Here is a 60,482-nt window from a genome sequence, read left to right as displayed (position 1 = left end):
CAAATAGTCTTTAATGATTTCCAAAAAATCTGTGTCGATTTTCAGTCGAACAGATAGGCATAGATGTATATTCAGTGTTTTTCACTTAGCACGGGTCTAACTAAACCCCCTCCGAAGTGACATGTTTTTCACTGTCTTAACGAAAATATTTCTTTTAAAAAGTGAAAGACAAGGTCCCATCCAGGGGGGACTGTTAGCTACTGGACAATGCAGACATTTTATGCAGCTGATGATGACAGCCCTGATCAAACTTTCTACCGTTGCTATACTCTTCGATATACACCCGTGGCCACTTTAGTGTTGATCAAGCCTGTCTGGTACAAGTAGAAATTCTGTCTGCAGAAGGGTGATAAAACGGTTACTTTACCCTGTATCAGTGGTGATAATGATCCTACTATCGGTACCCCATGGACACGCCGATTAGCCTGAAATTAGGGAGTGATTATAAAATACACTGTATACAAATGATGTTGACCACAGCATTTGCCCTATCAGTACTCAGTTCTGCTAAAATTCATGTTTTTCATATGCAGTCAGTGTTAGAGAACATCACACATTTTGTGCCGGTTTCAATATTGCAGTGAATGAATACCAACGATACTATAGCGTGTATCGCAAGTGTCGTGTTCAGACTTTGTTCAGACGCGGGAATTGAGAAAATGCCACTTTGAAAATGTTAGCGATTAAATTACAGACATCGCCCGTCTTGACTGCAAAACTTTCGAAATAAACATTCACTTGCACTAAGCCATGTTTCTTTCCTACAAACCGTGAATAAACTTACTTCAATTTCACTTGGTACGAGAGAAAAGGTAAGAGTAAGTACAGTCGAGGTAGCATTTTACATGTACATGTATTCACATGTGTGTAACCATGAACGACACTTTTCTCATCCCGGTTGAAGGGAACCTGTCCTGATACATGTATATCTCTTCCAAACTTTTCTGGCTCCCTCCACGCTTATCTTAAAACGCTTGCTTGTTTCTTTGTAAGCTCCCCGTGGTACCTCGCTAGGTGCCGGATTGCCACCACATTCTCTTATATTTTGAACAATCAAGCTTGCTACGTCCTCACTTAAGGATTTGCCCCTATGATATTCGCGACCGTTGTTATTGATGTTCATTGTCGGAGTGCAGACTTACAGCTTGTCTACAGTGCAGTGTTGTGATAGATTTGAATTGGGCAGGCGAGACATTTTAGTAGAACGTTATCTCCATCCTAACAGTGGGGTGCCGTCAGTGAACCTTACATTTATTACACCTATCACCACTTTGTTTCGTTTATACAAACAGAATTTCTGCTTGCACCAGACAGGCTTAATCAACACTAAAGTGGCCACGGGTGTATATTTAACAATCTGCTCATCTGATTGTTCAGCACATTTTCAGAAATGAGATGTTCAAAATCTGAACAGCGATTGAGAATCACATGTATACATGGTTTCTAGGGAGCAACATTGGCATATGATCAATGGAAAGTTACCCACTTTAATCAACGTATTGCTTGAGGCAGTCCCCCTTTAATGTCATGATAGTGACAGTATTAGTGAAATGTGAGGGAAATTGATAAGGACTTGGTGACTTTCTTGTGCACTTCAATTTAGGGCAGCAGTAATTCTACACTGATCAAATACTTGTTTGGTCAAGTAAGTAGTACATGTATGCCTGTATAATTCCTGAAACACATGTATGACATATATTATGTTATAAAATGCTGAACCAATAAACATACCCAGATGTGCGGACCGAGACCATAGCAATGGCACCCTGAGATACCAATCCTTGGATGGGTAGACGCTCATACACTAATGACAATGACAATTGTGACAAGCTGAGTAACTAACATGCCACTATATATGATTTTTCCATGGAACTGGCTGCATAAATACTTTATTTGATTAGATTCAACTGAAAATTCAGTTAGAGATTAAAATTACACATTTAAAAACTGCACAAAACATATTGGCACATTTCTGTTTCTGAGAATACATGTCAAATTCAAAGATACCCTGCTCTGCATGGAGCTGATGCAGTCATTTAATATCACCACACAATATGTACACTTGTAATTATATAGTTTCTTCTGTATACAAACGCATGGAGCATAGTCTGTTTGATAATAAAGAGTTCAGTGCTTTTGGAAAAGCAGTCTTGTTATTTCAACTACAGAGAATTTTAAGATAGACACTTCACATTCAGGTTGCTTTTTTGGCTAGAGTTCTTCCTTCTTACTCTATGGTAATTGAGGATTCAACACAAGAGACAATATTACCTTCCTTGTGGTTGCCTTTTCAAGACTCCGTCGTTCTTTTTTACTAAAGTAAGCACATTCCACCGGCACATGGAAGCTGAAAATTTAAAATTCCAATGCCTTAAGTTTTCTTTTTTTTATAACACTGATTTTTTGTTCACTTTAATAGTAGATTCACCATTAATTTTGAAAGTTGTTAATCACCTCCAGGATTCAAAATTTATCATACTGATGTTTTTCCTCGGGCATATTTGTGACCAAAGCACTGTTCGCAATCCCTGGGATCGCCTTTGTTCTGGTCTGTAAGAGGATTATGGAGATGTGATAGCCTTTTGTTTTCCATTAAAATTGTAATCTGATGGGTACATTTTCTGACAAGACAATCTGGTACCAACACAGGCCTTTAACTTTGAAAACAAAGATATTTTACTGTCTCTGAGTACACTAAAAATGCGCAAACCTCAAAGCCCTAAAAAAAAACACAAGATGTATTACAACTCAGAATTTTTTCCACCACAGAATTAATACAAGGATGGTGTCCATTTCACATTTGAGATATAACCAACTTTTAGGAAATTTGTTTCACTTGTGCAAATATTTGCTGATTGACCTCCTTATTTTTATTCCTGATTTCAAAAGAGTATGGTTGAAAGTTTCATTGAGGAAAGTTTGAGCAAAAGTTTGTCTTTCAGTTTGGAGGTGCATACTACCTTAAAGAGTGCAGATTACCAACATACAGGAATTTGGTCCAATTCTTTTACACTGACAAAAAGCTCTAACCTTAAATAACCTTTTCATATTTTCATTGTTTTTTCTAACAAAACAGATTCATTTTAACACCATCATGGTATACAATAGGAACATGGTATTGTTGAAAACTTAATTCAAGTCCTGACATCAATTCATTTATCAACATTAAAATTAGATATACTTGGTATTTTGACATCATGTTGGAAAAAGAAAACGAAACTGTATTTTACAAACAATAACAACAGAATTTACATCACTTGAAAACTTTCAGCTAATGTATCTTCAAGGTTTTCTGAGATTTAACAATCAATCTCTCTGCTTTTCCAATGGTAGAAATAAAGGAAAGATTTTTTTACCTAAAGTTTAATTATTAATAGTGTTGTAAGGGGAGTCACTCCAGCCACAACTATTGAAGTCATAAATGGAAGGCAAGAACATGTCAAGATCATAGCAGTAATGTGTCGTAAAACCAGGCAATTTGATTGGTCTCCAATCTTAAAATGATATTTATCAAACCTTTGATACAGACCACTTGACGATGGGAGACCAGTTGAACAGCCTCAGTTTTACTCCCCACAACTGTTAATAGGGACAACCGAGAACCTGTGATGGAAAGGATAATACCAGCATCACATCATGTGCTTAGAGATAAGATACAAAGTTCGAAAATAACTTTTGCCGTCTGTTACACATCAGATGCTTTTATGATTAAAGGTAAAGGCTATACATGTAGTTACTGTGATCTCTTGCATACTATTTGTATTGAACATATCTGATAAGAATTAAGACTTCAATTACTTAACAAAATCATCCAAATCTGTATGTTAAAATCATGATACAACAGTGAACACAAACGGAATCAAGTGCTGAAAACAGTCCTCAAAAACACCATTTATTGGATCAAAGCGTCTTTGAAAATCATCTGTCAGTGTGTAAATAAAGAATCTTGTAAACATTTATAAAAACATAGGGCCAAAGTCCCTGAAGCTACTATAGACATGGATACAAAATTAAGTATCAGTATTTTCATCCTATTAACCAAGCACATTTTAACTTTCAAATTAACATTGTAAGTAAGTTCTGTTGAATAAGTTGAGACTGTACATACTCAGAGAAAGCACACTGAAGAGACAAATGTTTGAAACTTAAGAAGTTCAAGGTCATCAAAAGCATTATAAGGAATCATGTAACTTTCATTGCACTGTTTACACAGATTGCATAATTGCTATAAATAGCACATGAGGAATCTTACAGCCTAGCTTTACCATAAAAACCCTATCACTTTGACCACTCTTTTAATTGACCACTCTATTTTTTCATCAAAAAGTAATTTTATTTTATCCTTACCAAGTCAACCATAAATGTAAATTAGAACTTTCTCTATCTCTATCTCTATTGACTATTTTGAGCAATTTCTTTTAGATATTAAACATACAGGGCACAATAAATGACAGTTCAGAATATGTCAAAGTTGGGATTCAGGATAGTTGCCTTTACATGTTTTAATCCTCCAAGATGGTAAGTATTTCACTATGAACTGTCAAGAAAAGTTGAACTTTCTGATAATTCTACAATTAAATTATTTTGGCTTTGATGATTTCCTAATTAATTCAATTATTTAAAATCATATTAATTATTTTTTTCTGGGTGAATTGATAGGGTTTATACAGTACAAGAATTACATACAATGTAAGTCAAATTTTGACCAAAAATGACAAAAAAATTCCTTAAAAATACAGATTTGCATATTTCATCACAACTTGAACAAATCTACGTTGGGTTACCCCTAGGGACCTGTATACCAAATAACAAAGCTGTCTGACCAGCGGTTATGAAGAAGATTTTTTACCAAAACGCCTTTTTTGCATTATTTGCCTATTTTCAATAATATCAAAAATTAAAAAAAATAGTTTCTCAAAATCATATTTTTCATCTACACAACAAATATCAAATCAGTAAGTACTGCGGTTCTCAAGATATTTGAGTGGACGGACGCCTCACAAACGGACATACATACATACATACATACATACATACATACATACATACATACAGACTGACGACGGACGCCGGACGGATACCCATCCCAATAGCTTCTATAGACTATAGTCTATAGTAGCTAACAAAGGGTAAATTCATTTAAATTTGTAAATTTCGCAGCAAATTCATATCAAGCTGTCTTAAATTACATGGTTATCAGGAATTTTTAATATTTGCTATAATTATCAATGCACTGGCTGCATAAAAAATGTTTACAATCGCTCGCACTCACTGCTTCATGACTGATCTGTCTACTGCAAGGATCAAAAATAATACAATCCTCCATAAGGTAGTGGTATGTCTCAAATAGCAAACTCATTCTGTAGTATTAATAAAAATGTCAAATTACAATTTAAAGATACTGTAAAAAAGAATGATTAGCCAACCAAGTACAGTTAAAACAGCATGGTATTTTTTTATATAGTAAAATATTAAATAAGCAGAGTACCAAATGATACCACTTGGCTTTATTAACAAAAAACAAATGAGGCATGATTTGAAAATGTTTCTTGCGTATTAACTGATGTACAGTCTTACTGCTCTACATTCGAATGTTTTCATAAAAACTTATGAATTATTTATTGTACCTGAATGCAATGTGAAGATAACTGAATTAAGGGAATTTCTGATTTGACCAAAACATTATCTTAAGACTGCAAATTGCTGCTTTGATCATAATTTAGGGAATACAATATGATGCGCTCAGACATCATATATTTGCCAAACTACAGAAGTGAAAAAATTGTTTATGGAATTTACCAGTCTTGTAATTGTCAGTTTTGTGATTATATTTGTCTGTATATAACTGTGAACCATATTTATAAACAAAGAAAATATGATTTGCTGTTTACAAGGTCAGTTATCATCAAGGTTGTCTATACGAATTTCACTGATTTTTGCTTCTGGGTATTCATCTTGGATTTCTTGATTGGTGTAAACATGATCAGAAGGCAGACGATGGACACCGGACTTCATCGGCCTCATCTCCATTCTTTGACCTGAACCGCCATCTGGAGCTGATTTAAAGCTGAGATACATATGTTTATGTTCTTGTGCATTGCTGGCTCCTTGGCGGTCCAAGGGTTGGTAACCATCATCATGCACAGTGATGTTCTCACCACTTGCTCCTTGGCGGTCCAAGGGTTGGTATCCATCGTCGTGTACAGTGATGTTTTCACCTCTTGCTTGTTGGTGGTCAAGTGGTTGATATCCATCATCTGAGTGACTTCTCATGGCAAGATAGTCACCATCCTCTTGACCTCGTTTTCCTAACTCACTCGGCGCCAAGTACTTGCTGTCTCTGTAATCTGGATATCTCGTTCTCTGGTTCTGAAACTGTTGAGCAAATGGCGGTTGGGGATGGTGATTTGAGATCACTCCCGGGGTAGGCAGGGACCTGGCATTCAAATCTGGAGCAGGTATTTCACCATCAACATCACGGAATTCAGCGTATGGGGTAATGGTCTCTGGCTCATCAATCTCTTCATACAGGGAACGTGTCTCTGCTCTGTTCTCTTCCTCCTGCCTGATTCGTTGTCCTGGCAACAAATTATCGGCCCAGTTTGGGTCTAACTGTGGACGTGGAGGATCAATTAATAAAGGTTCTTTCTTCTTCATACGAATACAAACGATAACTGTGATGACAGCAACGATGGCCACGATAATACTGCAGATGATAATTGCGATTATTATAATATTCACACTGGATCCACCTATTAACAAAATGGAAAGATAAATTATGTAGTCAACGAACGAATATGTGTTATCAGAAATGTGTGCTCGACATGCAAACATTATAATAAATGTTATCAAGAATTGTCAACCTGTGTTGCCCTGCTTTTGGTATGCAGAGAAATGTTTGCATCTGTGAAATGACCGTCCAGTGATGATATCCAGTGGTGGACCAAGGCGCGTTGTGTATCAGCAGCAAGACATATCAACCTACATTTTCCTTCACTTTCATACTGTCTGGAAGGTTTAAATAGTATTAAATATGCCAATTTGGCCAGACCTATGATCACACAGTAAATGTACTTGGTATATGCATTTATTATGACCTTTCACCCTCACAATCTTTTTGTTGAGCAAAGTTGCCAGGTGGAAAATCAAACAAGCGACCTAGCGGCCGATATAGCTCCGCTGTGTTTATGTAGAGAATAACTATTTTTGACACATGTTGGTGGAGAAGGTGGAAATCTTTGATAGCTCAATGCTATGACCAGAAAAAAGTGGCTAAAATAAGCTGCAAAAATACACGATTGAAGATTTCATCATACTTTGAATATATCACATCGAATCATCTCTAAGAACATGTCAACCAAAGCTATATGATGAGTAGTTTTTTGAGAATAAAATTTTCTGACAAAAAATGGCAACAATTGCCCCCAAAAATAAAGATTGCAGATTTCATCATAATTTCAAAAGATCAAATTTAGTTCATCTATAGAAACCTGTATTCCAAATTTCAAAGCTGTTAGACCAGTACTTTTTGAGAAACACATTTTTTGACCAAAAATGGGAAAAATTACCCCAAAAATTTAAAATTGCAGATTTCATCATTATTTCAATAAATATCATTTAGTTAATCTATAGAAACCTGTATACCAAATTTCAAAGCTATCAGATTAGTAGTTTTGGAAATACACATTTTTGACCAAAAATGGCAAAAGTTGCCCCAAAAATACAAATTACAGATTTCATCAGAAATTCAATATATATTACTTGGCTCATCTGTAGAAACCTGTATACCAAATTTCAAAGCTGTCAGACAAGTACTTTTTGAGAAACACATTTTTTGACCAAAAATGGCAAAAATTGCCCCAAAATTACAAAATTGCAGATTTCATCATAATTTCAACAATTATCATTAAGGTGATCTGTAGGAACCTGTATACCAAATTTCAAAGCTATCAGATGAGTAGTTTTGGAAATACACATTTTTTGACCAAAAATGGCAAAAATTACCTCAAAAATGCAAATTTGCATATTTCTGCACAATTTGAACAAATCTGAAATAGATCATGCCCAGAGACATATGTACCAAATATCAAAGCTATCTGACTGGTAGTTTTGAAGAAGAAGATTTTTAAAGATTTTTTACCAAAATGACAAAAATGCCTTAAAAATACAAATATGCAAATTTCACCACGATTTGAACAAATCTGACTGAAGTCACCCTAAGTAAACTGCATATCAAATTTCAAAGCAATCGGACAAGTGGTTTCAGAGAAGAAGATTTTTTTACCAAAAACACCAAAAATTGCCCCAAAAATACAAATATGCAAATTTCACCACAATATGAACAAACTTAAGTGAGGTCACCCCAAGTGAACTGCATATAAAATTTCAAAGCAATTGGACTTGCGGTTTCAGAGGAGAAGGCAATTGTTGACGGACGACGACGGACGACGGACGACGACGGAAAATCAACCTATTTGATAAGCTCCGCGTCGCTGACAGCGGAGCTAATAAAAATTCAGCAGCAAATACAAAAGGAATGCTTGACCAACTTTCAAATACATGGTATACTGCTACATAGTAAAGAATGCCTGGGATAAGCAATGGTAGCTACTGTGCGTGTTATGGAAAAGTCACATTGCTATGAATAATTGATGCATGCATCGCAATGAGTTACCGATAGCTGCCTCCAGATGCCATTTACTGAGCAGTTGCCTCGGAGGCAGTCTGTTACACAGTTTGCAGAAAAAACCTGTATTGATTAGCTTCTCCTCAGTTGCATTGCCATTGATTACACTTACAGACATAACATACTGCCTCTTGCTAGAAAAATTCAAACTTTGTCACCAAATAGTAACTATCTGCTAATTATTCACATTGATGGGAAAGTTTGTTGATGACAAACTTGTATGGCATTACATACTATAGCAATCTGAGATGTTGGTTGATCCAGTATTTGAATTGGGTGTATCTGGCAGACACAGGATGCATGCTGTTGCTCCCCTGGCATTCTGATAGGATCCTTCTTGGCAAGGCGTACAAGGTTCAACTCCAGTAACGGACCAATGACCAGCCATACAATCTGTTGTGAGATACATGAACTTGTTCAGTAACTGTGTTTCTCTTCATGTATATTGTACCAGCATTTCACAAAAATAGCAGTACGTTAAATTTGACAATGATGGATAAGTGAAAACAACATAAAAGCCTGGAGCCATTTCTGTATTGGCCTTACCTTTTTCATCAAAAATTGCACCGTCTGTAGAGACGGCGAAAGGCGGAAGTGCTCCTTCCTGTAATGACTGGTCAAAAAGTTCCTTCATTGCAGCTTCATCTGTCATTTCTTCGTCCCTTGTGATGTTTGCTTCATGTACGAGATCAAACTCCACAATAATGCTGCCACGTCTGGTAGAGATAAAAGAACAATTTCTTAGACTTTAGAACATTGCAGTAATTTAAACTTGAGTACCATGTGGGGATTACAAACATATTTATTACAACACTGAACTGGGTTTATTTTCAAATCAACAATCAACAGCTGCCATCACAATGAAAAACCGTTGAGTAATCAACAATAAAAGTAACTAACTTACAGAATATTAGTAATATCCACATCTATTCTGCCATCAACTTCAATGAAGATGCTTGCAACAGCGGTCACAACCTCTGATGAGAATTCTTCGTCAGTTATTAAACTTTTACTCCAGTCCCTGTCTGTGATCTTCAGACGACCACTGTAATGCCGTTTTCCTGAAAAATTATAAGTTACATAAATAAACCAGGTATATAATGCGTACAGTAAATTGTACTGCAATAAAAAGTGAACGCTTAAATGTGTCTTTTGTTTCTGAGATCAAAACACCAATGTGCACTCAAATTCATCATCATAGCAGTCATGGAGATCAACTACTGTACATGTATTTGTAGACTACAGCAAACTTTTGAAACTAATACTCTGTCTTTTTCAAGCAAATACTTCAGGTGACGACAAACAATACAATGATCTTTCATCCATTATCTGTCGTTAAATGGTCAATACAAAGTGTGTGCAGCAGTTGATTTCTTCAAATGCTTAAATAATGTAATGTACCCGGTACATGATACATGTATGCAGGAAATGTCTGGTGAATGAAGCTGAGAAAATACAAACATTGATGTATTTTTGATGGGCAGAATATGTAGATTAAACATAACAATGCTTTGTTGAGTAAATATACAAATAGAATGGCTTACAGAAATTTAAACAAATAAGGTAACCATTAGACTATAAATAGTTAATGTAATTATTTAAAAGGATACATGAGGGAGGTTGAAGTAGAAAATGTCAATAAAAACAACTGGACAACTGAGCAGTTAATTAATTACCTCGCGTGCGCATGCGCGCAGTGAGGTTATGGTTTAGGCGTTTCTGTGTGTGTGTGTGTGTGTGTGTGTGTGTCTGTCTGTTAGCACGATATCTCAAAAACGGCTTGGCAGATTCCGATCACATTTCGCACACAATTTGTTCTTCAAATTTGCAAGAACTGATTAGTTTTTGGTGTGCTTTGCGAATTTATCAAGTTATGAGTAAAAGAAAATTTGTGGCCTGTATAAGTCTATGGGAGGCTAAATAAGTATGTTTGAGGGCGCTATACTAAAACATTTTACACAAAGTGATTTCTGAATTCAGTCACTCGGCCGCGCTGATCGCTAATCTTGAGTTTTGACTGTTGATGTCGTCGTGTCGACGTTTGACTTTAAGAATCGTGTGGGTTACTCTGGACATAGCGAACCAAAAGCTAGATTATCGAAGGTAAGCGTCATAATATTTGATCAATGCATTTTTCTCTGAGAATGAGATGTAGAGTGACACTTTTCAATCTTGTGTGTGTGTCAGCGAATTTATATTCCGGCATGGTTCCGCTGAGATCAGCATAATATTATGGCGACGTATTGACAGTCTGTGTCTTTTAAGTTGCTTTTCAAGATTGTATTAGCTACAGACCAACAATGACAAATTTTTCATGAGATTTCCATGTTGGCATTGATGTTAAATCAGCAGCAGTAGGCTAGCTCCTGCGTACAATAGGTCTGCGTTTCCCGGCGGTACGGTGGTAGGCCGACGTCTTGTTCCACACTGTCCACAGGACACCACGTGGTAGAGGCCGTGTGCACAACCTGTACGCAGAGCTTCGAATACACTAGACAGAGTTCGTGTTTCCGTAAATTAGGCATTGAACTTGACAATATAGGCAATAACCAGAATCATCGACCATCGCCTGACAAGTGCACCATAGTCAGCTGTACATGAGTTGCTATTGTTATGTTTCATTTTCATTGGAATTTACTGCAGGTGGTTTTATCAATGATAATCAAAATAGCAAAATTAAAACCCAGCAGAAAATTAATGCTTTCACTGCATGTAGACTATATTGCATGCTGATTTCTGATTTCATTACCACAACAATAGCTCACATAACCAGAGAAATCTTTGATTTCAACTATAATATGTATGTATAAATCTTTGCATAAATAATGCTTAATCAAAATTCGGTACACACTCCTTGCAGACCATGTGACTGATAGTACTACATTTCGAATTTCAACATCATAGATCATGTCTGATTCTGTCACATAATTCTACTGATGACATATTATGGCATTGCTGTTTGTTTATTCACCGGAGACCAGTATAAAACCAAACCAGCCAAATTTTGGCGTTACCCCCTCACCTTTGACCTCACTAAAAATGTATTTCTCTCATTCTTACCAATACAACCACACGACTTCAAACATTCAATAGTTATGAACAGAACCTCTGACTGTTCATTGCCAATGAAAATCAGTGTCACTGTTCAATATATACATGTAGACTGTAAGGTACAGTCGTGTGAGGGCGCTCTGTTTTTTAAGCCGGGCATATGGAGCGCCCTCACACGGCTGTACTTTACATTCTATATTCATATTATAACTTTGAAACATTTTATCGTCCAACTATTCTAATTTTGAGAAATTCGGGAACAAATTTTGTCACCTATTGACACATTTTCCTTCTTCATAAAAGCCAATACCCCAAGAAGTACTTTACAAAATGTGCACGCGAGGCCATTCAGTTCATATCTGGTTTTAAAGGGTTGCTTGCCTGGGCTAAAAAGTACAGACCCTGACAATTTCAACTTGCATACTGAAACCATTTTATTACACCTCACTCATTCAGCGTGCACTGCCATTGGTTAAACACGACTCACGTGACATGTAAAAGAACGTGATGATGCCCTCTGCGAATGTGATGATGCCCTCTGGGAACTTGATGATGCCCTCTGCATTTGATATTACATGGATGACGTCATTTTACTTACTGCGCATCCTTTCTGCGCAAAACAAATTGTCGTTCGCTTGTTGTACTTTGCAGTTGGCAACTTATGGCTGCGAAACGTCATGCAGAGCTGTCACCGGTACAGTTAGACGATATTTTGATGCTAGTAAAATGGCAACAAGGAATGCAATTTCTGTGTTCAGCGACTATGCAAGCAACAAATTTGGATACGCCACCGAGGAGATCGGCAAACTTTAGCGGCAACCCTAGACTCGGCACTGACAACATTTTACGCTGAGGTCCGGACTCAGAAGGCGAACTGTACTCGAGGAATTCTTTGTGTTTTTGTTTCTTTGCATGTTTGCTTGTTCGGTGTAATAAAAATAATAACACATGAGAGCTAGGGCAATATCACGATTTTTTGCCTGCCCTCGGGCTGGTGGTCATGATCGAAATACCGATGATGCCCTCGCCTACGGCTCGGGCATCATCAGTATTTCGATCATGACCACCATCCCTTGGGCAGGCAATAAATCGTGATATTGCCCTCGCTCTCATGTGTTATTATTTAATTATCCCACCTCTTATATAAGCTAACCAAAAGCCTGTCACCAAACCATTACAGGCATGTAACTAAGTAACTTTGACCTGCCGCAGCAAAGACGTTGCCTGTCGCTTTGCTGACAAGCATGCGATGGTGGTCATTTTTTCACTCTGTGAATTGTTTTTTTGATTTACAATGTATGCGTCATGAAGATAAGCATTGCTATAAATGAAACATATACCATAGGTACATGATTATTTTCACAGTAGACATGGACCTGCAAACGTACAGGGTTAGAATCACTATGCTAGCACTAGCTGTTTCAACATCTGCAAGCCTGTGAAATATGTCATACTCACTTGTATACATGTTGCACAGATCTCCAAAGTATGATGTCTCGCTACAGTCACATTCATACTCCTTGCAGGACACAGGGCGACACACACCTCCATTTAGACATGGTTCAGCAATAGCCGTACAGATGTCATTGGCATAAACTAGTGGTCCAGGAGTAATCCGAGGGGCTGATGTCTCACACAGGTAACACTGCATGAAAACCCAATAATTCAGATAAATTCACATTAATGAGTTGCCTGTATTATAGTATAATACACGTAAATTCACATGAATCCACATGAATACAGGCTTGCTGAATACAAAAAATGGATTCTTGACTGTATTCATCTGTATATGCACTCTTCAGCTAAAATACAGGCAATAATCCATGTTAATACAGTAAGTATTATGGGGTTTTTATGCAGTGTAACCTTGATCGCTGTTTTCATCTCTGACACACACATCGCCATGGTTTCTGCACGGATTGGCATGGCAAGGGTTGACCACGGCACAATTAACAGCATTGTATCCATCAGAACAGTCACAGCGGTATTTATTTTCAAATGAGGATGCCGGGCTGCAAGTTCCATTGTTCAAGCAGGGTGAAGGGTCAAATTCACATGGACTGAACATGGTTTGGCAGTAGTCGCCTTGGTGATCTTGATCACATTGACACGAGATACGACTTGGCGTCTCCTGGATACAGTGGCCTCCGTGGAGACACGGACTGGGATTACAGCCTGCTGTCAAGATTTTCTCACAGTTCTGTCCAGTATAGTCCTCTGCACAAATGCATGAGTAGCTATACATGTGCAACAGACATGTTCCACTATTTTGGCAGGGATTGGAGAGGCAGAAATTGGCTTCCACTTCACAGTCGCTTCCGATGTAACCTGGAGGGCATTCACAAGTGTAGTCACCAATTCGTTTTGTGCAAGTTCCACCATTCTGACATGGGTTACTTGGTTCACAGCAGTTGACGACAGTTTGGCAATCATCACCGGCCCAGGCTGGTAAACATTTACACTGGGGTTCTCCAAATCGTACATTTACACATTTTCTATTTTCAGGACATGTATTGACATCTTCACACTCATCAATATCTGCAAAAAGAATTAAAATAAGATTGTCTTTCAAGACAAACCTTTTCCTTTATCATATGGCAGACACTTTTTGATGAGTTATCTTTGATACCTATAAAAACCAATATCATATACTGTAGCAATGACCCTCAACAAAACGATGTGCAAATATTGGATCCTAAAATGAACCCTACTGTACCTACACAGGTAAAGTGTCAGTAAACAGAAACAACATTGTACAATATAAGATGGCAAAAGTTTTCTCATATGTGATAATAAATATTCAATTTTTGCAGCAGTCATTAATTTCGGCATGAAAATTACACAACAGCAGACATGCAACAGACCATTTGCAAATTTCTTAAGAAATTTCAAACCAACAGTTCCAGTTATATGCACACATAGACAGTGAAGACAGGTGACTTAAAAGCAAATCTCATACAACTAATGCTAAACAAGACATAAATACATGTACTGAACTTCTTGACCAGTATTCAAAAATTATCAACAGTAAATTCTTGATAATGATCATCATAATTATAGCTAAATATTTCTTTTGAAGGGACATAAGCTGTAACTTGTGGCAAGTTTTCAGTATTCTGCTTCTGTATATCATCTACTGTGTCTGACCCTAATCCATTTGTCATGCTTAAATTTCGAGTATTCTTTTTTACAACACAGCTATTATTATTATTGTACTTGGGCCTCAGCCCAAGTACATTTGTTTTCATTCCGTGGGAAAAAACTCTGTAAGGTATAACCATTTCTGGCTGAGACCAGGGAGGGCAAAATGTCTTGGCTTCATCTTTCTTGGCATAATAAATGGCGTAATGATGTTAACTGAATGGAAGTACTACTCTCAGCCAGTCTTGAATAAGTGAGATGTGAATATTAATGCTTCTCTATCTGAGTTTTTGCCACAAAATCTTCTGAATATAATCAAAATGTGCATCGAAATGCAACAATTAATGCACCCTCCGTTTAGTAGGCGATGGCACGACCCTTGCTACACCCACTGGACGAGCCAAAGTGGGAGGGGTAATTTCAGTTGGGTTGAACAGGAGGGCTCGAGACCAGAATTTAACATTTAAACTTGAAACATGTTTAATCGCTGACAAGATGTGGACTAGTCTTAATCAAAGTGAAAGAGTGAAAAGGAAAGGTTTTATATCCCGGACACAATGAAAAACATTACGACTGGTAACTGTACCCCCAGTTGAGAATAGTAATGCCCACAGCGATGGAGAACACTTATCCTTGAGCTGAGAAAACCAGACCATCATTTCGAAATAGAACTGCAGATTCGAGAAGCTCGTTCAAAATAGCTAGGTACACCCCATAAAGGGGTGGTTTCGAGTTTTGAGGGCAAATTTCGCCTCCTTCATATAGAAATCGTACGTTTGTTTTTCCAGAAGAACACACCATTTGACACAAAATTTGCATGTAAAGGGGTCGCCAGTAAGCACGTGGTCAAATCTGGCATAAGAAACAATATGAAATGTTGGGTAAAGCCAGTCCAAAATAAACTGATTTGAACTTTTGTGTTTTGTAATTTATACCACTGCAGTAACATCACCTTTTTTTGACAACATCACACAATGTAATACGTTTTGAAACTGAATACTCCGACGTATTCTGTGTCTCCTTTGCTAAAAAATACGGTATGCCGATTACCATGTAAGGAGATGATGACGTCAAGACAGATTTGCAGTGCGTTTGGTCCTGGATGCTGCACGAAGTTTTGTCAAGGTGGCTTGTGTATTTATTTCCTAAATGGGAGAGATTAGGGTCGATCTAAACGAAGGCCGAAGAATGTTATGATACTCTAAGCGAGCTGAACTCTAACGCGAATGGTTGGATAATTTGGAGGATGTCTAGAATGATCTCGTCTCATTAAGATTATTTGGCGGTCAGTATTGAATTTCAACTGCGTCACAAGTTTGCGAAATGAGTATTCCGTCGAACGGTCAACGAACGATATTTTAGAAATCTGGAGACATGGCACATCGCATTTTTATTTTAGTATTTTATATTTTACAAAAGATTTAAGAAGCAATGATTTTGTCGAAAATTCTGAAAAAAATATATGAAGATTTGATCGCGAACACATTTTCACGTTGGGGTCAACTAGCCCTGCGTACGATGCTGTGTGTTCCGCTACAGCTAATCGCCCCGCTCACCACAGCCCTGCAAAGACCCGTACGTAGGGTCGGATCGGTGACTTCAAATCCATTTTGGGACTTGACGTAAAAAGCCAAATTACTGCCGAAATTCAGCGTTTTTGGGCCCAAGTCGTATCCCAGCCTACCTCAGCTACTCGATCGCTTCCAAAAATGACAGTCTTTTATTCACTTCTCGTAAATAACCGTCGATGTCGGCAACTCTCTCGCTAGCCCTGCGTACGATGCTGTGTGTTAGCTGTAGCACATAGCATCGTACGGGCTAATTGTACTTCGCGAAATAGCGAAATGGCGAAATGACGAAATGGCGAAATCACGATTTTCGATTTTTTCCAAATAGCAAAATGAACAAATAAAGAAACTACACACAGAGAAATTACCTGCCACCTAGAGTATGCTTTATAATCGTCTCCTACTCTTACTAGTACAACATTACATGTAAAGCGCCATGTTGAACATCGCTGAAATTGGCCTCGGAATCAAATTCATTTTCGAGTCACTGAACAAACAGCTGGCATATGTTTTTTCCAAACTGACCAAAAAAGTATTTCGACCACAACAAGTTTATAACTGGCATGTGTTTTGCAGTATAAAGAAAAGGCACTGATTAGCGATGATACCATTGTCGGTTTAATTTATTTGTTTGGCCGCCGTTTTATCACATACTCCTGCCAAACTACGTGTATGCGTGCACGCTTACGCAAAACATTTTTATCTTGGTACAAGAGATCTATGGGACAAACCTTTAGATATTCAGAGGGGGTGGTCAGAAACGGAAAAAAAATTCAGAACAGAAAGTTTTGGGGGAAATATCTTCACACTACATTGCAAAATATACAAAATATTTAGAACACAATGAAGTAAAATAAATCTGCAAGACTCAGAAAAATAATTTGCACATCTATTCTCATTTGAAAAAAAAAAGAAAATTTGAAATTTTCAGTTGTACAATTTTTTTTCACAATCCGATCGTGACCACCCCTCCCAAAATCTAATGGTCTGTCCCTAAGCCTCGAGGTATACGTGGTTTTGTGCGCTGTCAACTTCCGGGTTCGCGATCGCGCGACTTCGCCAAATTTATCGTACTTTTGGTGCTAAACTTCGATGTTGAGAATCAAAACATGTGCAGATTCACTGAATTTGACTTTGTTCAGATGAAACTCAGCAGATTTTCTTATCAATTTCCAACCTGCACTTCATACACATGGGTTTTGGAATCCACCGTGCAGATTCAGTGTGCACCCGGGTATTTCGGCTTAATATCGATTATACAGCATACTATAGGTGGCAGGTAATTTCTCTATGTGTAGTATCTTTATTTCTTCATTGTGCAATTTGAAAAAAATCGTGATTTCGTCATTTCGCCATTTCGCTATTTCGCTAAGTACAATTAGCCCATCGTACGCAGGGCTAGGGGTCAACATGGGGTCGCAGCCATGTTGCCTCAAAACTTATTTCTGTCTGCACTCAAAACTCAAAAATGTCAGATATGATCATATGAACCTGAAAAATCGATGCAATTTTGTCAAACTTCGGCGAAATTTCAGCCTATAGACAAAATTTCATCCAGGTAAGGTAAATTTACTGAAATTTGATCGACAAATAATCCTGAGCTTGAACGTGACAGCTCGCCTTCTCCGGGAAGTCAAGCATCCAGCTAGCTGCACATACACAGTTGCCCATATGGCCAGGTTTATGAGATTGTTTTCAAGCGACGGCGGCAGACCGTACGGGGCTCTGGATATGAACCTACCGCCAGTGTAGCTGTAATAACTGTTGCGTTATTTTTAGTGCCCACGGACGAAGTCCTGGGGGAGTTATAGGTTTGGTCATGTCAGTCCGTCCGTCCGTCCGTTCCCGCAGATATCTCAGACATGCCCTGGTCAATGTCTTTCAAACTTTGCACAAGAATAGTACCCAACCCCATACAGATGCACGTCGATTTGTTTCACAATGCGACCGAATTTGGCCGTGTTAGAGGACTTTTTAGTTTACACCTCCATAGACTCCCAATGTCCCATGTATAAGGCCAAGAAAAATAAAAATTTAGTTTCTCATCGTATTCATATTGCCTAAAGGATGCAGTGACACAGTTTTTTGTCCCCACGGATAAAGTCCAGGGGGCTTATAGATTGGGTCATATCCGTCCGTGAGTCCATCAGTGAGTCCATCGGTTCACGCAGATATCTCAGACATTTTGACAAAATATCATGTGACCTTGGTGACCTTTGACCTCAAATATACATTATTGTCCATAACTCAGTAACCACAAGTGCTAAACCTTTCATATTTGGTATGATGGGACACCTTATGACGCCACATATTGTACTCTATTAATTATGCACATATCTTATTTTGAGCGAGCCAATAGAGCTGGAGGTCTAATTTTTGGTATATAGGGATAACTTAGCAATATAATTTGTTTGACAAAACGTTACGTGACCTCAATGACCTTTGACCTCAAATATACATATTTGTCCACAACTCAGTACATCTACCATCAAGAACAAAAGAAATTTGCTGTAATTTGAATATTTAAGGAGTTTAAGCAATTTCCACTATAAATAAAGAACCCCTGCCTCACACTCCACAAAAGTTGCTAGACATATTTTGCCGTTGTCATGCCATTGCTTCGTTTAATAACCAGTTAATCAAAGGCCTAATTGACAGGAGGAAATTCAAGACCATATTTGAATAGTAGTATATACTGTCCTCAAAATTACTCTATCACGGCCCAAGTACTCATTGCCTTCAGCAATACTGCCTTGTTATTATTGTTATTAAAATTGTTTCAAATGCACTACACGTACGTCTCAGTGCACTGTACATAGCTGGATAAAATAGTTTGAAAAGTACAACCACACAAGAAAATTAAAACAGAAAATTACACATAAAACTGAGTAAAAAGATGGGTTTTCAAATTATGCTTAAAACTATTTACACTTCTGGCAGTCTTAATTTCAAATGGCAAATCATTCCATAGTAAGGGTGCACACACTGAAAACGCTCTCTGTCCATATGTTTTGTTAAAGTTGCCATGGGGCTGGGTTAAACATAATTTGTCACGCGATCGCAGGTCTCTAGCTGGTACATATAAATCTAATAAATCTCTCAGATAAATAGGTGCATTTCCATGGAAAATTTTGAATGTTAGCAACAAAATTTTAAATCTGATGCGGGCCTCTACCGGTAACCAATGTAAATCTTTGAGAAAAGATGTGACATGGTCGAATTTGCAGGTACGAGAAACTAACCTCGCTGCAGCATTGTATGTGTTCAGTGATCATTGTTTATTATTAACAAGTGAATTCTAGTCCAGACTTAAATACAATTTTCAACAATAATAATGTAGATTATACTCATACAGCTTGTGTTGATATGCTAAATACTTAATTGGCATTAAATTACAGTTTAGGGAGTCAATGCAGAAAGTGTAGGGAAACCAAAAAACAAAAAAGTTCTGAAAAAATAGCCAAAAGATACAGCTTATTGAGCTTTAACCATACACAGGCATATGACATTTTTAGCGTTTCTTACCTCCGCACCAAGATGGCTTCCGGACCATGGCTTCGTACTGCTGTTCTGATAATGATTGTAAGAAATCTGGCCAAGCCACGATAAGGGTCTCTCTATTTGCATAACTTAACGAACACTTTGCTTCAAGAGGAGTTGACGATGCAGACAGTTTATTCACGTTGCCAGCACTCAATACAGCACTATACATGTGAAGTCGACTCATCTCTCCGATGAAAGATCTGCCTTGGATGAAAATGTCTGTGTTTGAACTTTTATACTGACCTGCAGAGTAAAACATTCCAAAGAACTTAGTTATAATGTCTTTAAAAATTTCACTCTGATACTCGAACAACACTTACATGATAAGAATTCAGTTGGATTAGAGAAGGCCAGGAAAGACAAATCAAGAGATACCGGTATATTTGCATAATGTAATGCACAATGTCACATCCAGGATGTTACAGAGTAATGTCAAAATTACCAGGAGGAGCTAGGATTATTCTTGGGGACTTAAATCTATTTAAACAAATATTATCAGGATAATTGGTATTGTCCTATAACAAGACTCAAATCTCACTTTGGTGATCGAAAAGCCAAATTTGTCAAATCCCATGATTGCAAAACCTCGACAAGGCACTAATACAAGTACAATAATAAGCCATTTTTTATGAAAATTACCGATAGTCACTGTTGCATCCTTTTTGATGACTCGTCCTCGTTGAAATCCTGTACCACTTTTCTCAGATACACCATCTTTGTAAATCCTCCAGTCACCATTTGTACTGCTCCAAGTCAAACAGATGTGATGCCAAGCACCATTATTAAGGGAAGCCGTGGTCGCTAACGTCTCTTCAACAATTACCAACTGAAAGAAATAAGAGCATTAAGCTATTTTTCATTTGTTCATTCAAATTAACTGATGTAAGTAGGTACTGTATATTTAATATGTATTCCCAACAAGTGTTTTTGTTGTTGCAGGAAAGCAATATCACACAAACAACTTACACATACACAAATAGGTATGGCAAAGTATCATGAACTTAGAATTTCTTTGCAAATGTTCCTCTCTGATTTATACCTTTTATTCAGTGTTTTAATATTGCAGGCTATAAAACAAATTTGAATGAACCGATTGATGCAACTCGGACATATTGTAAATTTGTACACATGTAAACAGAATTAAACACACACATCTATATGTACACATATATACATACGTGCGCACACGAAGTAAAAATAGTGACAACATCACTGTTCGCTCCCATATAGTTACCAAAACAAGCCAACAATTGTATGAAACATGGACATACAGACAGACAGACTGACATACACAGACTGGCACAGAGTGATGACATTGACTCAAAGTGTGCCTTGGCCCATGGAGAGTGATAAAGATATTACAAACAGCTGAATGTAATGATAAAATAGTTAAGTATAGGCCTTAGAGTGAATATGTTACAGAAATTAGATTACTTTCTTTTCCTTATCTACTTCTGAGATAATCTTTAAGACAATCAATCTGCAAGGCAGTTTATGTATTGACAAATATGTTATCTTTTACAAGCACACAGCAAACTGTTCTTGATTTTTCATTATACAATATTTGACATAGACTGAAATACATAACATGCAACCAGTGTTTACATTTTGCCCATACACAAGATACATGGAGAGACTTCAACATACAAACATTAACTCAGAAACCCTACAGGGAAAAGTAAACATTGTTTTCTTCCAGAACAGCTGGTGCATCCACATTTGGAACAACTTACAAACTTAACCAATTACACAAGGATGATGACACAAGATATAAAGTTAAACTGTGGTGAACTTGACTATTTCTTTCAAATCCTTACCTAACTTGACATCTTAAACTAAAAAATACACTGCATGGTTAATTACGCGCAAAAATACATCAGGGATGGACCATTTGATAAGGGGTGGTGTCTTGAAGATCGATGAGGTACATTATCTTTTTTATCCGATCCATTCTACATTCTTTTTTTCCCCACTCTCCAACCTTTTCTTTTTGTCAAACCTTCTCTGGGTGAATTTTTTATTGGCATTTGTTTGGAATTTTTTAAAATCTACCAGGAACTCGCCCCCCCCCCCGCCCCTCCCCCACTCTTAAACATTGAAAAAAAAATTGAATATATTTGTTGGAAACCAAGCTTGCTAAAATCACCTCAGCTATGTTCTCTAATGATTTTTTTACTGCATTTCAACACCAAATACAGTTAACCATATCAAATGCTTACTAAATCACCACATTATATAATCTTAGTTCCAGTAGGTATAAAATTACCCAAAAAAATCTTTAAAATACAAAATAAAAGATATCACAGTAAAATTGAGTTTCGCAAAGTTGCCCCAAAATTCAAAATTCAGGATTTCAACTTAATTTCAAAATAACAAAAACCCTAAGAATCGGTTTCAAAGCAATCAGACTGGTAAATTTTGAGAAACAAATTTTTTGACCAAAAATGAGAAAAATTGACCCCAAAATACAAAATTGCAGATGTCATCCTAATTTCGATATATCTTATTTACGTAAACCCCAGGAACCTGTACACAAGATATCAAAGCTACCAGATCAGAAGTTTTAGTTGAAAATTTTTTTGACCAAAAAACGCAAAAATTGCCCCCAAAATAAAGAAATTGCCAATTCCAACATAATTATACTCAAAAAGTAGGAATAATATTTAGCCTAAGAAATTATGTACCACAGCAAATTCTAGTACTGCTCTACAAAGCTTTTATTGAACCAAATATTATGTACGGTCTTGAGGTATGGGGAAGTACGTATCCATCATATTTACATCAGATTTTTATCACCCAAAATATGCTGGTACGAATTAATAATTACGTTTTCAAGATTTCGAGAATCTACTGCACCTTTATTCTTCAGACTGTGTATACTGGATGTCTATAAACTTCATAAATTACTTCTGGGAAAATTCATGATTAATTTGCATCATAAAAATATACCACATAATTTGAGTGATTACTTTAGATTAGCTGATCATTGCTATGACACTCGATTTAAACTAGGTCAAACCTGCCTTTACCGAAAGTACGTACAACTGCAGGACAGTTTTCGATTTCATGTACGGGTGCCAAAGTCTGGAACAGCCTACCCAATATTGTCAAACAAAGAGAAACAAAAGATTTATTTATAAACTCATTAAGACAGCATCTCTTAAGTGAATACCAAGATGTGTGAATATTTATCTATTTTTTTCATTTATTAAATATAGAATTTTGATTAACAATTGACATAATTAGCCCCTTTAAACAAATATTGCAATGTAAATTTCATGAAAATGGGGGCGGGCTCGATTAGCTCTAAGCTATTATTCCTGGCTCCAATTTGCCTCTTTCCTCGTCATTGTATACTTTGTATACCTTGTATACTTATACTTATATTTGGAATTGGCAATGAAGTAAAGTAAAGTAAAGTATATTGAGATTAATCTGAGATACCTGTATACCAAATATCAAAGCTATCAAATCAGTAGTTTTTGGATAAATTTTCTTTTTATCAAAAATTGGGAAAATTGCCCCAAAATTACAAAATTTGTACAAGCATGACTGAGATCATCCTGAGGAACATGAATTTTAAGTTTCATAGCAATCAGACGAGTGATTACAGAGAACAAGATTTTTTGACTTAAAACGGAAAAAATACCCTAAAAATACAAACATGCAAATTTCACCCCAATTTTGTACACATTATTTAGAATACCTATAGGAATCTGCATACTAAGTTTCAACCAAATCTAACCAATGCTTACTGAGCTTTAGCCATTTGCAGGATTTTTCCTTTTTTCCCCTCATTTGCATATATTTTGTCGCTGACATATTTATTTGTACAGATTTACATCTCCACCCGTAGGTGCACCTGTACACCAAATACTAAGAGAGTAGGTGCTGCAGTTTAAGAGTTTTTGACGTGGACGGACATACATACATACAGACGACATTTTTTCACCTTATAAGAATACCTCCCATTTGCATATATACATATGCATATATGGGAGCTAAAAATCAGTGGTCTACCCTATTATAATGACCTACATTGTAAACCCCTATATACATGTAGATGTAGCTCAGACTGGTTATCAGAAAGTCAGGCCTGAAAGGTTAATATGTGTACACATACCACAAATTAATTTACATGTACAAGTAGACTAGTACTGTGATGCCCTAGTTCCACTGCAGTCTCTCCCTCCTCTTCTAGTTTAAGAAGGACTCACAAATCATCCGGCAGTTTAGGTTTTATCACTTAATTTCATAATGCTAATATTCTTTATTTCTTTTGCAAGTAGGACCAGTATAGAATCAACCAATGTATAGCGTTGGTATGAAGTATTTTTCATCCGAATTTTATATTCCAACAAAGAATCTACTCTATCTGTTTTACTGTGTTATGACGATTTTCAGTTCAGGTGATCTGCGACCTACCCTACCTGCGATCTACTCTTCCACTCATGAATAATTAATTGGGTTTATTCAAAAATGTACAGTTTTATGCAAATTTCCTGTGCGCCTGTGAAAGATGGGTGAATAGATCGCAGGTATATACTGCGATCTATGCTGACTTGCGAGCTATGCTGCCTTGCGATCTACGCTCCACGATTGCAGATTTTCAACCAATGTAGCAGTACATTCGGTCTGTTTACGTTGCATGATGTAATGGAGGCCCCCGGTGGAGGCTTCAGCTGATTTATGTTTCATTTTCATTTTGTACTTCAGATCCTTACAGCGAGCGCGAGCGTCATTGGGAGCAAACTACAAATTCGGCAAATGCGTGCTTTTCGCTAATCAACGTTTTCGCTGTAATCCGTTTGCAGTCAGTAATTTTGTTATGACGACTCGGACTGCAAACCTTCAAAATGGGATATTTAAAAATTTCATCTAGCCATCACTTCCTTGCATTGTGTCAAAAACTCTATAGGCCTACTAATGTCTGAGTAAAATAGAGGAAGATTGCTCCACAATTCTCATTAGTGTATTTTAATGTTTCGTACATGTGGTATGGTTTGATTGTGTATTATTTCGGCATTATTAATATTCATGTTTTATCATGTGTATTGTTTACTATTTGGTGTAAGAAATTAGCCATGGTGAGAATGAGATGGTTGTAATTACTTGCGATGTGAACGTAATGCGGCAGTCAATGTAATCCCCGAGGTACCCCACCTCGGGCGATACGGGACAAATGTGGGGGATTAGACTGTGTTTGCCATGAAACTATGCCCGAGGGGGTGGGGCAATTGCCTCATTTTGATCCCCCTATTCACTTTCACGGACAAGTGCAGACTTTAAGAATGTCCCACCCATTGGGGTGGGGGATTTACTCGTTTTAGGTGGGGATGTTCCAGATTGTCTTGCCCCAGTGGGTGGGGCAGTTGACAAATTTCATAAGATTAATTTCCAAATCCCCCACTATGTCCCGAGGTGGGGAGGGTGGGGGTTGACATTGACTGCCGCATAAGAAACTCATGATGGAATAAATAATGTCCTGACAAAGTTGAAGATGTAAGCATAATCGACACATCCATCCTTTAATAAATCAAATAAATAAAATATTCATCCAATCGGTAGGCCTACAAGTATAGATCAAATTACTACAAGATAGAGTTGGGTAGATCGCATGGTTTTCTGTCAAACATACCTGCGATCAATACTTCCCTTCTACGCCACTCCAACAAATTACTTTACAGCACGCATATCTGTTCTTTCGGTCCTGGTTCACAGAAGAATTGCCACAAGCTAACTGCCACACCTCGATACGTACCGCGAATGTCGCAACATCTGACTTTAATAAATGAAGTCGGCCTATCTAAAGGCAGTGTCGGTCTGATCGCGCGACAATGATCATAATCTTAGACGCAGGTGACTAGGATCTATACTTCCCTCTGCGAGCTACGCTTCTCAAATATATTTTATTATTACCGTTCAATTGATAAATTTGATGTAATATTAAATCATACAAAATACAATTATCCAGGACCGATTATCGATGTCACAAGCTTCGCAAGATACGATTCACTGGCATCACCACAATGGCAGCCGGTAGTGATCGCAGAGAGTACAGTCAACTCTGCGATCTATACTTCCCTTGCGATCCCCCCCCCCATCTATACTCCTCTCTGCCACCTACGCTTCTCAAACGTACTATATTATTACAGTTCAATTTATAATCTCAAGTTAATATTAAATCATACTAAAACAATTATCCGGGATCGATGTCGATGGCACAAACCTCGCAAAATACTAGCATCACCACATTAGCAGCCAGTGTTGATCGCAGGAAGTATAGCTCGCAGGTAACTCTGCGATCCATCCTTCCCTTGCGATCTATACTTCCCTTTGCTATCTATGCTTCTCCGACCTATTTTATTATTACTATTCAGTTGATAACGATGTAATATTAAATCAGACCTAAACACTATTATCCGGGATCGATTGCCTATGCAACAAGCCTCGCAACTAGCTTTGCATGGCAGGGCTGTGTGTTACCGGCGTTATACGGCCTCCCACCTCGACTAGAGGCCGTTTAACGCCGTTATAAACACACAGCCCTGCCATGCAGAGCTAGCCTCGCAACATAGATTCCACGATTCGTTGGCATCACCACAATGGCATGCACATGGCAGCCAGTGTTGATCGCAGGAAGTATAGCTCGCAGTTGACTCTGCAATCTATACTTCCCTAGCGATCTATACTTCCCTTAACCTCTGTAGGCTTCTCAAACGTATTTTGTTATTACTAATCAGTTGATAAATTCGATGTAATACTAAATCACACCAAAACAATTATCCGGGACCGATTATCGATGTCGATGGCACAAACCTCGCAAAATACGATTCACTGTCATCATCACAATAGCAGCCAGTGTTGATGGCAGGAAATATAGCTCGCAGGTGACTCTGCTCTGCGATCTATACCTCCCTTGCGATCTATACTTCCCTCCGCTATCTATGCTTCTCCAACCTATCTTATTATTACTATTCAGTTGATAAATTCGATTTAATATCAAGTCATACCAAAACAATTATCCGGGATCCATTGTAGTGTCAGGAAGTTTAGCTCGCAGGTATCTCTGCGATCTATACTTCCCTCTGCTATGTACGCTTCTCCAACGTGTTTTATTATTACCATTCAATTGATAAATTAGATATAATATTAAATCATACAAGAAAATTATCAGGGATCAATTATCGATGTCACAAGCCTCGCAAAATACGATTCACTAGCATCACCACAACGACAGCCAGTGTTGATCGCAGGAAGTATATAGCTCGCAGGTAACTCTGCGATCTATACTTCCCTTTACCTCTAGGCTTCTCCAACGTATTTTATTATTACCGTTCAGTTTAAATATTCGATTTAACAATTATCCGAGATCGTTGATTGACCTCGATGCCACAAACATCGCAACATACTATTCGTTGGGATCACCGCAATGGCATGCACAATCTAGCACATGGCAGGCAGTGTTGATCGCAGGAAGTATAGCTCGCAGGTAATTCTGCGATCTATACTTCCCCTGCGATCTATACTTCTTCCCGTTGCGATCAACACTTCCCAGAAGCATTTTATTGTTTCGTTCGATTGATAATTCAAACTTAATACTAAACGTTCGAAAACAATTACACAGGATCAAATAATTTTCGATACCACAAACCCTGCAACATAAAATTCACATCCATCGCCGTGGGGAAGCCATGCAGTGTTGGTCGCAGGAAGTTTACCTCGCCGATACCTCTGCGATCTATACTTCCCTTGCGATCTACGCTTCCCAAATACATTTTGCTGATTTCTTTCAATTTATAGACTCCAGTCAATACTTAGCCATTCTAAAACAATAATAAGGGGTTGGTTATCGATGCCAAAAACCTCACGACATAGTAGTCACAGGTGTCACAGCCCCGGGGTCACAGCTCTTCAGTGCAGCCAATGTTAATGGTCGCCGGGCCGGGGAAGTGTAGCTCGCAGGTATAGCTTGAGCCTGGTAACTATAACACTTCCCTTCGAAACCACGTCAAAAGATAAAAATCCGAATTCTTTAAGTTTGGGGCGGGGAGGGTTTTGTGGTGAGGGGGGTTTAACCCAAAAAAGTTTCATCCTGCAAAAACGATATTCTTGTTCGATTTGTCTGAAAGACATGAAAGACATATATTGACCTGCTTATATTACAGGGACTTTTCTTACTGATGAGCTTTATTAACAGAAATAAATGTTTTTTTCATTAGAACATTGTCGTTATTTGCAACTTTCCGTCCTGGTAATGTTTTAAGTATGATTGGAATTATCACAGTGAAGATTAAATGGGAATTCGAACCTCTGATTATTGATATTCATCAAAGGTTCAATGGAGGTGGGCGTTTGGGGGTGTTGGGTCAGAAATTTTGAACTTTTGACGTCGTCTCTTATGCAGGTCATCTATACTCCCATTGCCATCTATACTCCCATTGCCATCTATACTCCCATTGCCATCTATATATGTTTCGATAAAAAAATCCATTAAAATTTGAACAGCGAGTCCCGCATGTCAATAGCCTATTATTGACAAGGCGCGGCGTTGCAAGGTGCAATCGTACGCGGTAAACTTCTACAATTACTGAAAATTACGACTTTATTCATAATTGAGTGTACAAAGGCTTTATCAAGCATTCTTACAAACATTGGACAGTTTATTAGGCTTAAACTTGGTGTATTTTGGCGAAAAATCTCCCGCGTGTCAAAAGCCACATCCTGGCTATGACAGGCGCGGCGTTGGTGTAACATATCGTACACGGTAAAGTCTACAATTACTCAAGATTGCAGCGACTTTGTCCATAATTGAGTGTACAAAGGCTTTATCAAGCATTCTAACAAGCCTTGGACAGTTTATTAGGCTTAAATATGTTGAATTTTGACGAAAAACCTCCCGCGTGTCAATATAGCTAAGCCAACTTTTGTCTATTTTGACAGGCGCCTGTCAATAGCCGGATTCTGTCTATTGACAGGCGCCACGGCCTAAAATAATAGAATTCTTCTCCTTTCTAAGATTGGAAAGGTTACTAAACAGACTAAACATGGACAAGAAATTCATCACATCCGTAAGCATAACCTCTCTGTGATTGAGTGATCGTAAAAACCACCTTTCTCCCATTACATTTTCGTATTTACCAGACTCCACTTTGAAATAGGCAGTGTAGTCTGAATAGAAGTCGCTGTCATGCATAAGTAGCAATATTTGCATAAATCTAATTAATTATTCATGAGTGGAAGAGTAGATCGCAGGTAGGGTAGGTCGCAGATCACCGGCACACTGCACATACCATACACATGCATACCTGCATCAGAACAGCAACTTACCTTTAGATTTCTGCAATCATACAATGCCAGAGTATTAGGCTGTGCGGAGGTACCCAATGTGAAAATAGTTCCTGCATTTGTTGTATCTCGTGTTTTGATCCACACACAGATGGAGAACTGAGTCAAGCCTGGCAGATCATCTGTTTCAACATACTCCGCAACATCACCAGTGAAGACTAAATCATAGTCCAGTGAATTGCCTGAGATAGAAAAGGGAAGAAAAGTTATACTGTCACTTTGCTAAAAATTTCTATCTTTCAAAATATCAGTTATGAGGCTAAATGACAATCATAATTTACAAATCAACTCCATGACTATTGCAACGTATCCATGATTCGCACTCTATTATATACATGTACCAGTAAATGCTTTCAAGCTATGTTGATCAATAGTTAGTACATGCAAGTGATTTTCTAGTCCATGCATCTTTAAGTGTTTACTATTGTTCAGAAACTGTGCACCAAGATTATGGGTCAAGTGGGAAATGTTTCTGTTCATGAGTCGATCATTTTGATAAAAACATTTAAAAAGAATACATACAAACCACTGAAACTATAACTATTGTAGCTTATCAAGATGGTAAATAACTAACTTCTATGCCATATCAGTGAAAACCACCCACTTTTGACTTTAAGCTGTGAGACCAGGTTTCTACTTTCACTTTTCATGGCAAAGGAACTCTGTGTTTGATTTTTTACCTAGAAAAGACTTACTGGCTAACTTTCTCACAGTGGAGGTGATGAAAGCCACACCTTACATATACTTAACCAACGCAAAATACCGTCATTTCTTTTTAAAGTATCATTATGGCCTGCATTTATGACACTATGATGCAATTTTTTGAAAAAAAATTGACATACATGTATCATCAATAGTTTACGGATAATTTATGAATGAACGGAGAGATCATAAGCAAACAAGTATGTGTCTTCTGATTTGCCAATCAAATTTACCAATACTGATGGTAATTTTTCTAGAGCAATTGACTTACACTTACGCTGTAAGCAATCATCTCCTGAGTATGATGGCTTACACTGACATCTATACCTAGCTATTTCATCATGACAAATTACTGAATTCTGGCATGGGTCACCGCTGCATTCATCAATGTCATCACTGCAAGTTTCTCCTACAAAATTGAAGAAATACAAAAAAATCAGAAAAATGCCATGGAAACATTATTACACATTTACACTACTGCCTCGCAACTAAGTGTGCATGAAAAATTGAATACTCAAAACGGAAAACATCACTTTTCCAGCTTGTTTTGAAGTATTGAATGCGTGATTGTACTGCTGCCCTATGCTTTATTGTGGTAACCTCCCATAAAACTGAAAACTACAGATACTTTTAGGAAATGCAATTCAAAAATCTGTCTTTTATATGCATACTTTTTTGGAAGTGTGAAGAAAGTACTTATGAGAAGTTGACTATTTTGTGTCTAACAAAAAGTGCCATTGAAGTTATTTTAAAAAGTCACAGGCATATATGTACATTGCAAGCCGTTTTGAATTTTCAGTGTCTATGAATTTGTGGCAATTCTTTTCCCAAGTTGAGTATTTCAATTGTTACTTGTATGGAGATATACAGCATCCATCAAAAATTATGTGCGTCTTTCTGGTTTAGAGCTGCACAACATGTGATAGGTTGTTGTAAATTATTTTCATGGCAAAGATAAGTGTATGGCCAAATTTGTAATAGGTTCAGCACGAAGACTGAATAGACCTATATGTAGCTAATATGAAGCAAAATTAATGTTACTAAATGAGGAAATGGATTGAGATACTTTTGCTGCCTCGTTATTTACCGTAACTATTGATGTGTTTTCCATTTATAGTCAAAAGGTAGAATAAGTCCAGACTAAAATTCATTTATCAACAATTGAATATATGTGCACAATATTTGTATTTTCAACTAAGGCTATTAACTATTAACCATCACATAATGTTAGTTAATGTATAATGTATACTGTAAATTGAATGAGCAACAACTAACCTTCATAGCCAGGAGGACAATCACAGGTAAAACTATCCTTATCATCTTTACATGTTGCGCCGTTCTTACAAGGGTTTGACAGGCATTCATTGATTTCAACATCACAACTTGCACCTGGACCAGAAAGCTTTTTACTAATTTCATTTTGAAAACATTACAAGCACAGTGTAATGGGTAATAAGCTTAAGGAACATTACTGACAAAATTACTGTAGAATGTCCTTTGGGGACGATATTCAAACTCTAAAATTTTACACATACTTTTCGGATGTTGATGCAGTAGAGCAAACGAAGGTACATATATGGGTGTCTTTACATGTGGAAATTGAAAATGTAGTATTCCCCATAGAGATATGACCAGATATACATGTAATGGCCATTTTGAATTTCAACCTCAGAAATTCAAATGTTGAGATAAATTGTTCATTGACCCCTGATCTTTATCCTGGATTATGAAAGGGTGTAAACTTTTTCTTGAGGCAGATTTGAGAGAAAGTTCCATACTTCTCCTTCTTTTCAAGCATATTACCTGCCTTTTATTTATACTACCGGTTTATATTTACATCTAAAATCATTGCCAGGTATAATGATGACTTACATACATTTGTTACGGTGATGACATTTTGAAACAAACTCAAAGATTTTGTCAGACAGCATTTTTCTATCAGCACTGATTTTATGTACAATGTAACTTTTTTGTTAGACTCTACTCCAAAGTGTGATATTATATATATATATATATATATATATATATATAAAATATATATATAAAATATATATAAAAATATATATATATATATATATATATATATATATATATATATATATATATCGAAGTATACAGATGTCCTCGAGGGAAATTACAGTGCTCAATGCAAAAAGCAGAGCGTTATAAATAAACAGATTACTTCAAGTACAAAGTAATGAAATCTATTACTTAAGTTTCATGCATCTTGCAATCCTCAGATAGAGTGAAAGGATTTCTAGCTCGACACTCTTACATATATGATTGGGACGAACCATTCTATTTGTAAAATGAAAAAACGAAAACGACAAAAACGACAAAATATGTATGGAACTTAAGAAATAAGGGACAAGACTTTGACATTTCATGGTCAATCATTGATAAAGCATTGAGCTACTCTAACATGAACAAGCGATGTAATCTTTGTATATCAGAAAAGCTGCACATTATCAATGCTGACAAATCTACACTGTTAAACAAACGCTCTGAGTTGGTTTCAAAATGTCGTCACCAAAACAAATATTATTTGTCGAATTTTAACACTACCTACAAATAGAATGGTTCGTCCCAATCATATATGTAAGAGTGTCGAGCTAGAAATCCTTTCACTCTATCTGAGGATTGCAAGATGCATGAAACTTAAGTAATAGATTTCATTACTTTGTACTTGAAGTAATCTTTATTTATATACATATATATATATATATATATATATATATATATATATATATATATATATATATATATATATACACACACACATCTGTGTCTGTGTCTGTGTGTAAAGAGAGCGAGAGAGAAAAAGAGAGAGAGTGAGAGAGAGAGAGAGACATACATGAAAATCATAAAAATACTCAAATACACAATAGATTTCTCACCAATGTATCCAAGGTCGCATATACACCTTGAGATTGAACAGACACCATTGTCACAACTAGGACACAACTCTTTATCATAAGAACACTGACTTCCATCTGTTTCTTCAGGACATATGCATTCAGTGCCACCACTGACTAGACTGAGACACACACCCCGTTGTTGGCAAGTATTCGGTGGGCAAACACCCCGAGTATCATCTGTAATCAAGGGGAAATACATATCCATGTATGTTTCGGTATATTGTTTGATCCACTGTTAGTTTTCTAACTTGCATGCATCTCAATTTCCCCCTTACTGATATTAGAAAGAACTGACTTTGGTGGCGACCATTTTCTCGCCATACAAAGTAGTTATTATAATGTAAGTACATGTAGAAGTTCTAAACTTTATACTCTCATTATAGGTCTATAAACATCTTTTGCACAATGCAAGCTTGCTATGCAAGCAGAGATACATGTAGACCTAAGGGTGCCAATATTCATGTTCATCACAGATTCCCATGGAATATTGCTTGAGAAGTACAAGTATACAAACTATTTATAATCTGTAAATTTCACCTTTCCTGTTGTATGTTTGTGTCAGTAATATGATCTACTGCTTGTAATTTCACTGATTCTGATAAAAGCTCTGGTGATAAAACATGGCACCTTGTATATCTACATTTTACTGCAAAATTCATTGTATATCAACATAATAAACCTTATCATTAATTTTCTATAATTATCTTACTCATATGAAATGTGCTCCTATATTGGTATGTGACACAATCTTCCAATGTTACCTGTAGGATTTTGAAATTATTACATCTTAATACAGCTGCTGTACAGCGGAATTAGCCCAGGGGCACAGATATGCAGACTGTCACATTTGTACTTTTACTTTCCTCTTCTACTGCTTGTGTAGAGTCATTTTTAAAGCTCTAAAAATAAATGTAGTTTGCACCATTTTTTATGTCAAAGTGGAAATTGTTTTTTTTTCATCAGCATAGTGGCCTTTTAGAATTCAAGAGAGAGTCCCTCAATGTTCAGTACCAATTTCATTCCTGAAGTGACTAAATTTTCTCTTAATTTGACTCCTTAGTGTGATTTTTGATTTTTGAAAGAGAAAAGTTTAAGTGTGATAAGTTTGAGTAAAAGATAAAGTCGCATACTACCTTCATCTAAAAACTCTATTTTTGCCAATCTGGTGCATGGTGATATCCAATGGAACAAGTTTACAATTACAGAATTAACTGAATTCTTTACCATGGAAATACTTACGTATACACTGTCTTGGGATATCTCTCCATATCCCATCTGAGGTACAAGTTTGAATCTTGTCACCAAATGAGTCATACCCTTGTGAACAGTTCACAGTTACTGTGTCACCTACACGGAAAGAAGTATCATTTCTTGAATATTCAATACTCCCGCGATCTCCAACATCTGGAATAGCTTCACAGGTAATTTCTGTAATGCACAGAGAAAATTATTGTATTTTAAAGTCATTTCTTGTTGACTGAGGACATCAAGGCAGCTAGATCTACTCTGTTTCCAAGTTTGACTTGCCTGTCACATATCATCAACAAACTATTGTGTATATAGACACTGTAACCTTTAAATGATCCCCTAAAAGCAGCTAAATAAGTATGGTATACGCATTTTGCAAATAAATATACGGCTAGTTTTCAATCGGGTTCGAACCCATAACATACGGCATCAGTCGCCTACCAGAGAGGCCACAGAGAGAACCGCTCGGCTAAATCTCCACTCCCATAAAAGAGTGGTTCAATAGCCGGCTAAGTTGTTACATTTTTCTAACTGAGACCGCTCCACACGTTGTAGAGTTCGTGAAGCACTTACGCAGAATGCTCACTATCACACATCGCACATACAAACTTTATCGAAGCGAAGAAACGAATTCATCGCTTTAACTGGGCGAACGATAACCTCGGGGATAATTCTGTCCACCAGCAGAGTTACCAACCCAGGGTAGAAAATACGGCTAGTTTTCAGGCTATTATAAGCACTACAGTGTTTCCGGCTGGATTTCAAATAACCAAGTCATTGACAATGACATAGTCCCCACTTGTAATAGGAGTATTATTCTTGATGGGGCAGGGAAATGTGGTCATTAAGAAGTATCACTTGAGTGTATATGTTGAGATCTATGGGCACATAGGTCTATGTCGTTGTTCCAAATTTGAAACACATGAGGCATGTCTAAGTTATGGTTCTAAATCGGGAAAAAAGATCAGACCTCTGGCTGTATTGGCCAGCCATGAAATACATATTGTTACGTGCAGAGAAAACGAACAAAAGGGTGAACTCAGCAGTTAACGTTTAAACAAAATTTATTACGAAAATAAATCTAATTGCTAAGTCAGGGATAGAGTACAAGCTTTAAAAGTGTACAGACTACTTATCTCAGCTGGGACGGCAAAGCTCCAGTCTCAGAGTTGTAACAGTCTGTCGGATGAATGAACAGTCCTTTGGCTTGCAGGCTTGAAGTTGCACAAAGTCCACAGTATAAATCCAGCGTTGGCAGTGAAGGTCTTGAAAAGTCTTGAGAATGGCTACTGCTGGAGTTTCGAACACTTGTAGTAACACACAAGAGACACGATCCCCAAAAGTCTGACTGGAAGCTGTGCAAGTCCCTTTTATACCCATGTGCTTACATAAGGGCATGTAAGAACAATTTAGAACTTTTATTGACATGCTAATTACTGTTCTAAAATTATCTCTCTTACACAGCTAACTAAATTTCCAGAACATTCCAAACATGACTAATTGAATTCAAGGTTGTGAGGTCATTAAGGGCAGTGACCTTGTCATGAGAATGTTCTAGACTGATTGAACTCAGGTCAGGATGAGTGTGGGGGAAAATGACCTACATAACACACCCCCTCTTCAAAAAAGAAAAAAAAATTCTTTTACAGATGTGATATTAAAAGTGTGAACAACAATAAGCTCTAAATACGAGAGAGACAGTCTGCAATTAAATTGTCTCTGCCTTTGATATGTCTAATGTCAAGATTAAACTCCTGTAACATTAAACTCCATCTTAGCAATCTCTGATTTTTGCCTTTAAATTTCTGCAGAAAAACAAGAGGATTGTGATCTTGAATTGACTCTCTAACAGCAAAGAGAAGAAAATGAATTCCTTCATCCCACTGCTTCTCTGTGTCAAAACAGTAGGTCCTAATCATATTTTTCAAAGTTTGATGAAATCGCTCAAGAGCACCCTGACTTTCTGGATGATAGGCGGATGACCTATACTGTTTAATGCCTAGCTGATCCATTACTTGTTGAAAAATACCAGACATAAAGTTGGAGCCTTGATCGGACTGGACACATTTAGGGAGGCCGAATAAAGTGAAAAATTTGACTAGAGCTTTCACTATAGTCTTTGTCTTTATATTTCTCAGTGGTATGGCTTCGGGGAACCGAGTTGATGTACACATTATTGTCAGCATGTACTCATTTCCTGATCTTGTTTTTGGTAGGGGCCCAACACAGTCTATTAGAATCCTACTAAGTGGTTCTTGAAATGCAGGAATTGGCTGTAAAGGGGCCTTTGGAATGGTCTGATTTGGCTTTCCTACCATTTACTTCTTTTATCTCTCTGTGATTTTTACTTATTGGATGTGCTGTTTGGTATTTTAACCTTTTTTAGTTTGTCATGTTTTTTGATTGATGTACTGTGTTTGTCACTGCTGCAATGTCAATTGCCCAGTCATGGGTTAATAAAGATTGATTGATTGATTGATTGATTGATTGATTTGACATGTGTGACAAGTTTTACAGAAATGTGCTACATCCTGCCTGAGATTAGGCCAATAAAAGTGACTGAGAATTTTATGATAACTTTTCCTTACTCCTAAGTGACCAGCCCAGGGCGTTTCATGGGCCAGGCGCAATATTTCAGCACGAAAGGGCTTTGGAACCACAATTTGATGTTTTATAGCCCAATCGTCATCAACCAAAACATCTGGAGGTCTCCATTTACGCATGAGAATACCAGATTTTGTATAATAGGAAAAAGAGCTATCTGAAGTTTTATCTTCATCATCTACCCTGTCAAACAAAGACAAAATATCCGGGTCTTTGTGTTGTTCTGCAATGAGATTTGATCTAGAAAATGTTTGACTTTGGTCAGCAGAAGTTTTACTGGAAGTTTCAAATCCACGAGGGATAACGGAATGATCCGTGTCAAACAACTGACTGAGAAAGGTGTCATTTAAGTCAACATCTGTGACATTATTTTTGAGAGTATTTTGATTCTCAGAAGTTTTCTTTGACATGGCTCGAGTAATAGCACATGAAGGGAAAAAAGGCCGGGAATTTCTTCCTCTATAGGCTCTGGATTCTGATCTAAACTAGGATTATCAGTCACAAGTGGATTAGTAATGACCTTGTCCCACGCAAGGTCGTTTCCAAGAAGAAGGTGAATCCCTTCAGAAGGCAAAAAAGGCCTAATACCTAAAGTCACAGATCTAGAAACAAAGTCCGAAGACAAATAGACATTATGGAGAGGAACAGGAATAAAGTCATTGCAATCTACCCCCTGAATAAGAACTTTAGAACCTGAAAATGACTTTTCAGAAAAGGGCAGGGTATCTACCAACAAAAGAGACTGGGAAGCCCCGGTATCTCTTAAAAGTAAATTTTGACAGGGGTAGCGGAAGAAAAATCACTAGAAAGTGTTATAAAACCATCATGAATAAATGGCTCGAAAATACCCATAATGCTATCTTGAGAAGAATTGACCTTGATCTCATTAATTGGGGATGAGAGTGGTTTAACCTCAGAAAATGTGTTGCACACATTATTAGACTCTAATTGAGTTGATGAAGAAATAAAGCCGGTGGACTTAGATCCACTTTGACCACTTTGACCTTCACGTTTTCTTTTCAATTTGAAACAATCTGACATTAAATGGCCGTCTTTCGTACAATAATTACAAGAAAGTGTACCGAACTGTTTGTCAGAAGGAGATTGAGACTTGGGATCTGATGATGTGGGAGTGTTACTGGTACTCTGTGAACTGTTGTCATTTGATTTCCTACTCGCCTTTGAGAAATTCTTGGATGAAAAGGAGGAGCTAAATTTACCTGCATTGTTTCTGTATCAAAAGGACTGGGATGATTTGCTGAGAAATGAAGATTTGTGGGTCAATGAGTAATCATCGGCCAAACGTGCAGCAACCTCCAATGTATCTGCCTTTTGTTCATTGATAAATGTCTTGATGTCACTCAGAATGCACCTTTTAAATTCCTCAATCAAAACAAGTTGTCGTAATTTTTCATAATTCTGACTGACCTTTTCAGAAGAACACCAACGATCAAACAGTTGTTCTTTTATTCTAGCAAATTCAACATAAGTTTGATCCTTCGCCTTCTCGCAATCCCTAAATTTCTGACGGTAAGCTTCAGGCACCAACTCATAGCCCTTGAGAATTAATTCCTTCACAGAATCATAATTTGAAGCCTGCTCTACTGACAACTGAATATAAATTTCTCTGGCTTTACCCACCAAAGCACTCTGCAAAAGCATAGACCGGGACTCCTTAGGCCAATTCAGACTCTGAGCAATTTTCTCAAAATGAAGGAAATATTTATCAACATCCTTTTCTTGGAAAGGGGGAACTAACCTGAAATGCTTAGTGATGTCCAAATTGTCTGAAGGGTAGAATTTTCCTGACTGTCCAAGCTCTAAACGTTTTATTTCTACCTGTAATCGCTGTTCTTCTAATCGCAATTCTTTTTCTCTCTGTCTTTCTTCCATTTCTAACTGCATTTGTACTTTTTCTTTTTCTAATGCCAATTTTTTAAGCTCGAAATCTGCCTGTATTTCCAATTCCAATTTTCTAAGTTCAAAGGAAGACTTAGGCTCATAATCATGCAAGACGGATTCCTCCAATTTGCCTACACTGACTAAATATTTGACAATATTGAACTGAATTTCCTTCTTGCGCATAGATCTTTTAACTTCTAATTTAAGGAAATCGGCCGGTGCGATGAGGTTGTCTTTTTTTGAGGGAATCAAATGCGTCCTGATCAAGGTCATCCATAAATTTGTCTGGCTTGAATTCCGCCATGATTGAATTTCGCTGAGTTCACAGTGTACAGTAGTTTTGAAAAGGCTGTCAAAATGTTGTCAAACGGCTCAAAATATTCGTATCCTGGACAAGCCCCCAATTTGTTACGTGCAGAGAAAACAAACAAAAGGGTGAACTCAGCAGTTAACATTTGAACAAAATTTATTACGAAAATAAATCTGATTGCTTAGTCAGGGATAGAGTACAAGCTTTAAAAGTGTACAGACTACTTATCTCAGCTGGGACGGCAAAGCTCCAGTCTCAGAGTTGTAACAGTCTGTCGGATGAATGAACAGTCCTTTGGCTTGCAGGCTTGAAGTTGCACAAAGTCCACAGTATAAATCCAGCGTTGGCAGTGAAGGTCTTGAAAAGTCTTGAGAATGGCTACTGCTGGAGTTTCGAACACTTGTAGTTACACACAAGAGACACAATCCCCAAAAATCTGACTGGAAGCTGTGCACGTCCTTTTTATACCCATGTGCTTACATAAGGGCATGTAAGAACAATCTAGAACTTTTATTGACATGCTAATTACTGTTCTAAAATTATCTCTCTTACACAGCTAACTAAATTTCCAGAACATTCCAAACATGACTAATTGAATTCAAGGTTGTGAGGTCATTGCGGACAGTGACCTTGAGAATGTTCTAGACTGATTGAACTCAGGTCAGGATGAGTGTGGGGGAAAATGACCTACATAACAATATGCGCATAATAAATGAGGCACAAGATGTGACATCTCTAATATCCTATCAAAATTGGAGGGTATAGAACTTGTGGTTACTGAGTTATGCATATATATGTATAATCAAGGTCAAAGGTCATCGAGGTCACGTGGCATTTAAAAAAAATTGTATTGCTAATTAATCCTTATATGCCAAAAAATCAGACCTCTAGCTCTATTCGCTTGCCCAGAATTAGATGTGTCCATAATTAAGAGGTAAAGCGTGTTTGTCTTAAGGTCTCCCATCCTACTAGATATAAAGGACATAGCACTTGTGGTTACTTATTTATTGACATAAACGTATATTTTAGGTAAAAGGTCATCGAGGTCAGATGACATTTTGTCAAAAAACTTCTATCCTATAGTTATCCCTATATACCAAAAATTAGACATCCAGCTCTATTGGCTTGCTCAGAATTAGATATGCGCATACTTAATGAGGTAGAGTAGGTGGCGTCATAAGGTCTCCCAACATACCAGATACGAAGGGTGTACCACTTGTGGTTACTGAGGTATGGACAAATATGTATATTTCACGTCAAAGGTCTACCTCTAGCTCTATTGGCTCGCTCAAATTAAATATGTGCATAATTAATTAGTACAATATGTGGCTTCATAAGTGTCACATCATACCATAAATGAAGGGTGTACCACTTGTTGTTACTGAGTAATGGACAAATATGTATATTTCAGGTCAAAGGTCACCAAGGTCACGTGACATTGTCAAAAAAATTATATCGTTAGTTATCCCTATATACCATTTCAGACCTCCAGCTCTATTTGCTCGCTAAAAATTAGATATGCGCATAAGTAATGAGGTACAATATGTGGCGTCATAAGGTCTCCCATCATACCAAATATAAATGGTGTACCACTTGTGGTTACTGAGTTATGGACAAATATGACATTTCAGGTCAAAGGTCACCAAGGTCACGTCACTTTTTGTCAAAAAAATTGTATTGCTTAGTTACCCCTATATACCAAAAATCAGACCTCTAGCTCTATTGGCTCGCTCAAAATTAGGTGTTTGCATAATTAATGAGGTACAATATGTTGCGTCATAAGGTGTCCCATCATACAATATATAAAGGGTGTAGCACTTGTAGAGATGTAAACTAAAAAGTCCCCTTACACGGCCAAATTTGATCGCATTGTGAAACAAATCGACGTGCATCTGTATGGGGTAGGGTACTATCCTTGTGCAAAGTTTGGCAGGGCAAGTCTGAGATAACTGCGTGAACGGATGGACGCATGGACGGACGCACGCACGCACGCACGGACATGACCAAACCTATAAGTCCCCCGGACGGTGTCTGTGGGGACTATAATTAGCTTTCATACAGCGTAGCAGTACAGTCATGTAAACTACATCTTTTTTGTTCTACATTGTACATAACGTGCAAATTACTGTTACAGCAGTACCTAATTGTGTTGTTCACACTAGTTTTGTAAGTTCTTAGGGTATACTGGGTTTAGCAGGGTGATAACATTCTGATGTTGGTATATGTAGCACTTGAAAACCTTGAAAACTGTAAACACTCTTTGGAAGCATTTTAACAGGAGAGAATTTCATCTTCCAAAGTCAATTTAATAAACAAATATGGAACACTGTATGGTAAAATTGTTTTGCAAAACACAAAGCAGGTAACTTTTTGTTCAGAAGAAAACAAAATAATCATTTTTTCACCTCTCTTTTCTTAAAATAAAACAAACGTTTTGCCCATACCAATCTAACTGCATTATGAGTCTTGCCAGAAGAGTTAATGTACTATACTGATCTACAAATTTTGTCAGCTCACAATGAGTGGTTCTCATCTTGGATAAAAGGGATGCCTTTTGTGTTCTGCAGATTCAGCTAGAATGTACAGAAGATTACGTTATGCAGACACAAACCTGTGTACGTGTGTAGAAGCATGTCTGAAATACACATATTCTATATGAATTTGGGCTATGTGGTTTTGTTTGCATTGTGGTCAGTTTGACTATTCAAGGTTTAACCTTATACAGTCCTTGAATAGGATGTACCCATCAATTATACACATAAATGATTTAGTATTAATGTGCATCTCAAAGTGGAAGTGAAAGTCTACCTAACACTTTGCCCTCTGTGACTTTAAAAGGGCTGAGATCATGCGCTTTGGTTATTCGATATGAACAACGCAATTATAGGTACCGATAGTCGTGCAATCAGGGTTATAATTTGAGAATAAGACACTGTAGCCCCTTCTCACCCTATCTCCAAATTTGTAATGCCGACATTTATTTTCTAGTCATTTATGCCTCATGTGAACCTTATGCTGTCTAATTCACAAAAAGGTTGTAAAATTTGAGGACTTTTCGTCAATCATTTAATGTATGCTGATGATGTCTGTCTGATTAGTCATTCTGTCAAGGGAACTCAGAAGCTGGTCAATATTTGTAGTGACTATGGTGATACTCATGATATTCTATTTAATAACAAAAAGACAAAATGCATGTGTGTGAGATGCGATTCTTCTATGATTCGTCACCTTCCTTCTGTGTACCTCGATGGAGTTAAATTAGTATTTGTTACAAAGAAGACACATTTGGGTTTTGTTCTCAGCGATCACTTTCATGATGACGACGACATCGAGCGACAGATGAGATGCTAAAATTTATATATCAGCTAATATGCTTATGATAAAATTTTCTCGATGTACTTTTGAAGCTAAGAGTGTTCTTTTCAAAACATATTGTTATCAATTTGGATGAAATATTATGTTAATGTTATGAGGAAATTGAAAGTTGCTTATTAAAATGCTGCTCGTCTTTTATTGGGTTATGATAAATGTAGTAGTGCAAGCTCTATGTTTATATCTAACAGAATCAATAACTTTGAGGCCTTGCTAAGAAGGCAAATTTATGGTTTAAAGCAAAGACTTCTGAGAAGCAGTAATGAGATTTTACGATGTGTGTATGACTCGTTATATTTAAACTCTGAAATGGTAAAGTTATGGAATAAGCTTCTTTTTATATAACTTAAACTAGCTGTGTATATTTATCACCAGATTTTCTTTCGCTGTTATATGGACAATGAGTCCGAAATAAAGTCTATAATAATAATAATAATAATAATAATAATAAAGAGATCATCAGATCTCTGATTATTTATCTAATAGTTTCTTCTTGATTTGAGGCTCCTGTATATGTACGTGTTACAACCCTGATGAAACCAGGATTAAACAATTGAGGGTGAAAGTTTGAAACAAATTTCTAATTTTCTAATGTTTTTTGAAGATACACATGTATAGCACCAAGGCTATGGAATTGTCTTCCGCAGCAACTTAAAGAGTCTCCATCAATTGAGAGTTTTATAAAAGAGTTGAAACTTATTTATACACTAAGGCTTACAAATCCTACATGTAAGGACTTTGTTGTTTTTGTAAAGCGCATATGGGCAGTTTTTTTATATATGGCGCTATATAAATTTTTCATTTATTTATTATGTCAGAAAGCGATGTTCAAAAAACAACTTATCGAAAAATCGCATAGGTAATACCTTGGCAAACAGGCAGATCTCCATACCAATATGCACTACCATTGCTGTGAAGTAGACACACCATAGCATGGGTGGAAACCAGTCTGTATTTACTGGAACACTGAAAGTGACAGGAACTGCCAACAGTATTCTGACAAGCTTCTGACTTAGGGCTGGTAAGCTTTTTAAAGACAATCCCATCAACGTGATAACTCACTGCATTGGGTACATCTTCTAATGGATCACAAGATGCCACTGTGGTGAAAATACCAAAAAGATAAAAGTCAATAGAGTATTTTGCCAGGTCAATACCATGGTACTCTAAAACTATGACAGTCAAAACCAAATGTATCATGCAACATTAAGTCAACAAGCCAACATTTCTATTGGATTATTGTCAAGAAATCACCCAGTCGGTGGACTATCGATGGTACAAATACTATACAATTCATCGCAAAATGTGTTACTAAGCTCGTACTATCATTTATGTCATATATTTTGACTGTTACATTGTATCACTTTTTTCTCTCACAGTGATTTGTAGAGGTATCCAACAGAACGTGATAATGACTAGTTAAAAGCAGGAAAAGTGCATGAACAGTTATTCACTGACAGGATAAATTACAGACAACTGCAGCGTCAATACCCATACAGTATACAACTGTATGTGAGGTCTTCTACAAGGATCTTTTTGTTATATGAAGATATTTCAACCATGCATAGACTGTAGAGAAAACTTTTCTCAAGGGCCTATGTTTTAACTTGATATTAAACAAAATTTAGAATTCTCGCTATCAACAATAAAAATGCAAATCCTGTTGAAGCTATCCTCGCAGAGCCAAAAAAAGTTACTGCAAAGTCTCTGCAGCAAAATGAAGACATTTGATAATAAACCACACTTGTTAATTGATTGTTGCAATCAAATTTTGTGTGTGTTTCATCTGTATTTTGACAATAAACTTGGGGCATTAGGCACCTGTTATTTTGCTTAATAGTCTTATTTCAAAAGCTACTTTCATGAATGTAGGCTAACATAAGTAAATTCTTTGTTTTAATTTTACTCAAATTCCAAAAGGGTAGACAGGTAAGTAGTTTGGAAACACACAAAAAAAATTGCTTGACAGGGTTTCTCATACAACATCTAGAGGGTACCGGATTAACATCACCACATCAAGGTTCAATGGCTGGAATATGACTGCTGTACGGAAGTCTTTTGTCACAATTTAAATGTATATGTACTGCCAACGATGGAAAATTCTGCCGGAAAATGTCCCTGAAAACCCACGTATACAGATGAACAACAAAGAATAGACTCACTTTATGTTGCAACATAAGATGGGAATCACAAGTCAAAATGGAAACTTTCTAATTCAAAAACAAGTAACTTTTATGTCACTCATATTTGAACTGTAACACTGCCTTCATACATGCATTTACATGTACTTGACTGCATTTAAGGTAAAGGGCGACGAATCCGGACACGCACACGCTTTAGAACGTTTCTGCGCAGATTTAACTCCAGCCTGTCGCAAATCGGTTACTTTGTAGCATGTATTTAACATCACCTGTCATTGTTGAAATTGCGTTTTTACCTAATTTGTTGACCCAGTCTCTTAGAAATACATGTGACCTATAACTTTGTCATATTTTGACCCCCTGGGAAGCTGGTTTTTATTCAATATGAGCGAAAAATTAACATTTCTCTCCTATTTGCATGGCGCATATTACCAATTCACCTGGAGATATTGTAAAAAGTAGCGTGGTGCCACCCTTTTTTTAAAAGTGTAAACTAAATGGTATTATGTCAGGATTTTATTCGCCAAGTTTGGTCAAAATGACACCTTTCAAAGCGACAGGAAGAAAGTTCGAAAATTATGTAGTGATATAATTTCGATATCGTCATTTTGTAATCGATAGTTATGTAAACATTTCTTTACAATCATCATGAAAACTATACATTCGATAGATATGGATCTTAAGTCTTGGTATTTATTAAAATTAACTCATTTGCTAAGCTTTTTATAATTGCTTTCTTTAGTTTAAGTGAATTATATCATTTTTATTTATTTCAAACGACGCCATTTTAACGTCCGTTTCCATGGAAACGAGCGTGGTGACCCCCATTTTTTATTTTATTTTTGCACTTGCACAACTTCCAAGAATATTTGTGCAAAGTTTCAAGAAAATGACACCACAACTTAATTTTGACGTAATTCGTAGTACTTCACCTTAAACTGTCTACCACAAATTATTATCTCATTTCATAAAGACCAGTATCGTTAAATTTCTCTGCAGGTTTAGAATTAAACTGAGACTGATATGGTATTTCTTAGGACTAAAAAGAATCGTTTGAAATTTGTGGTTTTTTTTATCTAAAAATCTGTCTCTGTTATACATTTATAAATTTCAATCCTAGAAAAATATCAACACATGTACACCCCCTTCTCCAGTCCTCTTGGTTAGGTTATCTGTTTGAGTACAAACGATCTTTGAACAGGAAAATATCTACTGTGTCATTTTGTGAAATTTTGAAGGGTTTAATGGCGATATCTCATAAACGGTCTGGAATTTTCAGAAACACATGTTTATCTATAATCCTACGAAAAATCAGCTGAATTGGCTTACAATTGAGAGAGTTGAAAGCTTTTGAACATTTTCAAATATCAGGGATCGAAAATCCATAGAAAACAACGGAATGGTAAGATTTTGCAGCGGGTGCAAAAGTGCGTGTTTTGAATTTTGCCAGCGATAGCAACCAACGCGCACTCTGAATCCTTCGGTATTGTCTTGAAAATGTAAAAACATGTCTAAACCGCAGCTTGGATAGTCTAGACTGTTGCCTTTCTTATTTTGAGTTTTGTGAGTACTTTGAGATGGGAAGGAAATAAAATATTCTATTGCTGAAATATAATTTATTGTTTTAAGCAATTCCTATATATATTGCATTTTAATTTTGCAATAGGGTTAATTCTTGATGACACAACAATTCTATCATTAATATGCAAAACATCTAACTTTGTCCTTCTCTTTTTTACCGGAATTTAAAACTTTTCATAATATTAACAGAAATGGTGAGATTGTAGCTTTTTCGCTTCTGATCTTATGACCTGAACTAAAATTAACATAAAGGGACACCACAAGTTGAACAAATAAAAACAAAACAAAACTGACAAAAGTGAAGTAGAGTTTCTGTTGGTTGGAACCAATGCCCTGTGCAAGATTACAATAATAGTAAGTAACAAGTCATCATTGATGACACAGTCCACGCTTGTCCATTTTGTTATAATCTTTGGTGTCTAGGTAGCTGTGGTCTAGGTAGCTTTGGAATGACATTGATGCAACGGGTGCATCAGGCCTGTGACTTGCATAATAAAGTAATCTGAGGAACGTTCAGTAAAATTGACCCATCTCTGCCGTATGACCATTGAAGGGACTTTTGATTACATCACACATAACGATGACCTCACTGCCTCTAGTGTCATGATGGCACATACTATACACATGGTTTGGTGGAATTTTAGAAATGGTATGGGATCGGGTATGTTGTTGTAATCAGCCATTTCGGATCATATAATGAAACAAATTAATGTGCACAAGAATGCAGCCGTATCAAAGACATAAAAAAATCACACCAAAATTGAAAACAAATGGCTGTCTATTGACTATATGGATTATAGCACAAAATTAGTAGACATGCATATGTATGCCATAGTACTTTATCTTTGTACCAAGTCTCAACAACATTGGATAAGGAATATTTTATTATTATTATTATTAAAAATTCTTGAAAAACGCACTACACATACGTCACAGTGCGCTGTACAGAACACACAAAAGAATATGCAATTTTACAAAATACAAGTGTCAGGGATGAAACGCACCACACGAGCAGACCTGCGGTGAAGAAAATATACCGCAAAGCATAAACAAATCACTGATGATACAGATTAAAAAGATAGGTTTTCAAACCGCGTTTAAAAGACTCAACATTTCTTGCAGTACGAATCTCTACAGGCAACATATTCCACAACGATGGCGCACACACTGAAAAGGCTCTCTGGCCGTATGCTTTACTGAATTTTCCGCGAGGTGGAATCAGACGTAACTTGTCTGCAGAACGGAGATCTCTGGAAGGAACACATTGCTCTATCATCAGCTCTGTGAAATACACAGGTGCAAAGCCTCTGATCAATTTAAAAGTTATTAACATAATCTTGAACTTAATACGTGCTTCAACAGGCAACCAATGTAAATCAACTAGTACAGGTGTAATATGATCAAATTTGCGGGAACGGCTGACTAAACGTGCTGCGGCATTTTGAAGAGATTTATTTATTTATTCATTCTGACATCCAACAGGCATAGCCCAATAACTGGATGCAAACAGAGAAAAATTAAAACATGAAAAAGACAAATTACAACATGCAGAAACTAATTTTAAAAAAAGGCACTAAACAAGTAACAACAGAGACTGACAAACATCAAAAACTCTCGGTAGTAAAATGACTATCAGCAAGAGATAATAAAACAGATGACACTTGTGTTTTAAAAGCACTAAGACTGGTAAACAAATCAATATCAAAACGATAGACACTATTTAAAAGTGACATTGCCCGAGACGAAAAACAATATTTAGACAGGTTAACGCGGTGATTTGGAATCCGGAAAAGGTCAGAAGACCTGAGACGCCTTGGGGGCACAAAGAAAGTGAAGGAGCTATTAATATCTGGACAATCGGTAATGAAATTGACACACTTGTGAATAAAACACAGATCTAAAACTTGACGACGAATAAAAAGAGGCGAAAGTTTAAAATAAGAACATAATGTAAAATAATTATCAACATTGTACTCCATACCCTCCTTAAAACAAATAAGGTAGCTTGCAAACGGTGGAGCTGATCTTTGTTAATTCCATACAAGAGACTATTACAATAATCTAACTGAGATGTTACAAATGCGTGGATCAATGTCTCGGTAGTGTCCTGATCGAGAAGGTTCAAGGATATTTGCATATGATTAAGCCTCAAAGACATGAAGAAATCCAAAAATGACCATCTGGCAACGATATTGGGGAAAAATGACAATCTGGCAACCATATTGAAACATGTCACCAAGTACATTGACATGTACATGTATGCCATAGTGTATGATCTTTGTGCAAAGTTTAGACAAATTCGGTGTAATGACCTTTGAATTAAGCTTCAAAGACATGCAAAATTCCAACAAAACGGCAGTTCTGCAGCCATATTGGCTTCTATCGCATGGTAAATTGATACATGCATATGTATGCCAAAGCGCTATGCCTTTGTGCCAAGTTTGAACAGAATCTGTTCAAGGATGTCTGAGTTATGGTTCAAAGACATGAAAAATCGCAAACAAAATGGCCGCCTCACGCCCATATTGGATTGTATCGCAATATAATTCGACATGTATATGTAGGCCATAGTGCTATGCCTTTGTGCCAAGTTTGAACAGAGTCGGTTCAAGGATGTTTGAGTTATGGTTCAAAGACATGAAAAATCGCCGAAATATGGCCACCTTGCGGCCATATTGGATAGCAAAATAAATCAATGTGCATCTGTAGGTCATAATGCTATGTCTTTGTGCCAAGTTTGAACAAAATTAGTTCAGCAGTGTCTGAGAAGCGGCTCCGGATGGACGGACACACGGACGGACAGACGCATATATATATATATATATATATATATATATATATATATGCAACATATGATTACAACTATCATTGCCAAGCTTATTTACTCTGCTGGCATAATTACTGGATAAAAATTACAAGGTTTGGTATACTTTACCTGTACATCCTGAACCATCATTGATGTAACCTTGTGGACACACACAATCACTTGCATTAGTGGCTCCTACATGGCTTGTTGTATTGCCATCAGGACAAGAAATGCATTTCCCTGGAATTACGCTTGATCTGTAGCTACCCAACGGACATGCTGAAATATAGGTGAAGTAAGATTTATTTTTATGAATAATTATAATATCTATGGTAATTATAACTTGTTGCAAGGTTAATAAAAAGCAACAATAGTGCATTCAAAACAATGATTGAAAAGCTGTTTTTTTTAATTCTGTAGTAATTACGATTACTTGAACAATTTTATGCCATACTGTGTACAAAGACAGACCTAGGGGGTCATTTCTATGCACTGTTATCATCAAAGGCCCTGTAAGATCATTAAAAAGACAGGGAACAGCTCTGAGGATAGGGTGTGTATTCAGTTGTGCTTTCATTGCATGTAAGTGTATTGTGATAATGGCAGGAAATCAGTATTCACCACACCCAACTGTTGTGTTGGCCAGTGGATCTTGAATTCATACAATGCTAAAGCAGAGCGTCATAACTAATAACACAAAATTATTTCAAGTGCAAAGTAATGTTATCTGTTACTTAAGTTTCATGCAATTTATTTATTTATTTATATTTATTTAGTTACTTATATTTATTTCTTTTATTTAGTTTTTATTTATCAAATTTTAACAACACCTACAAAAAGAATGGTACATTCCAATCATACATATATAAGAGTGTTGAGCTTTTAAATTTTACTGTTCCGTTTTACCAATTTTTATGAATGTTTCCTTTGTTTTGATAATTTTAGCGCAAATGCACATCACATTTAATTATAATTAGCTACAGTTTTTATCAAAATTTTGGCAAAGCTCTGAAAAAATTTGACTAGAGTATATATTGTATAAAAGGGGACAAAAATTGAATTTGGCGCTCATAGGGTTAAGTAAAAGATATCATTACTTTGTACAGTACTTGAAGTATATATATATATATATAATATATATATATATATATATATATATATATATATATATATACAAAATATATACAATGTGATATATATATATATATATATATATATATATATATATATATATATATATATATATATATATATATATATATATATATATATATATATATATATATATATCCTCACCTTCACATACTGCTCCATTACCATGGTAGCCAGCACCACACCCACAGTGGTAAAGTCCAGTATCTAACCCACACATACACACAGCGTGTGGACTGCAAGTTGAGAAACAATTATCTCTAACTGATTCTACCCATCGTTCTTCTTCTGAATCTACAAAAATACCAATGAAACACGTCTCACAATTGACCAATGAAAACACGTCTCACAATTGACCAATGAAAACACGTCTCACAATTGGGTAAAGTTGTATTCTCTAATTTGATTCCTAAGAATAAAATCATCATGGTGTGATATTGTTTTCCAACATGTTTACGTACATGTAATCTTCTCCCTGGAACCAACCAGCTCTTCACCCCTTCCCCAATCCATAACTGAGGTCTTTCCCTCATTCTCATTGGGAATAAACAGCATTAAACACATGTACGTTTCTGTAAAGGGAGAGGGTTGTCATAGCAGCACTTAAAGGTCATATGGGACTCATATGATCAATGTACACACTGTATCCAAGGTACATTGGTGATTGATGAAGTTAAAATATGTTTTACGCATGTTAAAATTTCAACATTGGAGCTCAGTGTTGATTTGATGCATTTGTATAGATATTGTGCATGAAATGCATTGTTTGTGAACAAGGAAGTCCCACAGGTGCAGTTATTTACGATGATCCTCTCCCTTGAACATTCTTTGATGTAATAGGATGCACATTGGGAACCTTTTTTCTATTATCAATTTATAATAATAATAATAATAATAATAATAATAATAATAATAGTAATAATAATTAATTTATAAAGCGACTAAATCCACACAAAAAGTGCGATCAGACACTCTGGGTAAAATACAATCAATATTATAAAAGTTAACAGGAACAAAAATACCGCAATTATATGGTGTCGCTCACATTTGATCATAATTGGTACATACCAGTATGGGTACCAAAGATCAACAATAAATGTTGTTTCTATCTGTTCAGTGCAGGAAAATTCTACGTTGATGTTATCTCAATGATTTCTGCACAGTACAACCAGAAAAACAACAGAAAATATTTAAACCAGAAAAACAAGAATGACAAAAGTTGGACATGCTGCTACAGAAAAATAGATGTTTTGATCAAAAAAGGGCGAAAATTGTCCTAAAACACAAATATTGAAATTTCACCACATTTTTTGCAAACAGCTTCTAAGCTTGCCAAAAGATGGTCTTCAACATTTCGCGAAATCTATCAGCAATATAAATCACTAGGCCATATGTATGTTGTAGTTACAGCACATAATCTTATTTGCGCTAGCGATATGGATGTACATTGTATCCTCAGACAGCGTCGAACTAAAAAAAGTTATAAATCTGAAAATTTACTCTGAAAAATAAAAAATTAGTACAGCTTTTCTCATTTGGAAAAAAATCGTTGAAATTTACAATTGTAAAAAAAATGTTCACAATTTCATTGTGACCACCCCCTTCCCAAGATCTAATGGTCCGTCCCTTAGTTTGAGTAGGTCTGTTAATATGAAACAGTTCATAAACAATGACAGGAAATGACTCAAGGTCAGTGGAGTATCCTGTTTCAGTCATTGGCATGCCACCACTCCTGAACATTTGCAGAATTTCCCTTTTCTTACCTCATTTGCACATTTTTGACACTGACGTGTTCATTTGAACAACGGCACATCTCAACCCCTACATCTACCTGTACACCAAATATTGAGATGGTAGCTTAGGCGGTATGGGAGCTTTTGCGTGTGACGGACATACATCCGCACATACTTACCCACATACATACATACAGACGCCACCGACTCAACATATAAGCTCTTTTTGGTATTTATATAAATACCAAATATGAACTAAAAACAAAACAAAAACATCAATACAATGGATGAGTCCAGTTAAAAGCAGAATTAAAAAGAAGTGTTTTAAGACTTGATTTAAAACTTGGCAGGCTTGGGGAGCGACGAACCTCAATTTAAACGTTGTTCCATAAAAATTAGGTACAGTCCATAAAAAGAGCAATATTTTGCAAAATTACACCCGACTTTTAAAAGTTGTAAAGAAAATTAAGGTTAGAGGATTGTAAATGGGATAGTTCAGGTTATAACGATCAAATACTTTTATTTGCTTTACTTCACTATCAATATAGCGAGTTTTGTTTGTTTCTTGTTTGGGTGTTCGTCAGTTTAGTTTTTGTTTGTTTGTTTGTTTTAAATCCGACTATAGAGTCTGTAGCGGACCAAAAGGTTGATGTAAACACCAAGGGTTTTCTCTCCACTGCAAAATTGCGCAAATTGCGCATTTCGAGCCATTTTCTTCATTTTAAAAGTTATTGACATCGCAAAAATTGCGCATAAAACATGATGTTGCCACAAGCGGATAGTGTAGTCTGTAGTGACCTGTACAATTTCAAGTCTGCCCCCTAATTTCGATGTGAAAGGGGGCAGATATTGCCCCTTTCAGTGAAAATGCAGAGAAAACACTGCTAACCTAGAGTTTTACCTTACAGATGTATATATTGACGCTGTAATGACAACGAAAATTTAATCCGACGAGAGAGAGACACGAGAGAGAGAGAGAGAGAGAGAGAGAGAGAGAGAGAGAGAGAGGGGGGGAGGGAGGGAGGGAGGGGGGAGGGAGAGAGAGACTAGTGGAATGCAAGTGGCCGCGCAGGCGCACGGCGGAATTGCAGCCAGGAAGTAACTGTGGCTTCATTAATCGCAATTCTGCACAGCGAATTCACCCAAACGATAAACCATACATACCATCGGCAAGCGTTACAACCAACTGTTGAAAACTGTCATACGTATCCAGATACATAGCATATCTGGTTTCAGAAACCACGGACGATAACTCTTCCTCATTGGCATCAAGTATACCAAGTGCGAAAATGTCAACTGGCTTTCTCCCATTCCAACTTAGAGACATCAGTTCACGGCTAGCGACTTTTGGAGGCTCCCCAATGTTGGATTTCCCGACTGTGATCAAAAATATCGCTTTTTGAGAACCTTCGCGACTGTTGAATAAGATATCTCGAGCTTCCCGCAAAGCGTCCGTAGTTGCAGTCCAACCGGATGCCGACACTCGCGAGATTCTGTCAACTTCTGATAACAACTTGCATTTGTTGAGACTCTCGGCCCTGCCATCCGGGATAAAATTAAAATCCACTGTGGCCTTTGTGTTGTATGTCACGACAGCAACCCTCGTCCGGTCTTCCTGGATTTCAAAGCGAGTTAGCAGACTTTTCACAAACGCGAAAACAGTATCCGTAGCACCGGGTATAGAGTAGAGACCTTGAGACCGTTCAATCACAAAAACGACGTCAACTTTCTCTTGAGACTTTGCGAGAAATCGATTTTGGATCACGTCTGTTATGTCCCCAATGTCAGTGACAGTACTGTGCACCGCACAAATTGTTGCATAAATCAAACATAGAGTAATTGCTTGTCTTTTGAGAAACATTATTGGAATATTAAAGTTCATATGTTCACGTTTATAACCATGCAGAAACAGTATCTCCTAATACCGGATTGTTTCCGGGCACTTCAAATACTTGACTGACGACGCACCGCTGTGAAAGCGGAAATAGTTCAGTAAAAATTCTTCCCAAACGCTGAAAGCTTGGCTGTAATCACTGGAACAAGGAAAGCGTCCTATCGAGATATCTCTGTGAACATATGTATGTCTGAAGTATTAACAGCTCTCTGTTTTCCACGCACTTCCACGTGTATGAGATCGGCCTGAGTACTGCCAGAACTTGCCACTGACACTGACGTCGCGATCGCTGCCTTGTTCAGTGTTCGTGTTGTCACACCAAGGGCCCAGGCTGGAAGTGAGATTGGGGTGAAAGGATTCTGAAACTTTGAATGGCTAATCTAATTGGTTGTGATATAAATAGAGTCATCTGAGGTCACTTTCCTTTTCATGGACCCGGACGAGCCCGAACGACCGCGTCACGGCGAATCACCGGTACCAGGGTAGAATAACCGGGAATTGTATGGAAAATATCGGTAATATTGTTGAGCTCCGACTCGTGTCAGAAAGTGCATATAGCACAATGAGGCATGATCCACAATTCCCCCCTACACCGCGGGGGGACTGTCATTTTAATCGAGGCAATATGCTGTTTACATCATTACCTATATGTAACACACTCTTTCCCGTTATGAGTACCTAGTAATCTAGGTATTTTTAAAAACTATCTACTGTTGATTGACCAATCAGAGTGCTCAATTCAGGGTGTTTTATTAACTCTTAAAGCCTTGGTCACCAAATTCCAGAAACGAATGACAGCGCCGTAGCAAAGTACTGTCCAATCAAAAGTGAACATGTCATATTCTGTAGACATCTGGTACGTTATTTCCCTAATATTCAAATTTGGTAACAAAGCGGAAACCAGCTGCAACACGAAATCTGCGGTGGTACAAACATAAACTAATGTGCCCTAGGGCATTTATAGGATGTTCCATTACATTGGAAGGCTATTTCACAAATAAAAGTTTTAATTCATATCCTAAACATGTTACATTGTCAAAGGGGACGGTTGACGTTAACACATTGAAAACGAAAATATACCAGTTAGGGGCGATAGTTTTTAAGTCGGATAAAATCCTCGTAATCGGGCTTTTTCTGGTATATAAAGTCCAACCCCACGATAAAATGTCTCGGCCTGCGGCCTAGATATTTTATCGTTGGGTTGGACTTTATATACCAGAAGAGCCCTTGTTCTCGGGCTTTATCCTATACTAACACCTATCCTCAGGATTTTGGTAAGCAAGACAATAGTTAGATGAGTGAATGTTTTCTATTGTTATGAAAGATAAAACATCGCCAACGAGTTGATGACGTAAAAAACGCTATCACTGGATGTATATGTTTTTTTTATGGAAACGAATACAAAATATTGTTTTAAAAATATACATTTACTTGCAATCTAATAACTTGTTTAAAACACTGGCAGATTAGATTCAAGACCTGCTACAGGTATGGCTGATTTCGCAGCATTTTCCAAAAAAGACTTCAAAATAGACAATAAGCAGAAGTGGAGGTTTCTTATCAATAAACTTATTGTGCCTGGCAATAATAATATATAAAATGATGTAGGGTAATTGCCTGCAACCGGGCAACCGAAAACTTTAGCAAAGATTTTAGATACGATATACATTCACTTCAGAAAATGTCGTGGTTTACGATTCACATTGCTATCATAGTAAACAGTATGCAAACCTAGCCTTCAAACTGTCTTTACTTAGATGACCCAGAAAACACGGAAACCCTTTCGGTTCACGTTTCAGTAACGTTTGAATCCATAAGATTTTCTCGTTACTGCAACGCAAAGATTGAACATGCAAAACATTGATATAAGGAGGGAAATACTTGTCATCCACTTATACTCTAGAATTGTCATAGGAACACAGAAATTTTGATCTTCATCCTTAGAACAAGAAACACTATAAGAAAAGATGGTATAGCTTAATTGTTTTGTAGTGTGTGTATATTAGTATTGTGTTGTATATATATATATATATAAATATATATATATATATATATATATATATATATATATATATATATATATATATATATTATTATTATTATTATTATTATATTATTATTATTATTATTGTACTTGGGCCTCAGCCCAAGTACATTTGTTTTCATTCCGTGGGAAAAAACTGTAAGGTATAACCATTTCTGGCTGAGACCAGGGAGGGCAAAATGTATTGGCTTCATCTTTCTTGGCATAATAAATGGCGTAATGATGTTAACTGAATGGAAGTGCTGCTCTCAGCCAGTCTTGAATAAGTGAGATGTGAATATAAATGCTTCTCTATCTGAGTTTTTGCCACAAAATCTTCTGAATATAATCAAAATGTGCATCGAAATGCAACAATTAATGCACCCTCCGTTTACTAGGCGATGGCACGACCCTTGCTACACCCACTGGACGAGCCAAAGTGGGAGGGGTAATTTCGGTTTGGTCGAACAGGAGGGCTCGAGACCAGAATTTAACATTTAAACTTGAAACATGTTTAATCACTGACAAGATGTGGATTAGTGTTAATCAAAGAGAAAGTTTGAAAAGGAAAGGTTTATATCCCGGACACAATGAAAAACATTACGACTGGAAACTGTACCCCCGGTTGAGAATAGTAATGCCCACAGCGATGGAGAACACTTATCCTTGAGCTGAGAAAACCAGACCATCATTTCGAAATAGAGCTGCAGATTCGAGAAGCTCGTTAAAAATAGCTAGGTACACCCCATAAGGGGTGGTTTCGAGTCTTGAGGGCAAATTTTGCCTCCTTCATTTAGAAATCGTACGTTTGTTTTTTCCAGGGGAACACATCATTTGACACAAAATTTGCATGAAAAGGGGTCGCCAGTAAGCACGTGGTCAAATCTGGCATAAGAAACAATACGAAATGTTGGGTAAAGCCAGTCCAAAATAAACTGATTTGAACTTTTGTGTTTTGTAATTTATACCACTGCAGTAACATGACTTTTTTTTGACAACATCACACAATGTAATACGTTTTGAAACTGAATACTCCGACGTATTCTGTGTCCCCTTTGCTAAAAAATACGGTATGCCGATTACCATGTAAGGAGATGATGACGTCAAGACAGATTTGTAGTGCGTTTGGTCTTGGATGGTGCACGAAGTTTTGTCGAGGTAGCTTGTGTATTTATTTTCTAAATGGGAGATATTAGGGTCGATCTAAAAGAAGGCCGAAAAATGTTATGATACTCTAAGCGAGCTGAACTCCAATGCGAATGGTTGGATAATTTGGAGGATGTCTAGACTGATCTCGTCTCATTAAGATTATTTGGCGGTCAGTATTGAATTTCAACTGTGTCACAAGTTTGCGTCGAACGGTCAACGAACGATATTTTAGAAATCTGGAGACATGGCACATCGCAGTTTTATTTTAGTATTTTATATTTTACAAAAGATGTAAGAAGCAATGACTTTGTTGAAAATTCTGAAAAAAATATAGGAAGATTTGATCGCGAACACATTTTCACTTGGGGGTCAACTAGCCCTGCGTACGATGCTGTGTGTTCCGCTACAGCTACCGCCCCGCTCACCACAGCCCTGCAAAGACCCGTACGTTGGGTCGGTGACTTCAAATCCATTTTGGGACTTGACGTAAAAAGCCAAATTACTGCCGAAATTCAGCGTTCTTGGGCCCAAGTCGTATCCCAGCCTACCTCAGCTACTCGATCGCCTCCAAAAATGACAGTCTTTTATTCACTTCTCGTAAATAACCGTCGATGTCGGCAACTCTCTCGCTGGCCCTGCGTACGATGCTGTGTGTTAGCTGTAGCACATAGCATCGTACGCAGGGCTAGGGGTCAACATAGGGTCGCTCAAAACATTTCTGTCTGCACTCAAACTCAAAAATGTCGCATATGAACCTGAAAAATCGATGTAATTTTGTCAAACTTCGGCGAAATTTCAGCCTATAGACAAAATTTCATCTAGGTAAGGTATATTTACTGAAATTTGATCGACAAATAATCCTGAGCTTGAACGTGACAGCTCGCCTTCTCCGGGAAGTCATGCATCCGGCCAGCTGCCCATATGGCCGGGTGCATGAGATTGTTTTCAAGCGACGGCGGCAGACCGTACGGGGCTCTGGATATGAACCTACCGCCGGTGTAGCTGTAATAACTGTTGCGTTGTTTTTAATCACCACGGACGAAGTCCGAGGGGACTTATAGGTTTGGTCATGTCCGTGCGTCCGTCCGTCCGTTCACGCCTAGTACCCAACCCCATACAGATGCACGTCGATTTGTTTCACAATGCTATCAAATTTGGCCGTGTTAGAGGACTTTTTAGTTTACACCTCCATAGACTCCCATGTATAAGGCAGTTCTCCATAGACTCGCATGTATGATGCCAAGAAAAATAAAAATTTAGTTTCTCATCGTATTCATATTGCCTAAAGGATGCAGTGACAGTTTTTTTGTCCCCACGGATAAAGTCCAGGGGCTTATAGATTGGCTCATATCCGTCCGTGAGTCCATCAGTGAGTCCATCGGTTCACGCAGATATCTCAGACATTTTGACAAAATATCATGTGACCTTGGTGACTTTGACCTCAAATATACATTATTGTCATAACTCAGTATGGTTAAACCACAAGTGCTAAACCTTTCATATCTGGTATGATGGGACACCTTATGATGCCACATATTGTACCCCATTAATTATGTGCATATCTTATTATGAGCGAGCCAATAGAGCAAGAGGTCTGATTTCTGGTATATAGGGATAAGTTAACAATATAATTTGTTTGACAAAACTTCACGTGACCTCAATGACCTTTGACCTCAAATATACATATTTGTCCACAACTCAGTAACCACAAGTGCTACACCCTTCATATTTGGCATGAAAGGACACCTTATGACACCATATATTGTACCTCATTAATTATGTGCATATCTTTTTTGAGCGAGCCAATAGAGCTAGAGGTCTGATTTTTGGTATATAGGAATAACTTAGCAATACAATTATTATGACAAAATGTGACGTGACCTCAATGACCTTTGACCTCAACTATATATATTTGTCCACAACTCAGTAACCACAAGTGCTACATCCTTCATATTTGGTATGATAAGACACCTTATGACACCACATATTGTACCTCATTAATTATGCGCATATATAATTTTGAGCGCGCCAATAGAGCTAGAGGTCTGATTTTTGGTATATAGGAATAACTTAGCAATACAATTATTTTGACAAAATGTCACGTGACCTCGATGACCTTTGACCTCAAATATATATATTTGTCCACAACTCAGTAACCACAAGTGCTACACCCTTCATAAATGGTATGATGGGACACCTTATGACACCACATATTGTACCTCATTAATTATGCGCATATCTAATTCTGAGCAAGCCAATAGAGCTGGATGTCCGATTTTTGGTATATAGGGATAACTATAGGGTAGAAATCTAAATATGCCCATCTAAATATTAGACATCTACCATCGAGAACAAAAGAAATTTGCTGTAATTTGAATATTTAAGGAGTTTAAGCAATTTCCACAATAAATAAAGAACCCCTGCCTCAAACTCCACAGCGTAAATGGTGCATGTACACAATTTAATCTTTACAAATACAACATGGTGCAACCCTCTTAAAGGACGGGAAAGGGATTCACTCCACTTTGACAAAAAATTCTCAGTTTTTTCACTCAACATGGCAAGATTTTGAAAGTGCGGGAAATTTAATATGAACATAAAATCTGTTCAATTTCTTGCTTATTCTTCCTCAAGCAAACGTTGTTGAGGCATAGTTAAAGACTACATCGTTCAATTTGCAGATTGAAATGAATATCTGAGTAACTTGGAGGTAACCTGAGCTTGGACAAATTTCGCATATGGTGCAACCCTCTTAAAGGACGGGAAAGGGATTCACTCCACTTTGACAAAAAATTCTCCGTTTTTTCACTCAACATGACAAGATTCTGAAACAGCTCATTGGCCTTTAAGTTAGCTTTATATGGCATTAGAAGTAATATATCGAATTGATATGCGGGCTGACAGAACTTAAAAGGTCATTTTCGATGGGTTAACATCTGATACAGTGCCAGTTGTGAGGGGTGTTCCTCAGGGCAATGTATTTTGCCCTTTGTTGATTTCAATTTTTCTTCAATTTTTCTTCAATAACCTCCCTCGATGTCTTCAATCTTAATTAAACATGTCACTTTACTGATCACTGCGTTGTTAAAGGTGTAATTGTTATTACCCCTATTGTTTGTTGTCTTTCATCCAGCTGAGCTAATTGTTTATTGCTTTGATAGAGTTACTTTGTGCTTGATGTATTAGCGAGTACGCACTCTACAACGTGTGCAGGGGTCGCAGTCAGAAACTTATATCAACGTAGCTCGGCCGAGCACTTTTAGCTGTGTCATTTCCGCTGATTGACTGGGTGCCGTACGTTGAATTTCTGTATATTAAACAGAGATCAAATCGGACCGACAATGCGAGGCATGGCAGAATGACCTTTTTTGATTAGATATCTAGGAAAACACATATGTTTAATGTCGTTCCATTCAGTCAAATGTAGCTGTTGTTCGGATCACCCATTGAAGATCACCGAAACATGCAGTCAAGGGCTATTTTAGTACTGCCAGCAATTATGGCAGATCAAGCGAGCTGCCCGCGTACCTTTTGGATCGCAAAAGATTAAAATGTTTCTTTTTTCAGAATAACATTGCAATTAATCAAACGCGCAAACAAAGAATTTTCA

The 60,482-nt window shown here is 37.1% G+C and overlaps 2 protein-coding genes across 2 annotated transcripts; both read right to left on the bottom strand.

Annotated features, from left to right (window-relative positions):
• Positions 1-2,213: 2,213 nt before the first annotated feature.
• On the bottom strand, positions 2,214-13,556 carry LOC139139931 (uncharacterized). The gene is made up of 6 exons (XM_070708895.1): positions 13,196-13,556; positions 9,591-9,747; positions 9,233-9,402; positions 8,921-9,079; positions 5,129-6,752; positions 2,214-3,971 (listed from the first exon to the last, which is right to left on the bottom strand). Exons 1-5 carry the CDS (start codon positions 13,386-13,388, stop codon positions 5,896-5,898), a joined length of 1,536 nt encoding a protein of 511 aa, XP_070564996.1. The 5' UTR covers positions 13,389-13,556; the 3' UTR covers positions 2,214-3,971; positions 5,129-5,895.
• Positions 13,557-13,589: 33 nt separating this feature from the next.
• LOC139140066 (fibropellin-1-like) lies at positions 13,590-54,053 on the bottom strand. The gene is made up of 9 exons (XM_070709074.1): positions 52,971-54,053; positions 50,218-50,367; positions 49,051-49,200; positions 31,315-31,428; positions 30,317-30,448; positions 29,320-29,519; positions 20,629-20,815; positions 19,972-20,232; positions 13,590-14,275 (listed from the first exon to the last, which is right to left on the bottom strand). The coding sequence occupies exons 1-9, from the start codon at positions 53,686-53,688 to the stop codon at positions 13,590-13,592; spliced, it is 2,598 nt and encodes an 865-aa protein (XP_070565175.1). The 5' UTR covers positions 53,689-54,053.
• Positions 54,054-60,482: the final 6,429 nt, after the last annotated feature.

Source organism: Ptychodera flava, chromosome 9, assembly GCF_041260155.1.
Source record: "Ptychodera flava strain L36383 chromosome 9, AS_Pfla_20210202, whole genome shotgun sequence".
Lineage (NCBI taxonomy): Eukaryota > Metazoa > Hemichordata > Enteropneusta > Ptychoderidae > Ptychodera > Ptychodera flava.
The sequence above is the reverse complement of the archived record's forward strand: the minus strand, read 5'-3'. Positions and strand labels throughout refer to the sequence as shown.

Bases quoted from the DNA above. Each gene is read 5' to 3' on its own strand.
- LOC139139931 (XM_070708895.1), bottom strand. From the start codon at position 13,388: ATGCAGTGTTACCTGTGTGAGACATCAGCCCCTCGGATTACTCCTGGA. The intron at 9,403-9,590 runs GTAAGTTAGTTA...TATCTCTACCAG, and splicing joins GTGGATATTACTAATATTCT to ACGTGGCAGCATTATTGTGG. The intron at 9,080-9,232 runs GTAAGGCCAATA...ATCTCACAACAG, and splicing joins TGCAATTTTTGATGAAAAAG to ATTGTATGGCTGGTCATTGG.
- LOC139140066 (XM_070709074.1), bottom strand. From the start codon at position 53,688: ATGAACTTTAATATTCCAATAATGTTTCTCAAAAGACAAGCAATTACT. The intron at 49,201-50,217 runs GTGAGGATATAT...CCTATATTTCAG, and splicing joins TAATGGAGCAGTATGTGAAG to CATGTCCGTTGGGTAGCTAC. The intron at 31,429-49,050 runs GTAAAGTATACC...TTTCTGGTCCAG, and splicing joins TGATGGTTCAGGATGTACAG to GTGCAAGTTGTGATGTTGAA.